This window comes from Hyperoodon ampullatus (genome assembly GCF_949752795.1).
Source record: "Hyperoodon ampullatus genome assembly, chromosome: 8".
NCBI lineage: Eukaryota > Metazoa > Chordata > Mammalia > Artiodactyla > Ziphiidae > Hyperoodon > Hyperoodon ampullatus.
In genome coordinates, this window is record NC_136921.1 from 29,005,486 (window position 1) to 29,077,574 (window position 72,089).

Below are 72,089 nucleotides of genomic sequence, written 5' to 3' on the forward strand. Positions count from 1 at the left end.
CCAGGGTAACCTCCAAAAACACCCATACAGATCACAGGCAAGGACTAAAACCTAAGGGTTAATGATTCAGCATTTTCCAAAGTCTGAAGTTCTAAGTATTTATCCAGATGCTACCCAAGGGCTTCTATTGCTGCAGCGCATCCCTGCTCTGCCAGGCAGCTGTAGTCAGCACTTTTGGGTGAAATGACCCCTCCTTGGTTTCTGACCAGGCACTAACTCTCAAGGGAAATTCAGACTCCTTGGGGGTGACCTCAGGACACCACGCTCCTCCGAATCAATTCTGCCTCCCCTTCTGTCAATTCTTCCTTCCAAATGTTGTCTGCTGTCCTGACCTGTAGGTGCAATAACTATGTGGTCAGGAGGTAGGAGTAGGGTGGGAATTATAGGATAATTTTTTTTAATGGTGCAGTGAAAAGAGGGATTTGATTTAGCACACTCTGTGCTCAAATTGGGGAAAGGGAGAAGACCTTTTTTAATGCTGTGTATTACAAAGTGGGCTTCCAACTAGCTGAAATGTTGTTCAAGCAACAGACGGTTTCCATAAAAGAATGTTCTTTGTCCCAAGGAGCAGATTAGCACCCACAAGTACTTTTAACCCATAGAGAAGAAAACAGTTACTCCCTCTGGGGTTGAAGGAGAGGGGGGTAACTTAATAGAACCATCATTTATTTTTAGAATGTACACCTACCCCACAGGCAAACCACAGGGTAGAGGCCATACAAGGATGTGCTCAAGATAGAAGCCACTCCATCGCCAAGTTCTTGTGGCTTGCTCTCAATCTCTGGGGAAAAGAGGGACCAAGTCATTTAGTGTCATTTTGGAATTGACCCAGAGCTGAATGGGCTACTTAATATCTTGCTTGTCCTTTTGTTATAGTTTGGATACACAGTAATAATAACTGGAGCTAACATTTATGAACCTCATTAAGCACTGCCCTAGATTCTTTACTCGATTACTTGTTTCATGCTTGCAATAAACTGTGGTGCAGGCACTATTACTTTTTCATAAGTAAATAAAAAACCTGGGGCACAGAGGTGCCCAGGTCACATTGATGGTATTCTGGTCATCTTTTGTTGCCTACTGAATTATCTCAAACCCTAGTGGCTTAAAGCAATAATATTACTTTACTGTTACCTCGCTAGAGGTTGACTGGGCTCAGCTGGGCAGTTCTTATTTAGAGATGCTCACCTGGGGTCTCACATGCGGTTTCAATCAGATGGCAGCTGTGGCTGTTTCCCCACTCATGTGTCTGTTGACTGGGAGCCCAGATGGGGCTGTCATGCAGAACCCCACAATAACCTCTCCATGTGGCCTGGACATACCTATAGCATCGCAACTGGACTCCAAAAACAAGCATCCCGAAAGGACCGACGAAACCTGTACGGCCTAAAAAAACAAACAAAAAAACCCTTTTTATATTGAGTTAATTATAGACTAACAGGAAGTTGCAAATATAGTAATAGAGTCCCATGAGCCCATCACTCAGCTTCCCCCAGTAGTGATCTTCTGTAACTGTAGGCCAATATCATAACCAGGAAATTAACAATACAATTAACTAGACTGTGAACTTACTCCATTTTACCAGTTATTACATGCCCTCATTTGTGTACGTGTGTGCCTGCGCGTGTGTTCGTGCAATTCGATTTCACGTTAAGATGCATGTAATTGCCACCACAATCAACATACAAAACTGTTCCATCCAGGGACTCCCTTGTGCTATTTCTTTATAGTCACACCCACTCCTCCCCACCCTGATACCTGTTCCTTGGCAACAGCGCACCTGTTCTTCAACTCTATAGCTTTATCATTTCAAGAATGTTACATAAATGGAATCACACAGTACGTACCCTTTTAAGATTGGCTTTTTTTTCACTACACATAATGCCCTTCAGATCCATCTACTTGTGCATGTATCAATTGTTAGTTCCTTGTGTTGCTGTGTAATGGTCCACATACGCCTTTTAAGACCTAGTCTTGAAAGTCACATAGTTTTACTTCTATGATAATTAGAGACCTGTCCAGATTCAAGGGGAGAAATCTGCCCCCTACCTTGATAAAAATGGAGTCAATATCCCCTTATAAGAAGAAGAGCATGAGGGGGCTTCCCTGATGGCACAGTGGTTAAGAATCCACCTGCCACAGCAGGAGACACAGGTTCGAGCCCTGGTCCGGGAAGGTCCCACATGCCATGGAGCAACTAAGCCCGTGCGCTACAACTACTGAGCCTGCACTCTAGAGCCCGTGAGCCACAACTACTGAGCCTGCGTGCCACAACTACTGAAGCCTGTGCGCCTAGAGCCAGTGCTCTGCAACAAGAGAAGCCACCGCAATGAGAAGCCTGTGCACCGCAATGAAGAGTTGCCCCCGCTCTCCGCAACTAGAGAAAACCCACGCGCAGCAACAAGACCCAGTGCAGCCAAAAATAAATAAATAAATAAATTTATAAGGGGGAAAAAAAGAAAAAAGAAGAGCATGAGGAACAGGAGGACTGCTGTGGTCATCTGGGAAAATGTAACCTGCCACAGATGGTAAGTGGCAAAGATGGGATTCAAACCCGGATAGTTTGACTCCAGGTCCCATATTTTTAGGGTAACAACATGGCCATTCTTGTCACAACAAAGGGAATGAAATCATTACAAACTTAATTGAAGAACAGGCTGATAAGCATATTTAAAATATGCAACATTTGTTATATTTAATTAAAAGAATTCGGAGACAATTAGGAAAGGCTTAGCAACATTAGAATCCTATATGTTTGCTGAAAAAAAATGATGATAAGAAACATTTAGGTAAGCATCCTGGAAGTAAAAAGACAGATATTATAATTCCTTTTTCATTTTACAGAACTTCTGATCTCCTAGATTTCTGTTGACTGGAAATACTCCATGAATGTTTACTACTTAGGAAGATGTCTAACTGAAGTTGGAACCTAAAAAGCCCTATCTTAGAGGTAGATTGTCCAGAATACTTTTCTGAGAGGAAAGAATTCTGGAACCACAGCACAGTTACTGCCCCAAATAAGTTAATCTTCTGTCCTCTCTAGGACTATCACTAGCCCATAGGCACCTTTGAGTGAATTAGAAGAAGACACCCCTTCCTCTGGACAGATGCAGCCTGGCACCAACTCTCATAGCTTAGCCTTTGTTGCTGTGAGATAATAGAAAATGTATATATTCATCTCTGCTCCCAGTTCCTGGCACAGAGCCCCTAAAACCCTTGTAATTTCCTAAATAGATACACCAGGAGCATCTTTTATTCTAATATTGGTCTTTGACCCTGCATCCTGACACGAAGCTCCTAAATCCCTTGGAATTTCCTGGATAATAGGAATGTATTTTGTTCTAATGAGGTGACTCTTGGTGGGCTTCTGGATGGGACCGGTCATCAGAAAGACCAAGCCGTGATTAGAAGCTTGAAACTTTCACCTTTACCCACCCACCCAGTTCTCTGAAGAGGGGCTGGAAATTCAGTTAATGTTCGATCATGCCTATGTGATGAAACTTCCATAAAAATCCCCAGTTGGCACTTTTATGCTCTGAATAAACATAGCAATCAGTTGAGCTCTACCTCCTGCCCTGCAGTGGTAAAGGGTAAACCTAGGATGATAATTCAAATCTCTGTTATTCCAGGGTTTCGATTCATCACTAAGCTGCATCCATTTCTCTCTCCAAAAGACAAATAAAAGTACTCTTATTTTTATGGCTAAGTAATATTCCATTGTATATATGTACCACATGTTCTTCATCCATTCCTCTGTTGATGGACATTCAGGTTGCTTCCGTGTCTTGGCAATTGTAAATAGTACTGTAGTGAACATTGGGTTGCATGTATCAATATCTTTTCCGATTATGGTTTTCTCTGGATATATCCCATTTGCAGCAACATGGATTGACCTAGAGATTATCATACTAAGTGAAGTAAGTCAGACAGAGAAAGACAAATATCATATGATATCGTTTATATGTGGAATCTAAAAAAATGATATAAATGAACTTATTTACAAAACAGAAAGACTCAGAGACTTCAAAAACAAATTTATGGTTACCAAAGGTGAAAGGTGGCAGGAGAGGGATAAATTAGGAGTTTGGGGATTAACATATACACACTACTATATATAAAATAGATAATCAACAAGGACCTACTGTATAGCACAGGAAACTCTACTCAATAATCTTTAATAACCTATATGGGAAGATAATCTGAAAAGAATGGATATATGTATAACTGAATCACTTTGCTGTACACCTGAAACAAACACAACATTGTAAATCAACTATACTTTAACATTAAAAAATTAAATTTAAGAAAGTACTCTTAAAAACAATCTACAGAACCTACCAACTTTTCACTTCAAGTTAGAACCTTGGAAGGAATGAGACTAAGCTCTGTTCAAATATGGTAACAAAAAAGTTGGATTTAATCAAGCAAATAAATCAGAGAAAGTAAGGAATTAGAAGTGAAAAGGAAAGTTAGAGGAAAAAAGCCTTTCACTGATTTTTTTGGATTTCCCCTCAGATTGTCACTTGTATACTACTATATTATACTGATTACAATAGTCGGTTCATTTATTCCAAATTCCGAGATGAAGAGTTTACAGTACAGTATTTGTCATCTTTGTCATCTTTCTGAATGATGTTCTTTATAGAACCCCCTTTCAGAGCATTTCTCAGCATAGTACATGCCTTTAGAATGTAGCATAAATTTTAAAATAAATTGAGGAGGCAGGAATAGACTGGGATAGGACTCCTTATTATATAGAAAGACTTGTTTAAGCAACTATCGTCACTCAAAACCTAGAGCCCGTGTCCAGTCATTTACTCTAACAGATCCCATGCTGAAGAACATTCTCAGCACTGGCAGGGTGTCTGGGCACCCAGTCCCCCACTCCACCAAGCTAGACAAGGCTACAGCAACACTCCCAATCACCTCTGAGTTACGGTGAGTAGATGCAGAGTCCCTGGGCCCTCCTGGACCTTGGGTGCTACCAGGCTAAGAGCAGCCAGAAGTAAACCTGGCCAGGCAATCACAGAAGTTTCTTTTATGCTGAGGTGAATGCTAAAGAGGAACAGCTTCAATAACAGCTCTGTTTGACACCCATATGACATTCCTGACCTGACCCCGTGAGTCTGTGGCATCACCACTTCTATACATCCAGAGCCGCCATTTTAAAATGTCCCAGTCTTGATTGTGTGCCAGTGGCATACAGCTGGGTGTCCACAGATGTCCTCAAACTTTTTTTTTTTTTTTTTTTCTTTTCTTTTTTTTTTCTTTTTTTTTTGCGGTACGCGTGCCTCTCACTGTTGTGGCCTCTCCCATTGCGGAGCACAGGCTCCGGACGCGCAGGCTCAGCGGCCATGGCTCACAGGCCCAGCCGCTCCACGGCACGTGGGATCTTCCCGGACCGGGGCATGAATACGTGTCCCTTGCATCGACAGGCGGACTCTCAACCACTGCGCCACCAGGAAAGCCCTTTTTTTCTTTTCTTAATTAATTTTTATTGGAGTATAGTTGCTTTACAGATGTCCTCAAACTTTGTAAAAGCACCATTTCCAAACATTTCTCTATGAGTGCCTTTATCTTATCCTCAAGAATAGGAGGTTATCTTTGAATTCTGCGGAGAACCAAACAGTGCTTGTTATGAGGTAGCAAGTTTTGGCTGATTTACAACCCCGGTAGAACAAATTCTCTATCTAATCACGGTTGGGCATGATTGCCTCCCCACCACCTTGCATATCCTTCCTTTAGAATAATTTTTGTATCTTCCAAGCTAACCTCTGACAACTTTAAAACTAAGGAACATCTTCTTTGCATTATCTAAAACAAGATTGGCAATCTTTAACCTTGGTGTCCAAATTGGCCCATTGATTTAGGACACAGGTCATCAAAAACAGTCACATTCTGTCTAGAAACTACTATCAAAATCTAGGGCATATGTGAGAATATCACCGGGTGTGGGTCATGCTACCTTGAGAGAAGCAGGGAAAGAGCTATAAAGAGAACCCAGAAACAAGGAAATGAACAATGGATAGGAGGAAGAGAGATTTTCACCCTTTCCTCTCCTCCACCCCTGCTCTTGGCTCTAGTAGGTTAGGGAGTCTTCTGTTGCCAGATTTAATAAATAAAAATACAGTTTGTCTAGTTAAATTTCAGATAAATGATGAATAATTTTATAGTATAAGTATAACCCTGTGGAATATTTGGGACATACTTATGCTAAAAAATTATTTACTCTAACTGAAATTCACATTTGACTGGAGCAAACTGTACTTTGCTGTAAGAACAGCAAAGATTTTGAAACAAGACGAACATAGATTTGAATCCTGCAAAACTGCTTATTATTCATGAGGCCCTGGCCATGTCATATGGCTACTTTGAGCCTCAGTCTCCACATCTTCAGATGAAGAAATGACATTACTTCATAGAGTTGTCATGGGGATTAGAAATAAGAAAATGCTGCAACTAGCAAGTGCTCAACAAGATGATGTCCTCTGGTTAATCCTCTTAAATTGTTGTTATATTTTCTGCTTCATTCTTCTTTCTATTTCTGATCTAAAATACATGTAAAATCCAAATATTTTTACAGCCTTCTTCTCCCCCCACCCATTACCACTCCACTTCATGTAATATGGAGAACACATATTAATTTTCCACAGCTTTTTTGCCCCACTACAGATAATTTATTGTCATAGAAGCCATAAAGTGTCATAAAATAACTATGGCATTTTCATTTGCAGTAACATGGATGCGCCCAGAGATTATCATACTAAGTGAAGTAAGTCAGACAGAGAAAGACAAATACCATATGATATCACTTATATGTGGAATCTAAAATATGACAGAAATGAACTTATCTACGAAACAGACTCACAGACATAGAGAATGACTTGTGGTTGCCAAGGGGGAGGGAGGTGGGGGAGGGAAGGAGTGGGATTTCAGGGTTAGCAGGTGCAAACTCTTATATACAGAATGGATAAGCAACAAGGTCCTATAGGGAACTATATTCAGTATCCTGGGATAAGCCATAATGGAAAAGAATATGAAAAATAATGTATATTTATGTGTAACAGAATCACTTCGCTGTACAGCAGAAGTGAACACAACACTGTAAATTGACTGTACTTCAATAAAATAAACTAAAAAAAAAAAGACATCTATGGCATTTTAATTCCCCAGCTCAAGATAGGCCTGGAGGGTCCTGCAAAGTTGAGAGCTGGGACTATTGCAGGGACAACAGAGCACAGAGTGTGTTTAGAGGGGGGGTTACAGCACAGAGTACCAGCTATCAGTGTTATTCCTTAACCACTGAACGATAATGAAGCTATTCACTGGAGAGAAGCTAAGAGTTTAGTAGGTCTCTTTTCCTACATAAGCTCTGGAAAAGACAAAGGGAATGATTTTTAGGGTTAAAAAATGGTTTTGGCTTCTCCCGCCTGAGTCGTTAAGGAGGAGAGAGGGTTGTCTCAGTACAATCCAGATCAGATAATTACAACTGACCTACTGAAAACTGTAACCACACTTAGAACACAAACTGCTGCTGAGGGGAGGAAATGTCCTTGGAAAGTTTTATTAATAAAGTATAGCATTATGAAAGAAACCTCACAGACATGAAAAGAAATGCTTACCTCTGAAACCACAAGCGTACAAGTCCTGTTCTCCATCACCTACTGGAGCAGACTCTACAACCCAGGAATTGAAGGACTGCTTTCAATAGCTGAGGGGTCCAGTGTACTCTGGAAAATTTGCCAAAATCTCTCTTTGTCTGCTCACACAAAATCCTGGTGATCCCCCATCATACAGGGAGACTCAGCTGACAGTGAGACTGATGACTCCACACAATGTTAGGGGAAAAGTAAATGGAGACAGCCATTCTATCAGCTTCTGTCAATATTTAAATGCACCCATCCCTTAATTCAACAATTCCACTCTGAAAGATCTCTCTTAACGACATGCTTATTCACAAAGTTAAATATGTATTTTTAGAAAACTGTCACTGCAAAATTGCTTATTGTAGCAAACAATTAGAAATATCCTAAATGTCTCTCAATAGAGGAACAGTTGAATGTATGACAGTGTAGTTTTACTGTGAAATATACACCGCAGTTAAAAAGAATGAAATATGTTTATATATACTAATAAAAGCTTTCTAAGACAAATTTTAAGAAGGTGGTTGGGGGGGCTTCCCTGGTGGCACAGTGGTTGAGAGTCCGCCTGCCGATGCAGGGGACACGGGTTCGTGCCCCGGTCCGGGAAGATCCCACACGCCGCGGCGTGGCTGGGCTCGTGAGCCATGGCCGCTGAGCCTGCGCGTCCGGAGCCTGTGCCCCGCAACGGGAGAGACCACAACAGTGAGAGGCCCACGTACCGCAAAAAAAAAAAAAAGTTTCCCTCAGATTAAAGGTTAGTGTAACTGCAATAATGGAGCATTACCTAGGATGTCCCTAGGTCTTTCACATGTCAGTGTTTCCCAACCTCATCTGCATATTGGAACGCCTGGAGAAATGTAAAGAATATGGATGGCTGAGTTCCACTCTCAAAGATTCTGAGTTAATTGTTCTGGGGAGTTTTAGAGGTACCTCAGGTGATTCTAAAATACAGCCAATGTTGAGAACCACTGATGCAAATAGAATCTTGGTCTAACTCTGCAACCCCTGGTCCTCCAGACTTGCCCAGATATGCTCAGATTTGTCAAAATCCTAGGGTGAGCATAGTTATAGCTTTGTTACCCTTCAATGTCTGGTCCCTTGTGTTCACAGAGAGGATTACTAAAACTCATTTTATTTATTTAGTTAGTTATTTATTTATTTGGCTGCACCGGGTCTTAGTTGCGGCACGTTTGAGCTTCGTTGCGGCATGTGGGGTCTGTAGTTGCGGCATGCGAACTCTTCTTAGTTGAGGCATGCAGACTCTTAGTTGCAGCATGTAGGATCTTGTTCCCTAACCCTGGACCCCTGCTTTGGGAGCGCGGAGCCTTAGCCACTGGACCACCAGGAAAGTTCCTTTTCTTTCTTTTTTTTTTTTTCATGTAAAACCTGTGAGCTATGCTCACATATGCTGCCTTACCATACACTATCTATATGTGCACGCAGGGTTTTTTTTCCCCTACCAAATGCAAATGCTACCATCTGGTCAACCCCTGCTGACCCCTAATTGTTCAACCAATAAGGGCAACCAATAAGGGCAAGAACATTTCTAAAAATGAGAGAGAGATTTTATCTGTTAAATGTGTTCGGAGTTCTCATTACCTTCAGAACATAAAAAAATTTCCCATTCCATATACTGTTTAGTGAATGCATGATAAGCACAAAGCGTTATTATGCATCTTATTTGAGAAGCACAAAGATATTGCTAGAAAACACGATGCTTACACTGTAGGGGCTTACCACTGAAATAAGGAGATTCAACATAAACCACTAAGAGAGTACTTTTAAAGAGCAAAGGATGAATAAATATAGTTGAGTAAGATGCAAACACTGCGATATTAATGACTACCTCAGGTCAAAATATTTTTTATATTTAGAAATTTTTTCTAAAGTTTGGAACAACCTGTGAGGTAGATTCTCCCTGTGCTTTAATTTATTTTTTTTAATTTTTTTTTTTTTTTTGCGGTACGCGGGCCTCTCACTGCCGTGGCCTTTCCAGTTGTGGAGCACAGGCTCTGGACGTGCAGGCCCAGCGGCCATGGCTCACGGGCCCAGCCACTCCGCGGCATGCGGGATCCTCCCGGACCGGGGCACGAACCCACGTCCCCTGCATCGGCAGGCGGACTCTCAACCACTGCGCCACCAGGGAAGCCTTCCCTGTGCTTTAAAGAACAGAGAAATATAGTGCAGAAGTTAAGTAACTTACCCCAAATCACAGAGTTACTATTCCATTATCATACTATGTAGTAGTATTATTCTTCAGTAATTTAAATATACATTTTGATGAAGACAAAAAATTCATACCAACATTCTGTGAAAATGTAATTCCATTTCCACGGTATCAAGTCAATATATTACATGCAGCTATCATGACTCTTTTAGGAATTTTAGAAAGTTTAAAGAAGACATTAAAATGTCTGGTGAAGATGCAGTGCTTGGGAAGTCAGAGCTGATAAAATGACTTCCCCCAGCAAACCATCCCCCTTTCCATCCGTAGTTTCCTTATGTATAAAACATGGATACTATTTTTACACCTGCCTCAAGGACATGCCATGAGAACAGAGAATTTCCTCACTGCGGTGTAAGAGTGGTTTTGTTTTGATTTTAATGTCCTGAGATTAAGAAGTTTGAGAGGTGGGTTTTCTCTCAAAGCTAAAGCAGCCAAGGTGGAGGGTGTCACATTTTCCTGGGTTCTTTCAAGGCTGAATGTGTCCTCCATGGGGGTTGCGAAGAAGAGGCAGCAGCCTGGCCCCAGCCAGAGGTCACCCTCTGTGCCCGGCAGGTGGTCTTGGCATTGCGGCAGGACAGGCATACTGCTAGCATTGCCTTCACCAATTAGTCTTTTTTTTGTTTTTCAGAAGTAAAGAATGTCTGGGGTTTTTTTAATTATTATTTATTTTATCTATTTATTTTTGGCTGCGTTGGGTCTTCGTTGCTGCGCACGGGCTTTCTCTAGTTGCAGCGAGCAGGGGCTACTCTTCATTGCAGTGCCTGGGCTTCTCATTGCGGTGGCTTCTCTTGTTGCAGAGCATGGGCTCTAGGCACGTGAGCTTCAGTAGTTGTGCATGAAGGATCAGTAGTTGTGGCTCACAGGCTTAGTTGCTTTGCGGCATGTGGAATCATCCTGGGCCAGGGATCGAACGTGTGTCCCCTGCATTGGCAGGCAGATTCTTAACCACTGTGCCACCAGGGAAGTCCCATCAATGAGTCTTGGCAACAAGCAGCCCCTGACGGACCACTGAGCACCCGAACCTTCTCTCTGTCTCCAAGGACCAGAGCTGGGGAGGGGAACACTGAAGTTGACGAGTACTTGGTTGAGTTGGACAAGCTTCAGCAACCTCAGCTGGGGTGGGGGGATTGGAGGTGGGTGTGGGTGTGGGGTTGAGGGGAGGGTGAGGGCAGGGGGGAAGAAGCCTAGCAAGGTCAAGGCTAAAGTCTTCCAGGAGTTGCCCTGAGGAAGGAGCATCTCCTGAGAAGGAAATTTTGGAAAACGTAATATAGGAGACATTACCAACATGGAGTCAATAAGCTGAAAAATAACTTTTAGTTTATTCTAATACTTTATTTATAATTTCAAATAAATTGTAAACAACTACACTAGAGGAAAGACAATTTTCTTTCCAATCTCTCTATAGAAAATAATTATTACAAAATCTTTGTCACATCAAGAGGTAATCAAAGAGTATGCAAGAAAAGAAGATTTTAGGGTATGTTCGTGAGCTAATAAAGATAATACTAATACTGAGTTTTTAAATTTATTTTTAATGTTTGTGGTATTTGTTAGCTCTTTCAAATGTGTAACTTGTGGTGATTAATAGTTCTAAATAAACATTGAATCTTGTATTCACATTTTTGCATTCCTTGTCTTCAAGAGCGTCCCCAAATTGTATAAACTTCAGGCTCACAAAACCTGGAACGTTCTGAGTACAATATAAATTCAATATGGAGTGAACAACTAGTCTATAAAAATCCAAATGTAGAGTGTTACTGTCACTCATAGAACACCTGAGATATCAGGTAGATGAGAGACTTGGACGGTGGAGAGGGGTGGAAAAGAGAGCTAAGTGGCAATGATAACAGACACCCAGGACTAGATGGGGCAGCGTGACAGTCTGTCCCTGTCCAAGGGCATAGAGGACACTCACTCACAGGCCACGGTTAGGAGTTTAGCTCTTACTCTAAGAGCAATGGGAAATCATCAGCAAGCTTTAAGCAAGGGAGGAAGTGTTCAAGATGAGGAAGCAATTGTGTGAGCAGGGACACCACTTAGCAGGAGAGAAATGGTGACAGTTGTTCAGGATTTCCCCTGCCCCATGTCTACGGTCACCAAGTAGAATCAGCCTACCTGTGAGGAGCCCGAGGTTCACTGGCTCCCCCAGAAATCCTTGCTTGACCAGTTGACTCCTGAGTCTGCAGCCGAGCGCTACAAAAACCCCTGGGGGAGGAGGACGGCTCGCATGCTCTCAGCTTTCCATGAATCATTTAGATGGGAAACTGAAGCCTGCTCACATAAAATGATCTGTGAACTTCAGGTCAGGATCATACTCCTGTCCCAAATGTACAGCTTTTTCTCCCCCTTCAGGGAGTGTGGGTGCATTTAAAAAACAAACTATTTTCATTCAGTCACCGTTTCCTAGCAACCAAAAAAAAAGCATCTATTTTCCAGATGCCTGTGAGCCCCAGCCCAGTGGATGCTCAAGCACGGAGAGGACAGAAGCACTGGGATCACTCGGTTGGTGAGAGATTCTGAAAGGGGAATCCGTTAATAGAACACGGTCTGAAGGACCTGTACCATAGATGCCGGGGTGCAGAGCGGGGACCTGCAGGGAGTGTGCAGATTTTCTTCAGGGCGTGATATTCCTATAGAAATTGGGGGCTGTGACTTCTGGGGGGGTTGGTTTCTATGAAACAGCTAATGCATGAGGCAGCTGACATCTTTCCAGCAGCTCTTTTATGTGTATTTCCAGCCAGAGTCTTGTTTTCATTAAAATTCTATAGACAGAAAAGAGGGGCAACTGGCTGAATTCAAATCTAAGCTGAACAGAGTCTGTGCAAATGGTCCTCTTTCAACTAGGCACAGAGACTCAATGCATGGAAGTCACTGAACTGGACAGCTGGCAGAAACCTCTTCAATCATTCAGTGCTTTTTTTTACAGAGGAGGAAACATGAAAACACAGAGAGGAAAATGAACTCGTCCAAGGTAGCCTCACAGGGTCTCCTAACCTCCAGCCTAGTGGGAATGGAAGATGCTCATATTTTTTAAATCTTTATGAGAATTCCCTAATGCTCCAGTGGTTAGGACTCTGTGCTTTCACTGCTGAGGGTGCAGGTTCATTCCCTGGTCAGGGAACTAAGATCCCGCAACCGTGTGGTACGGCTGGAAAAAAAAAATCTTTGCATATTATGCCACATTGAGTGGTAAGGGGGAGGAAGAATGGGTCTAAGAGGAAGCTGTCCCAACAACCAAGAGACTCATATTTTATAATTGGTGTTTCTGAAATTCAAAGGACTGGCTCAGAATTACAAAACAAGAATAGGTTAGAGCAAATGCTAAATCTTTTGCTTTTTAAAAAGGCATCTTGGGCTCCCCTGGTGGCGCAGTGGTTGAGAGTCTGCCTGTCGATGCAGGGGACACGGGTTCGTGCCCTGGTCCGGGAAGATCCCACATGCTGTGGAGTGGCTGGGCCTGTGAGCCATGGCCGCTGGGCCTGCGCATCCGGAGCCTGTGCTCCGCAACGGGAGAGGCCACAGCAGTGAGAGGCCCGCGTACCGCAAAAAAAAAAAAAGGCATCTAAGCTAAGGAAGTGCCACTCCCCCACCCCAGTCAAGGAATTGAGGTAGGACAAATGTTCTACCAACAAATGTTTTTTAAATTTTTGAGTTAGAAGAATGACACAAGGAAGTGCCACTCCCCCACCCCAGTCAAGGAATTGAGGTAGGACAAATGTTCTACCAACAAATGTTTTTTAAATTTTTGAGTTAGAAGAATGATAACACATGCCAGCCTTTATGGAGTTGTAGAATGTTAGGGTGAAAGGTGCTCTGGGTGCTGTTAACCAGGCTCATCACGTTTTAGATGACACCTGAGACTGGGGTGCAGAAGAGCCAGGAGGCTTGGCCACGGCCATGGCCACAGCAGTCAGTGGTGGAGTGGACTCCACATTCTGGCGTCTGGCCTCCCCAGGTGCAGCACTTTCCTTGTCTAGGCCACCAGGCAACCTTTCTGGCTTGCAGTGTCCTCTCCCAACTGATTCTCCTGTAGGGCGCAACATTACTCTCTTTATAGTTAATCCATTCCTATGGAATGCACTGACTTTATTCCCTTTTTTACATCCCATCCAAGGCTTTAGCAGATGTAGCCACAGCAAGAATGGTCCAAAATAATTAAACCAATTCAGTGAAGAATTTATTTAAATCAGTGGCATCCTGTTTCCGATTATTGTTGGAGAGCTGAATCGAATAAAGTTTAATGTTTATATGCTACAATTAAAAACAAGTTTCTAGGGCTTCCCTGGTGGCGCAGTGGTTGGGAGTCCGCCTGCTGATGCAGGGGACACGGGTTCGTGCCCCAGTCCGGGAAGATCCCACATGCCGCGGAGTGGCTGGGCCCGTGAGCCATGGCCATTGGGCCTGCGCGTCCGGAGCCTGTGCTCCGCAACGGGAGAGGCCACAGCAGTGAGAGGCCCGCGTACCACAAAAAAAAAAAAAAAAAAAAAAAAAAGTTTCTAAAGTTTTTTTTCCCAGCCATTTCAGGGTAGTGATTTAAAAACATGTGCATAATTTCAAAAGTACAGAAGGTAATATAATGAACATCTATGGACCTATCATCCCAGAGACAACAAATGTTAACAATTTTCTTATATGTATATTAGTCAGGGTTCTCCAGAGAAACAGAAACAACAGGATGTGTATATATACATAAAGAGAAAATTAATTTACTGAATAGGCTCATGTGATTGTAGTGGCTTGACCAGTCCAAAATCTGATGGGCTAGGCTGGCAGGATTGAGACTCAAGGAAGAGTTGCAATGCAAGTCTGAGGGTGGTCTGCTGGCAGAATTCCTTCTTGTTCAGGAAAGGTCAGCCTTTGTTCTTTTAAGGCCTTTAACTGATTGGATGAGGTCCACCCACATAATGGAGAGTAATCTGCTTTATTCAAAGTCTACTGATTTAAATGCTGATCTCATCCAGAAAACACCTTCACAAAAAGAATCAGAATAATGTTGGACCAAATATCTGGGCACAGTGGCCTAGCCAAGTTGACACATAAAATTAATTAACCATTACAACTTGCTTTAAATCTTTTTTAAGAAACAAAACATTGCAGATAAAGTTGATATCCCATTTATACCTCTCCCTGGGCACTCCATTCAATAGTGATGATTTCTAAAATTAAGTCCTTTTTGTGACTTCAGGCCCCCTTTGACCCCATCACCTGAACTTCAATTTCTGGTTCAATGTGGGGGTGAGAATTGAAGGTATGGCCTCACCTTTGCCATCACCACACGCTCTTACCAGGACCTGCTGGCCATGGGAAGTTGTACCTGGGTTCTATAGAAACCTCCATCATGAGCCAGGAACCAGGTAGGCTCATGGAGAGTCACTATGTTGAATGCACACAGAACTCAAACATAATCAGATCACAAGCCATCTATGTTTGGATTTTTCTGTCTAGATAGTCTCATCCACGAGTACATGAGCTGTGTCTGTTTTATTGATACTTGCAAGGTTATGGCAAGAATAAGTAAATGATGAACATTGGAAAAGTGTGGAAGGAATGAGGTGTCAGATAAACTCAAGGTACAGTGCACTGGCCTCCAGACAGCTTTCTGACCTGGAACCTGCTGGATAGGAGGCCTGCACACTCTCGGATCCCTTCCAGAGCCTAGGACTCCATGACTGGTATTAGGAGTGATAGCATCCCTAACTCAAATTCTCTCTGATTTGCTGCTGTAGCTTCTAGGTTCAGAGAGGCTGGGTCTTTCCAAAGGAAAACAGGTGCAGTGTAGCTGCAGATACCTGCTCAGCTGGATAAGCCTTTAATCATGGAAAGAAGGCTACTGAAGAAGGAAATGAAAAAACTCCTGTAAGTCTGATTGAGAATAACTTACATTTACTGCACTGAGCATTTGGTGGGGTTTATGTCACAGATGGTCTGGATATTGGCATGGGGTAAAAACCTAAGGAAGTATCTGTTCCTGGGCTATAGGAGAAAGCCAGATGATCTGGCCTCTGTCTCCTGCCCAAGAGGCCTCACATGTGGTGCAAAGCAGGATGCTGAATCTCTTGGGAGGATGTTTCTGCCAGCAGCGTGCACATCTGAGGTATCCCCATTCTAGAGTCTAAGATCTGAGCCCACAGTCCCAGTCTGTGCTGGGCAGGGTATGCCTTTGAAAGGGCCCGACTGGTAAAAGATATAGATTTCTGGAAAAATGTACCCAAGGGCCCAGCATTTAAATTGCAGACTCGGCTTCTTCTATTGTCAGGCTTATTGATTAAATAATTTATCTCCATCTTCTGCACTCCGAACTTTGTTTTAAACACATAAAGAAAACATTAAGTTTTCCAATGGAAATTTTTTTCCTCCTGTGGTAGCTTTTCTTTGACTTGGTACTTTGTTAAGAGGTTGGTGAAAATCACAGACCATATAAAAAGAGGAGAAAAAGGTTATTATGTTCTGTTTCATGATTATAGGCACAACAATAATATCCTTTTATTAGAGATCTTATCGTAGTCTCCATTAAATGTCCTTTCTCTGCCTACTAAGATAATTATCTTTTAATAAGTTCTTTAAGAAATGCTGCAATAGGGGCTTCCCTGGTGGCGCAGTGGTTGAGAGTCCGCCTGCCGATGCAGGGGACACGGGTTCGTGCCCCGGTCCGGGAGGATCCCACATGCCGCGGAGTGGCTGGGCCCGTGAGCCATGGCCGCTGAGCCTGCGCGTCCGGATCCTGTGCTCCGCAACGGGAGAGGCCACAAGAGTGAGAGGCCCGCGTACCGCAAAAAAAAAAAAAAAAAAAAAGAAAAGAAATGCTGCAATAAACTATGCATGAATTCACACATGTTTACATGTATGTGTTTGGAGGTCAACATAATAAAGAACAAACCATGATTAGGAATACCAGTTCCTCTACATATCTCATCCAAAGAACTGGAATTTCAAAACTGATATAAATATAATTTTTTATGTATATATAGTTTAATTTTACCCAAAGAATCTATTTAGGCTACTTTAAATAAAGTGTCTTAGAATTACGAAGCAAAATTTCAAGAATTTTATCCATCTAGAACAGCTTAATGACTCAGAAGAAGGGCTTTTAGAACCCCAAAGCAAATTTATCCCCATCATAGGAACTTGTCCAAAGTGTTTGGCAAAGACCTTGACAAACAGAACTGTCCTTATGTAACATTGTGAGATCGACCTTGGAGACCCCAGAGTCCTTTTTCCTATATCCATTCCCTCTTCTTGCCTTTCCCAGGGTAGTACTCCTTTCTATTCACCTCCCAGGGCCCTTATTCCACCCTCCCCTTATTAAACGTCCGTTAGGAAAGGATCTGATAAGGATACACTAAAGTGGAATCACTAATATGTTTTTACACATAACTCCTCCTAACGGTATTTGCATTCTAATGGGAAAAAAGCCTTCAGGCAAAAGAACACATCTGTACCGAATATCATATATCTGGAAGTTATCAACTTTGGACATCCTGCCTGAATTTAGCAAGGGCAGCAAGGGAATCTTTATTTTAAATAGTGGGTCTCAATCCTTTCGGTTTTGTAAAATCTGTTCTGCCTTTGGGGATTTATCATACTCCCTGCTTTCCTAGAAATTCTGTTCTATGTGAGTTTAATTTTACGATAAATGTGATTTGTTCATGATGGTTAGACACTTTAAACCTGCAGGGTTGCAGAATGGCCGTTTAAATCAAAATGAATATTAACTCAGCTACCAGAGCCATCGGTGACTTCGCTTGTATTTGGTGGAGGAGGGAGGGATGGGGAAGGAATGTTCTTCTGCAGACCGTGCTCCCATGTCTTTCCCACTGGTTCAATCCTGCTCTCTTGCTTTTAAGGGGAGATTATATTGGCATCAGACTTCGGGAAAATGAATTTGACCCAAAAGGAAGAAGGCAACTCACCTTTCTAGATGATATGGTAAAGAAAGGCATGCTGCCACGAGTCACATTGGTGTCTTATGTGTATTATGGGAACAGAACAAGGATCTAATATCTATCATAAGCAAGGCTAATCTTGATCCCCCCAGAATGTCCTCTTCCTCATCTTCTCAACCTAGGACTGTCCATGTGGTCTCTTCAACTCATTAAACTGAAAGCAAGAAGAATGAGAAAATTAAAGTCATGAGACTTTTGCTCTTTATTTTCTATTAGGAGAGAAAAGATTTAAAAGCAAAATGAGTACAAGATTAAATGTGACAGACATGATGTTAAAAGCTTGTTGACGAAATTAACTATTGTGTAGTTCTCAAATACAATTTTTTACCATTTATGGAGAAAACCAAATAATTGAATAATCCTAAAACCCTTTTTTATTATATTATACATGTTGAAACTCAGATTCATACTATGTAATCAAAGTTCACTTCACATAAATTAAGGAAGCTATGTAAAGATCTAATCCAAAAGAGATTAGTAAACCCTCAGCTTTTTTATGCTACCCATTTACTATTCTTGCACTAATGAGGAAGAAGAAACCACCTGTCCCTCCCCGCCCCCTCCCCTTCCCTGTCTGATTTCTCTGGAGCTGAATGAGCAGTTAAGGCTTGGTGTTCTAAACCACTTCTCTGTGCACGTATTAAATGGAGAAATTAAATCAATTAGATAAGTGCTTCTCAAACTTTAATGAGGTCTTATTACAAGACCGTTTTGATTAAGGGGTTCAGGGGTGGGGCTGGAAATTTGCATTTCTAATGAGCAAACAGGTGATGCCAGTGCTGCTGGTCCAGGCATCAATCTTTGTATTAGGTTTCAACAAGTGAGCACGGTCCTTCCCTCCTTCCTTCCTTCCTTCCTTCTTTCTTTTCTTTCTTTCTTTCTTTCTTTCTTTCTTTCTTTCTTTCTTTCTTTCTTTCTTTCTTTTTCTTTCTTTCTTTCTTTCCTTCCTTCCTCCCTCCCTTCCTTCCTTCCTTCCTTTTCACTTTGGTTCAGTCCCTGAAAGAAATAATTACATTGCTATAATTACATTGTTTACACAATGTTAGAGTTACATAGAACCTTGGAACCCATCTACAAACACAGAAACACAACTGACCTTCCTTTTACTGGGGCTGGGGGTGGGGAGGAGAAAAGGAATGTTTTGATAGATAAATGGCAAAGACACTTAGAAATTACCAGGAAAAGGTAGTGGGGAGGATAGGAATGAACATGGCATTGGTCCTCAGCTTTTTACCGTGTATAAGACTCTTAGAAAGTCACTTGGTCTACCTCCAGTTCTCTGCTTCTGCTGGACCCTCCTCCTGGGAGGTCCTTCTCCACCTGTAGACATTCTCCTCATCCCCCAAGCCCCAGCTCCACTGACGCCTCCTCTCTGAAGCCTCCCGGGATTCCCCCAACTCCTCAGATGGACACACCACCTCCCCTGTGACCCTGGGCACTCAGTTCTGATGTTCCACAGAATTAGAAATTGTTCTCTGTGTCCCTCTTCCTCTCCCCTTTTTCTATTTTAAAATTCAAGGAAACTGTGGCCCAGAGAACAGCAATTGCTCACCCAAGGATATAGTACCATGAGTTGTTGGCAATACCTAGATTTGAACCTAGATTCCCTGATTCCCAGTTTAGTATTCCATGAATCTATCTTTTCATTTTTGGCTCATGCGCGAGCACGCGCACACACACACACACACACTGCTCTAGTGTGAGGTAAATGTAATGCCTGAAGAACACTAGTTATTTCTGCCTGAGCATCAGGTTACTGGACACAGCTGGTGATCCTCACCTTTGTGGACATGACAAACGAGTAGAATAGGCTTAGTGCCATTGTCATTGTGCCTTGCACGTGCCTGGGCCAGTGTCTCAGCCCGTTCCTTTGCTGTCTGTGCTTCCTGCTTCCAGGCACACTATGACTTGGCCATCAATGTTGCTCTGCAGTGGCTGGATCACTCAGAAGACTTAACTTGGCTGGAGTGGGAGAAAGTGTAAGTTGAATAGTTTTTTTTCTTTTTCTTTCTTTTTTTTTTTTTTAACTGTGAGTAATGACAGAGGAAATTCACCACAAGGCACTCATATTTGAAAATGCTATGGGGTATGTATCCCCCTCCAACTAGAAACCTGAAGAAACCCTCACAGTTGTCGATTCGAGGAAGTCATATACATGCTTACATATTTTGCATCTCTGTGAGTTGGTGTCTGTCAGATGCAGATCTTTCTTGCATAGAATGTTCTGCCTTAGAAATAAAATTGTGCTTTATTGGTACGTGCCTTGACTTTTTAAAAAAAATGATCAGTTCTGTGGGTAAGGCTGCAATCTTTTCCTAAGAACTATTAAACACAACTTCTTAAGCATTTAACCAGATGTGCACCTGAGCTGAGCGGCTTGAATCACCACAGTTTGAATCCTTGCCAGGATTACTGGCATCTTCTCCCATGTGTGCCGAGCAGACCCACTCAGTTAGGAAGAACATGAAACTAATGAGGCCAGGATTGAATCGCTTGTTCTGGAGGCCAGCTGTTTTTTCTGCTCTGTGACTTTAGAATACACACCTGGTGCTGAATGGTTGTATCAGTATTCAGTTGTAATAGGCAGAAAATACAGTTTAAACAGACTTAAGCAAAAAAATAAATAATTTAAAAAAGGAGAGAGGGAGGAGAGATTTATTGCCTCTGTATCTGGAAAGTCAATGGCTAGGTCCTCATTAGGCATGGCTTAATTCAAAACTCAAACCAGGTCATCAGGATCTACCTCTTAGCTATTTCCTCTGGATGGACGCTATTCCTAGTTTCAGCCCACTTTATCACAACATTCAGGCCAGGGGAGAATGGACTTTTTAAAAATCACAGAATTGTGTCTCAATGGCTCTGTGTGCTCTGACTTATCTGGGGGTGCTAGCTAATTTAGGCCACAGTGTGTTTTCCATCCTTGGAATCTAGGGGTGCCATCAGCTTCCCTGGAAGCTTACAGGCTTACAGGGGGTTAAGGCAGTTACCCCCAAGCAAACTACCCCAAGAAGGGGAAAGGATATAGGTTGGTGAAACCACAATTTTCCACCATAGTGGCCAGTCCGCCAGGATTTGATAGCTGCGGAAATGTGGATAGATGAAGGCAAATTCGTCACCACTGTTGGAAGATTCAAAATTCAAAGTGTACACTTTACTGATGATGGATTAATCATATCAATTTTGTGAATAGCATAGCACACAGCCATTGGTAATTACTTATTACTTATGATTATTGTCACAACCTTAGCAGGTGTCAAACAAAACAAGAATAAACCCTCCATCCTTATTTATTCATATTCCCCCTTAGAAAAATGCCATTTCGGGGTAGAGCCATATATCCAAACCACAGAGAACGAGAAGCAATGATTTTATCGTCTTATGCTGGAATCTTAATGGTAAGGAAAAGAACATTATTTGCATACATGGAGATTTTGTATCTACAATGTGCATTTTCATATTAATGAATATTTATTTTACTATTTCAACCAATGTCTCTAAATATGTAGAATTTACTAATGTTAAATTTTTATTTTTAAAGATTAATAAAAAGACTGACTTCTATATTGTATTGTGAAAACATTTATTTAAGGGGAAAAAATAACATATAGATAATTGGTATTAGGATACTCTGATTTATCCATTTGTTTAGAAGACATTTATTTGGTGCCCATGGTCTCCAGGCATGGTACTGGACATATGGGAGCTATAATAGCTTTGTTTTGTAATAAAAGAAAAGCCATGATATGATAATACATTTTTGTCATTGTCGTTGTTTAACAGAACAGTATCCCAATTGAGGAAGTCTTTAAAATTTATGGGGCTGATTCTTCTACCAATTCTGGTGCTACCAAGGTAGGGACGACCTGAGACTATCAATATAAGGGATTTTTAGAAAGAATTTCTTTATTTTATGAATTCATAATGTTGCATTTCCAGGCATGAAATAACAGTTCTATATCATGATGGATAAAACCAGATGTAGCCATATCTTACTTGGGTAATAAATGTAAGATGCTTTCCTTATGTAGAGGACTATATTCATAATACCAAATGCATTTTATGGAAGGCCAAATAGAGGCAGCCAATAGAGCACCAGGCTCAGAGTCTAGATTCTGCCTCTGTCTCTGATTAACAGAATTTCTCACTTACACCTTTCATAATGTGGATCTGGTAAGTCCAAGCGCTCCTCTTGTATGATGTACTATAACTTCTAGCACTAGGACAAGATCTACAACATTCATTCTCATGAGAAATTATCTAGTTTACTGCTGCCACATCTCCTGCCCACAAGACTACTTGGAAGTCTGTCTAATAGAAGCACTAACGATCTGGCAGTCCAGAGACCCAGGGTGAGTTCTGACTGGGTCCCTTTCCTTCTTTGGGCTTCCATATACTCATCTTAAAAAAACAAAAACAAAAACAAAACTGGAGTATTCAGGGGCTTCCCTGGTGGCGCAGTGGTTGGGAGTCCGCCTGCTGACGCGGGGGACGCGGGTTCATGCCCCGGTCTGGGAGGATCCCGCGTGCCGCGGAGTGGCTGGGCCCGTGGGCCATGGCCGCTGGGCCTGCGCGTCCGGAGCCTGTGCTCTGCAGTGGGAGGGGCCGCGGCAGTGGGAGGCCCGTGTACCGCAAAAAAAAAAAAAAACTGGATTATTCTGAATGACCTTTACAGTCAGTTCAGGTTTTGTTGTTTATGAATGCATGAACCTTTAGTAAACATTTAAAATATGGGCTTCTCTTTAGAGGTGAACTACTAATCCCTTTAGATACTTCTAGAAAAGGGAAGAAGAAAGGGCAGATGGGGTGGGGTTGGCAGGGATGTGTAGTGGGAGGGAGTCAGGGAGGGAAGCAGGGAGAACCCACACCCTCACATGAGGACTTCTACCCACACAACAGCTTTCAATGCCCCCCACCAGGATTTGGAAGGGAGGTGAGGTCAGGGGCAGGGCTACGGCCACAGGAATGCCTGCATCCTTTGTTCTCTTACCTGCAGGCCATACTGCAGACAGTGGGGTCCTATAAAGTAAAAAGTCCACCAGGGCCAGCTTAGGAGTCGAGCATTTCCTCAGAAGTGTTGTAACTGAATCCAATGGCCCTCTCACCTTAATCCGTATGTAAGCTGGCCTGGTCCTGAGACTCAAGTTCCCTTGATTACAGAGGAAATCAGCACCTCCTCTCTGATCACTCTGGTTTCAACTCTATCCATTCATTCATTCACTCACTCATTCATTCAATATAGTTGTAGGTGCAGGGATACAAGGGTGGGTGAGTCAGAAAAGATGACTTTCTCATGAATCTCATATCTTGGAGCTGACATTCTACCTTGGCTGAGGTATAAGCCACACCAGACTCAGTGCTCCTCAGAAACCCAAGCTGTTCTTGGCTTTTAAAGAAAGCCCAGCTCTTTTGTGTTGTTACAGGGACAAGCAAACCATGCTGCTTCATTCCTGTTCGTTTTTTCTGCAGCTTTCTCCCTTCCAGGCTGCCCTCTTCTCCCCTTTCCTCAAACCCTCCCCGCCAACACATACATATAAATATCTGAGCCCGAGCTCCACTGCTTCAGACATTGTGTTTTCTCCCCCTTCATCTTCTGTGTCTGGGACAGGTCTAGAGCAGGCCATAGGCACCTCTGGTTGGTTGGTCTCAGCTCAAGTGGCCAGAGAGCAAATACGGAAAATCACATCCTGGAGGGAATGGCACTGTGAACCCCTCCAGTCTGAGCTGGGTTATCCATCAAGAAGGTTTGCAAACATGGGTGTCAGAGTAGCTCAGATGAGCCAGGTTCATTAAAGGGGCCAGAACAGGAAGCCGCACTGTTTAGAGCGGGCTGGCCAGTCTCTATCCATCCATCCGGCCTTTCATTCATTCATTAAAGAGCCTTTATTCAGCACCTTCTCTGTTCTTCACAGTCTCTGTCTTCACAATCAGTTACCAATAACAAAAAGTCCAGGTGTACAGGTAGACTACATAATGACCAGTTCTGCAGGGAAATAAATCGTACCCTCAGAGAGGGGGTGTTGTCAAACTCAAGTTCACGTGGCTGCTGCACAGTGAGACCAAATGACCAAAACGTCTAAGTTTGGAGCAGAGCAAAGTTTATTGCGGGGCTGAGCGAGGAGAACGGGGCAGCTGAGGCTCAAAAGACCCGAACTCCCTGGTGGGTCTCAGGGAAGACGTTTTTATAGGCAAAATTTGGTGGGAGGGCTGCAGAGTATGTAACTCTCCTCTGATTGGTTGGTCATGAGGTAACTGGGTGGTGTTCTGGGAATCTCAATCATCAGCCTTCTGGTTCCAACCAGTCTGGGGTCCGTGTGCTTGTACTCAGCCTGAAATGACCTCCTCCACCTGGGTGGGAGCCTTAGTTCCCATAGAAGAACTCAGAGATACGTATCAGATTGCCATGCACATCCCCTGAAGAGGAACCAGGACCAGCCCCCATCTCTGCACTACTGTTCTCTCTCTGCGTTCAGTCACTCCCCTAACTGGTAACTGTTCGAATCTGCCCTTTGGAATTCAGGGAATGTCTGATGCTTTTTTCTACAAACAAAAAATGGGGGACATGGAAAGGCTTTGGTGTCCAGGAGGGCTCCACAGGGTCCTGCTCAGTTTCAGTCCCCCCTTTTCTTTGATACTCCTTAATCTTGAGGGGAACAGGTGTTGGACAAGAAACAGAATAATGTTTTGGATAGAGGGGTTAATCATAACTCAGTAGAGGAACTCGGTTTTAGGGGGACTGGGTTTCAGGGGCTTTCCTTCAAAGACCTCAGTTTGTTTATTGTTACAGAATATGAGTGTCCTGTACATGAAAGGCCATTTGTGTAAGGGTTAAGCATGAGAATCCTAGAGCCAGGTAGCCTGGGTTCAAACCCCAGCTCTACCAGCTATCAACAGATTAATCCTGGGCAAGTCTTCTAAACTCTATCGGCCTTGATTTCATTTGTAAAAACAGGGACCAGAAGATGGGGTTTCTGTGGGAAATGAGGTGAGTTATATCAGTAAAGCCCTTAGTGGTTGGCACATGGTAACCTCAAAATAATAGCTGTGGTTAAGGTTCTGGTACCCAGGGGGAAGGGGGTGTATCTGATTTCCTCTATATTCCTCTAAATCAGGGTTTCTTAACATTTTGGGTCAGATCATTCTTTGTTGTGTGCATAGGGGGTGGAGTCGGGGCTGTCCAGTGCATTGTGGGATGTTTAGCAGCATCCCTGGCCTCTGCCCATTAGATGCCAATAGCTTCCCACTCCTGCCCCGTGATGTGACAACTAAAAATGTCTTTCAACGTTGCCAAATGTCCACTAAGAGACAAAATCACAGCTAGTTAAGAACCACTTCTCTAAATATTCAAAAATGAAATAGCTCCTCAAGCATCCATTGTATTATTAATACATTATAAACCTTGCCTATTTTAGATAAAAAATCCTCACAAAGCGTATGAGATGATGTGAGATACAGACATAAGCATCTGAGGATCATCTACCCCTGTGGACCTCACAAGCTCCTCACTGACTCAAGGATGCCAGCTCAGGCCTTTCTCTTGTGGCTACACGTCGGCTGTACTCAGGCACCCCCTCCACATCTTAAAGAATTAGCAGGACCTCTTAATGGAAATGGAGCATTTCAAAGATGAAATTGTAAGATCTATTTTAAAACAGTCCTTTGGGATTTAACATAAATTCATAAAAATGGTTTTAACTAGGAGGTGTGGTTGTTCAAAAAAAAAATAGTTATTGACAAAGGTTCCTCTCTAACCGCTGCTTGTATATGAATCACTTTTGATTCCTTCGGATAAAATGTCTCCTAAGCAACAGCTAAAATCCTTCCCACTCAAGAGCTTAAAGTGCTGTTGAATACTAATCAGATTATGTAGAATTTCTGGCCGCTGGAATTGGCCACTTTGGTACCACATGGGTACTGTGTGTGGGCTTGATGGCTTTCTTCAGGACTATTTGCTGCCACCTAGTGACAGAAAGGCCTCCTGACTCAGAATTGTTCAATTCTGTTAAGCTTCGCATTCTACTCCCGATAAGGGAGCTGGTTTTGGCTGACAGGGAGCCATTTTTCTGCTGAGGAACATGGACCCATAGGGAAAAAAAATTTAACTAAGAACTTCACACAAGTGAGGGTTATTTGCAGTTAGCTTCACATAAATATAAGAGGTCCTACTCAATTTTAAACTGAAGTAAAAGGAGCATAAATCTTCCTTCAACAAATAAAGCAAACAATAAAAATATTCTTCAGCTCCCCTTTGACAGAGAAAGAGGGGAAAAGTAAAGGGGGGCAGAGAGGGTGAAAACTGGTGTAACAGAGACAAAGGCAGGTAACTAGAGAACATCAGAATCTCTTCTTTCCACACCCTAGTGTCTGACCATCCATCATTTCACTCTATCCAGACTTACATCCAGAGTCCAAAGCAAGCTCTTCAGAGGCAAACAGACTGGTGTCTAGTCCCAGCTCTGTCACTTGCTAGCTGTGTGGTACACTGAAGATATCAGTAACTTTGAAGTAAAAAAAGAGCATATGATTAACTCTAGGTTTAGGATTTCAATGTCATCCTACTTGAAAAATAATTTTTCTTGTAAACCACGCAGGAAGCTATATTAACTGCTTGCATGAATCATCAGATTATAAGGAGTCATAGAATATGTGAGCTGGAAGTGACTTTAAAATCCTCGGCTGCTCTCTTCTCCTGTGGACAGGGGAAAGCCTGTCTTTTTTTTTTTTTTTTTTTTTTTGGCCATGCCACGTGGCTTGCGGGATCTTAGTTCCCTGGAACCCAGGCCACAGCAGCGAAAGTGCCAAGTCCTAGCCACTGGACCACCAGGGAATTCCCTGCAAAAGCCTGTCTTGAGTTTTCTAAGTGTCAGAAATGCATCAGGGATGCCATAAGAACTGGTTCTCTTTCTTACACGTGTCCTGTATCACCCTGCGGGGCTGTTATCATAGCCACCCTTGCTCCACACAGATACAAAGCCTCCTTGTAATTACTTTCTGTGTTTTAGGGTCATCTTGCTGAATAGATTAGATTACGTGCTTCTTGAGGTCAGAAGCCATCATTCAAGCTTATGTTTAATTCTTTACAATGCTGGATATGACACAAACTCTCAATAAATATGTTTGCCATTTGAATAAAAGGCTGAGGTCAAATCTAGACGTGCCCTGCTGAGGTGCCTATAAGCTGTCCTGTCTATAAAGACAGCACGACTTCATTTATTGTTTAATCCAAATTTTCTGTCCTTTCTGTGTGAGGTGGCGGTTACCCAGTAACTTGCTAGCACGTTCTCTGGTTTAGTTGATTAAACTTATCACAATGTGTGGGTACCCTGATTGCCTAATAGTTTATTGGTTTTTTCTCCTCACTCAGCCCTGGAAAGGCAGGAACCTTGTTACCAACAGCAGCTCCTGTTACCAACAGCAGCTCCTTGTTACCAACAGCAGCTCCTAAAACAGGGCCTGACCCACAGTAGTGCTCACTGGAAACTTGTTGAATGAATGAAAGGTTGAAGAGACAGTCCTAACCTTGAGGAAGTTTCCGGTGCAATGTAGCAGACAGCGGGTTATAACTATTGCACACTGGGGGTGTTCTATGTGACGACATGTTTTGAGTTCACAGAGGAGTGAGTCAATAATTTGGCCTTAGGATGGGATGGGGGGGTGCCAGGGCCCGAGAGGGGAGGTGGGGAGACATCGGGGCCAGTTTCTCAGAAACAGTGATGTATGAGCCACATCTTAAAGGAAAAGTAGGAGCCTCTAGGCAGAAGAGGAGGAAAAAGCTATTCCAGGCAAAGGGAACCATGTGAAGAGCATCATTGTGTGAAAGAACATTCTAGGCAAAGAACGGCAACAAAAGGCAGCGTGGGAAAGTGCATGACCCATGAAACATGATCCTCAACTGCTAGTAACGTGTCAGGACGATGGGTTGGGGAAACAGGCCGAGCCCTGAAACAAGTGCTATAACAAGCAGCTGTTGACAGCACGAAGTGGGTGCAGCTTTTAAAAGTAGAACTGTTTTTTTTTTCAGGTTCCCAGAGCTCCGCCCTTCCACCTCTCCTTGCACCCTTTTGCCATGTTAACAGCACCCAAAGCAGCAGAATATGCCCGCAAACAGAGTAAGCCTGTTTACTTCCATTGCTTAGAAAAATTTAAGTAAAACTAGGAGATGTACTTACAAAGTAAGGTCAAAGTTGTTATGGTAATAACATCTTTCTGTCTGGTGGAATTTAAAAGAATCAGGAGCATTTATGACTTGATTTCCCTCCATCATTGAAATCAGGGAAGTCATTTCTCAGAAATTTTGGTGATGGAAGCAAAGCACCCTAGAAGGGAAGGATCTAAAACTGAAGTGGACTCATTTTGAAAAATGTTTTTATACAGACATGCTGACTACATGTGTCTCTAGGTGTCAAGTTAAGAAGGGGAGCAATGAATCAAAATGCCACCAGCAGCTCTACAAAGGAAGCAAATGTCACAGAATGGAAACCATAAAATAATTTATCTGTGGACACACAGCCAAAGAACAAAGTAGGTCTAAAAATGCAAACTGAACCAAACTGATACCAGGTGTTTGGGGAGTACTTTACTTATATTGTGGCTAAAAGTCTAGCCTTTGGGAGTTAGATTCTCTGGTGGCACAGTGGTTGAGAGTCTGCCTGCCGATGCAGGGGACGCGGGTTCGTGCCCCGGTCCGGGAGGATCCCACATGCCACGGAGCGGCTGGGCCCGTGAGCCATGACCGCTGAGCCTGTGCGTCCGGAGCCTGTGCTCCGCAACAGGAGAGGCCACAACAGTGAGAGGCCTGTGTACCGCAAAAAAAAAAAAAAGAAAAAAGAAACTAAAGCCCCAGCTGTATGACTTTGGGCAAGTTGCTTAATCTCTCCTCCTCTGCAAAATGGGAATAATAATGGTACTTACCTCTTAAGGTCGTTGAAATGATTAACTGATATTATGCATGTTAAGAGATTAGAACAACAAAAAAAGAGAGAGATTAAAACAGAGTAAATCCTAAATAAATATTGACCATTATTATCTTTTTAGCATTTGAGAAATACTATCCACAGTTAATCAGCTATTATTCTGTTGATTCCAATAAGTGTGTTGAGGAGAGGATTTGTATTAACATCCGTGTCAAATGTTCCTATTCTTGGTCCCTTTCTCACTAATGAAAATTTTATCTTTGCCTGCTTTGCATCTCTGCTGCTTCTGCCCTGCCCATCTAATTCCTTGGACTTTTATGCTTCAGAATTCAGAGAACGGTCAGAGATGGACAGGGCTGGAAAGTAAGGAGAAAGAAAGGAGGGTTCTTTGTCGTTCCAGCTCTGCGTTCTGTGCAAAGTGAAAAGGAAATTTTAAAAGTCAGAGAGACCAAAGCTGAGCAGGGAAAGAATCAGAAAAGTGGTACAGACTGGCTGGCTGGGATGTTTTAGGGTTTTGTTGAATGAGAGACTCTGGGTCATCTGGAGGGTTGTAAGGTAGGAAAGGGAAGGGAAAATTTTGAAAACAGAATCACTGGGTTATGAATTGGGTTCGCTTCAAGAAACACAAGTGAGGGCTTCCCTGGTGGCGCAGTGGTTGAGCGTCCGCCTGCCGATGTAGGGGATACGGGTTCGTGCCCCGGTCCGGGAGGATCCCACGTGCCGCTGGCCACAACAGTGAGAGGCCCACGTACCACAAAAAAAAAGAAAAAAAAAAGAAACACAAGTGAAAACTGAAATTCCTTTTTATGTAGGTTGGTTGCTATACTATGCATTTTTAAAATGTGAATCTCTGAATAGACTGGGTCACACAGGGCTCAGGGTTTATTCAGATTTTCTGAGGCAAACTATTGACTGATTAGAAATGTAACCTTATCATAGCAAATGCTTTAAGAACTGCCTGAAATCTTTGGTCACATCAGGGCTTTAATACGTGTTATTCTAGTAACAAAAATCACGCTTTTAGGAAATATTTATGAAATTGAGTTTTCTTTTAAAGGCCTTTGTTATAATGAGATTTGAAGGTACAGCTTTTCTAGGACTATATCTTTGTTACTTAAGATCTTTTTGAGTAAGATGATGTTAATTTTTAAGATGTCAGTTTGGGGATAGCAAGCTTTAGAAAGTAAAACAGACAACAGAAAATCAAAAAACAGTAATAACTCCAGAAATAACATATGCATACATGCACACACATACACACATACACTGATAACCTAGACTTTAAACTTAATCATGAAAAAATAGATCTCTGAGACAGGGGTTCATAGCCCCCTGAGGCTCATCTATACATCTATGTACTGAAAATCTGGCTCTCAAGATTACTCATTGGTATGTTATTTTGAATGTATAATTTCATTCCTTGTATGTTTTTTTGCATAACCATTGAAGACTGTTGGCTTCTTGATGGAAGCAGATCTTTTATTTCCTTATTATTTCCTACATGTATATAAAGTGCTTTACAGGCAGTAATATTCAGTAATTATTACTGATTAGTGAATTGGCAGTAAGTGAATGGTCCTTAGGTGACTGCTTTCAAACCACTGTGCCCTACCCATACTGCCTGAGAGGCTTGTTTTAGGGACCAACCATTTCTATAGGCTAATCGATGTTTGTAAGCCCAGGAGTGTCAAAAGAATAAGTGCCCATTTTGCAATAGGATCAGATCCTGACATGAATCCCTCTCATAAGGCCCCTTCTTGACAATCAAACAGCAGAAACCACATTCGTGAGGGTTTTTCATGCTTTATTATTTGTGCACTTTAGGCATCTCTTCCAACTCTTGGGTAATGTACTTACTAAACTAGTTTTTCTTTTTCTTTTTTAAAAATTTTTATTGGGGTATAGTTGTTTTACAGTGTTGTGTTAGTTTCTATTGTACAGCAAAGTGAATCAGCCATATGTATACATATATCCCCTCTTTTTTGGATTTCCTTCCCATTTAGGTCACTAAAGAGCACTAGAGTTCCCCGTGCTACACAGCAGTTTCTCATTAATTATCTATTACGTACATATTAGTATGTATATGTCAATCCCAATCTCCCAATTCATCCCATACCTCCTTTCCCCGCTTGGTGTCCATACGTTTGTTCTCTATGTCTGTGTCTCTATTTCTGCCCTGCAAACCGGTTCATCTGTACTATTTTTCTAGATTCCACATATATGCGTTAATATACTATATTTGTCTTTCTCTTTCTGACTCACTTCACTCTGTATGACAGTCTCTAGGTCCATCCACATCTCTACAAATGACCCAATTTCATTCCTTTTTATGGCTGAGTAATATGCCATTGTATATATGTACCACATCTTCTTTATCCATTCATCAGTCTACGGACACTTAGGTTGCTTCCATGACCTGGCTATTGTAAATAGTGCTTCAATGAACAATGGGGTGCATGTGTCTTTTTGAATTATGGTTTTCTCTGGGTATATGCCCAGTAGTGGGATTGCTGGGTTATTTGGTAATTCTATAAGGAACCTCCATACTGTTCTCCATAGTGGCTGTATCAATTTACATTCCTATCAACAGTGCAAGAGGGTTCCCTTTTCTTTGCACCCTCTCCAGCATTTATTGTTTGTAGATTTTTTGATGATGGCCATTCTGACTGGTGTGAGGTGATACCTCATTGTAGTTTTGATTTGCATTTCTCTAATAATTAGTGATATTGAGCATCTTTTCCTGTGCCTCTTGGCCATCTGTATGATGTCTTCTTTGGAGAAATGTCTATTTAGTTCTTCTTTGGAGAAATGTCTATTTAGTTCTTCTTTTAACTGCAAGATATCAATGCCCTATTCAGAAATTTCGATTCCAGTCACTGAATTTCTTCAATAAGGGAAAAAGAGAAATTATTTTTTAAAAATCCAGGTATTCTGGAAAACAGTTTTCAAGATTTCTTTTGTACTGTATTGGTATTAGTAGCTCATTTATTTGTCAAAATAGGTATGAGCAATGCCATATCCTTGGAAAGGCAGAAAAAGAATGAAAGACAAATAAGAACAAAGAACAAGGGCAACAAATAGAAAACATTAACAAATAAGATAAATATTAATTCAACTATATCAATAATCATTTTGATCATCAAAGGTCTAAATGCACCAATTAAAAGACAGAACTCAATAGCCACAGACTACTGTATCTGGACATCACAGAGCAGTCCCATCACTACAGATGTGTTACAGATGTATGTTAAAGAAAATATAGCAAATATGGCAAACTTTTTTTTTTAATTGAAGTACAGCTGATTTACAATGTTGTGTTAGTTTTAGGTGTACAGCAAAGAGATTCAGTTATACATATATGTAGCAAACTCTTAACTGCAGAATCCAGGTGGTGGGCATATGTATCTTCATTGTACAATTCTTTCAACGTTTCTGTATGAAAATTTTCATAATACAATTATGAAGAAAAAAAAAAGACAGAAATTGTCAGAGTGGATCAAAAAACAAGACCCAATTATATGGTGCCTATAAGACACCCTCTTAACATAAAGACAAATATAGATTAAAAGTAAATGGATGTAGGGATTTCCCTGGCAGTCCAGTGGTTAGGATTTGGTGCTTTGACTGTGGTGGCCTGGGTTCAATCCCTGGTCAGGGAACTAAGATCTTGCAAGCTGCACAGCACAGCAAAAAAAAAAAAAAAAACAGAAGTAAATGAATGGAGAACAATAAATCACACTAGAACTAATAAAAAAAAGTAGCTATATTAATTTCAGACAAAGCTGACTTGGAAGCAAGGAAAGTTATTAGGGATAAAGAAGGGCACTACATAATGATAAAGGGGTCAATTCTCCAAGAAGACATAACAATCTTTAACATGTGTGCATCGAACAACAGAACATCCCACTATGTGAGGTAAAAACTATTAGAATTGCAGAGAGAAATCAATGATTCCATTTTCATAGTTGGAGACTAACACTTCTCTATCAGAACTGGAAAGAGGGCAATATAAGTTTAATTCAAAGCAATATATAAGAAATTCAAAATAGTATGGTGCAGGCACAATACACAACTGCTAAGGGGCAAAGAAATGATTTGCTTTGGTCATGGTTAGTGAAAAGAAGTATTATTTTTATTATTTTTTTTAATTTGGAAATAATTTTGAGCTTAGAGAAAAGTTGCAAAAACAGTACAAAGAACTCTCATATACATTTTACTCAGATTTGCTAATTGTTACCATAACATTTTGCTTCATTATCTTTACCATTTTTCTCTCTCTGTCTCTGTCCCACTCTTTTATTCTCTTCTTCTCTCTTTCTCTCAGTATATAGATATATAACTTTTTCTAAGCCATCTGAAGTTATATACACCATATCACTTTACCCCTATATACTTCAGAGTGTATTTCCTGAGAATAAAGTTACTCTCTTAAATAACCACAGGATGGTTATCAACTTCAGAAAATTTAACATTGATAATTTACCATATATGTATCAATTTTGTCAATTGACCAATACTGTCGTTTTTTCCCTGTGTGGGATCATATATTGTATTTAATTGAGAAATATAACTCAATTTCCAAATGTCTGAGAAAAATTCCATGGAAATTCTTTTGCACCCACTTTTATTTTAATTCAACTTTGTCAGTAATTTGGTATCTGATATTTGACCTTAACGCCCTATAGATTGAAAGCTAATATCTGTGTCCATGTTAAATTGATGTGCTTGATACAAAAATTATCTTTTTATTCTACAGGTCACTTAGAAACTTGGAATTGCACCATGGGAGTTCGTAATAAAGTCTCTGGGAGAAGAAGAATCTCTGCATCATCTTAAAATTGCAACTCTTGCTGGCATATTTTTCTTTGCCATTAGCTTTTGATACAAAGTGCATTGAAGTGTTATTTCGGGTGTTGAGCTTTCTTAGAATCACATTGTTTGGCCATATTGTGGTTAAAAAAACAAGTATGTATCTTATGCTACTTCATTATGACTAGAAGATTGTTGGTTGGAGGATTTGGAGAATATATACTATTTCTGTGTCAGAGTAGACTGGCTTTGTAGGACATTTTACAAATGTTTAGCACTGAACATTTCAGAATGGTGGAGTAGAAGGCAGTTTTCCAAAGTTTCAATCCAAAGTAAAATTACCCTCTCATCGATTGCCCTTCCTATGTTCTCACATGGAAATATTTAAACTCATTTCAATAAAGCCTTAAAAGAAAAACAGGTCCAGGCTTTCTTTCAGCAGAATATAAGGACTACTAGGAAGTGAAAATGATCTGGTCTTTCAACACATTTCCAAAATTCTGATTAGGCACATAGTTGAGCTTATAAATACATGTAGTAACAATTTGACCAAATGAATGTAAGTATAAATTATACCACCTTAAGGTTTTGATGTGTCATCTTTCTGCAGAACAGTTTTCTTTAACATGTGCCAAAACTGGTGTGTGGTTTGTTGACTTTTGCTGAAAATGGTGGTGTATTCCGATGTGGTTTTGTAGCTGGGGAGACCAATGCAGCCTTTTCCACACTGGTTCAATTACAGCTGTAACTGAAGTTTAACAGTATACCTGCCACATTAGGTATATCCTCTGGTCCCTGGGTATACTCTCTAACTTCATAGGACTCTGCCCAGTTTTCTTTTGTCTAGCTCTGCTACTTGCAGGGGAATACTTTTTCTTCGTGGCTATTAATTTCTCTCTTCTTAGCATCTGCACATTTTCTTTACATGCTGCCTGAGGACTTTCACAAATGCATTGTGGACGTATTGCCAGCTGTAGGTGGATGTCCCTCCATGGGTCATGAACCATGAAGGTGTTTGATTTCATCTTTCTACATACACACGGGATGACAAAAGAGTTGGGGATTGGGGTCATCCTCTACCCCTGCATATCTGAAGAGTGCTTCTGAATCAATAGGTTGGCAGCGATGGGAAAAGCTTTCAAGCAGTCACCTGGGTCCTATGAAACAGTGTTGCTTCAGGGAGGGAAAATTCAGGAAAATCAAGATGCTAGTTTTTGGTTTTTTTAACATCTTTATTGAAGCATAATTGCTTTACAATGGTGTGTTAGTTTCTGCTTTATAACAAAGTGAATCAGCTATACATATACATATATCCCCATATCCCCTCCCTCTTGCATCTCCCTCCCACCCTCCCTATCCCACCCCTCTAGGTGGTCACAAAGCACCGAGCTGATCTCCCTGTGCTATGGGGCTGCTTCCCACTAGCTATCTGTTTTACATTTGGTAGTGTATATATGTCCATGCCACTCTCTCACTTCGTCCAAGCTTACCCTTCAACCTCCCTGTGTCCTCAAGTCCATTCTCTATGTCTGCGTCTTTATTCCTGTCCTGTGCCTAGGTTCTTCAGAACCATTTTTTTCTTTTCTATTTTTTTTTTTTTAGATTCCATATATATGTGTTAGCATACGGTATTTGTTTTTCTCTTTCTGACTTACTTCACTCTGTATGACAGACTCTAGGTCCACATGATGCTAGTTTTGAAAACAAAAATCATCCCTAGAAGCTGGGTTGAGGGGAGAGGGGAATGGGAGGATTCTGTATATTTTCCTACTCCTGGAGCGTCTCAGAGAGATGCTTGGGAGACCTCTTTCTTTTTAGCCCAAGGAGAAGTGTTTAATCTCAAGACAAAATGTGGCTATTTACAAAATTTGCTGCTTTTCACCAGTAACTCAAAGTTATACATTTACAAATTGATTTTATTTTACTTTTTCATCTCATGAAAGTAATATATACTTATATAACAAAAAAAGCAATTGAAAACAACAAAAAGGAGAAATAAAAACATAAAATTAAGACCTATAATCTTGCCATTCATTGATAACCATGATTGACATTTGGGCTTATACATACACTGTTATAATCTTTTTTTCCTACATAAACATACGCCACAGCATGCCTGCTGGGTGTCTACTGTGGGGTGGCGGTGGGGATGTACCTCTCAGCTGACTCCCTGCTGTCACCTTGCTTTCCACCTGCAGACCACCATCTATGAGGACCGGGGCTTCCAGGGCCGCCGCTACGAGTGCAGCAGTGACTGCCCCAACCTGCAGCCCTATTTCAGCCGCTGCAACTCCATCCGGTGGACAGTAGCTGCTGGATGCTCTACGAGCAGCCCAACTACCAGGGCCACCAGTACTTCCTGCGGTGCAGCGACTACCCTGACTACAAGCAGTGGATGGGCCTCAATGACTCCGTCCGCCCCTGCCACACAATTCCTTACGGGAGTCTTAGTTCAACACGACTCATGTGAAAGCATCACTGATCCATGGCCATAAATTCCTGTTTATAAAAGTCAGTTTGTTTCAACTCAGGACTAGTGTTCACAGTGAAATAGCAAAGCCCAACTCTCAAGCATTTAACAAAAACTTGATTGCCTTTACTCTGCTCTCATATGGAAACATTTAAACTCATTTCAATAAAGCGTTAAAAATGGGCAGATTAGGACTTCCGGGTAAGATGGCGGAAGAGTAAGACGCGGAGATCACCTTCCTCCCCACGGATACACCAGAAATACAGCTACACGTGGAACAACTCCTACAGAACACCTACTGAACGCTGGCAGAAGACCCCAGACCTCCCAAAAGGCAAGAAACTCCCCACATACCTGGGTAGGGCAAAGCGGAGAGATTCCCGCACAGAGGATCGGTGCCGAGCGGCACTCACCAGCCCGAGAGGCTTGTCTGCTCGCCCGCCGGGGCGGGCGGCGCTGGAAGCTGAGGCTCGGGCTTCGGTCAGAGCGCAGGTAGAGAACTGGGGTTGGCGGCGAGAACTCAGCCTGAAGGGGGCTAATGCGGCACAGCTAGCCGGGAGGGAGTCCGGGAAAACTCTGGAGCTGCCGAAGAGGCAAGAGACTTTTTCTTCCCTCTTGGTTTCCTGGTGCGCGAGGAGAGGGGATTAAGAGCGCTGCTTAAAGGGGCTCCACAGACGGGCGCGAGTCACGACTGAAAGCGCGGAGCCCAGTGACGGGCGTGGGACGCTGAGGCTGCTGCTGCCGCCGCCAAGAAGCCTGTGTGCGAGCGCAGGTCACTGTCCACACCGCCCTTCCGGGAGCCTGTGCAACCCGCCACTGCCGGGGTCCCGGGATCCAGGGGCGGCTTCCCTGGGAGAACGCACGGCGCGCCTCGGGCTGGTGCAACGTCACGCCGACCTCTGCCGCTGCAGGCTCGCCCCGCACTCCGTGCCCCTCCCTCCCGCCCGGCCTGAGTGAGCCAGAGTCCCCGAAGAGGCTGCTCCTTTAACCCTGTCCTGTCTGAGCGAAGAACAGACGCCCTCCGGCGACCTACACGCAGAGGCGGGGCCAAATCCAAAGCTGAGACCCAGGAGCTGTGAGAACAAAGAAGAGAAAGGGAAACCTCTCCCAGCAGCCTCAGAAGCAGCGGATTAAAGCTCCACAATCAACTTGATGTACCCTGCATCTGTGGAATACATGAATAGACAACAAATCATCCCGAATTGAGGAGCCAGGAGTCAGTGCTGTGCCTCTGAGGTGGGAGAGCCAACCTCAGGACACTGGTCCACAAGAGACCTCCCAGCTCCACATAATATCAAACGGCGAAAATCTTCCAGAGATCTCCATCTCAACACCAGCACCCAGCTTCACTCAACGACCAGCAAGCTACAGTGCTGGACACCCTATGCCAAACAACTAGCAAGACAGGAACACAACGCCACCCATTAGCAGAGAGGTGGCCTAAAATCATAAAAAGTCCGCAGACACCCCAAAACACACCACCAGACGTGGACCTGCCCACCAGAAAGACAAGATCCAGCCTCATCCACCAGAACACACGCACTAGTCCCCTCCACCAGGAAGCCTACACGACCCACTAAACCAACCTTAGCCACTGGGGACAGACACCAAAAACAACGGGAACTACGAACCTGCAGACTGCAAAAAGGAGACCCCAAACACAGTAACATAAGCAAAATGAGAAGACAGAAAAACACACAGCAGGAGAAGGAGCAAGATAAAAACCCACCAGACCTAACAAATGAAGAGGTAATAGGCAGTCTACCTGAAAAAGAATTCAGAATAATGATGGTAAAGATGATACAAGATTCTATTTCCCAGATCCAAAATCTTGGAAATAGAATAGACAAAATGCAAGAAACAGTTAACAAGGACCTAGAAGAACTAAAGATGAATCAAGCATCGATGAAAAACACAATAAATGAAATAAAAAATACTCTAGATGGGATCAATAGCAGAATAACTGAGGCAGAAGAATGGATAAGTGAGGTGGAAGATAAAATAGTGGAAATAACTGCTGCAGAGCAAAATAAAGAAAAAAGAATGAAAAGAACAGAGGACAGTCTCAGAGACCTCTGGGACAACATTAAATGCACCAACATTCGAATTATAGGGGTTCCAGAAGAAGAAGAGAAAAAGAAAGGGACTGAGAAAATATTTGAAGAGATTATAGTTGAAAACTTCCCTAATATGGGAAAGGAAATAGTTAATCAAGTCCAGGAGGCACAGAGAGTCCCATACAGAATAAATCCAAGGAGAAATACGCCAAGACACATATTAATCAAACTGTCAAAAATTAAACACAAAGAAATCATATTAAAAGCAGCAAGGCAAAAACAACAAGTAACACACAAGGGAATCCCCATCAGGATAACAGCTGATCTCTCAGCAGAAACTCTACAAGCCAGAAGGGAGTGGCAGGACATAATTAAAGTGATGAAGGAGAGAAACCTGCAACCAAGACTACTCTACCCAGCAAGGATCTCATTCAGATTTGATGGAGAAATTAAAACGTTTACAGACAAGCAAAAGCTGAGAGAGTTCAGCACCACCAAACCAGCCTTACAACAAATGCTAAAGGAACTTCTCTAAGCAAGGAACACAACAGAAGGAAAAGACCTACAATAACGAACCCAAAACAATTAAGAAAATTGGAATAGGAACATACATATCGATAATTACCTTAAATGTAAATGGACTAAATGCTCCCACCAAAAGACACAGATTGGCTGAATGGATACAAAAACAAGACCCATATATATGCTGTCTACAAGAGACCCACTTCAGACCTAGAGACACATACAGACTGAAAGTAAGGGGATGGAAAAAGATATTCCATGCAAATGGAAACCAAAAGAAAGCTGGAGTAGCAATTCTCATATCAGACAAAATAGACTTTAAAATAAAGACTACTAGAAGAGACAAAGAAGGACACTACATAATGATCAAGGGATCGATCCAAGAAGAAGATATAACAATTGTAAATATTTATGCACCCAACATAGGAGCACCTCAATACATAAGGCAAATACTAACAGCCATAAAAGGAGAAATCGACAGTAACACAATCATAGTAGGGGACTTTAACACCCCACTTTCACCAATGGACAGATCATCCAAAATGAAAATAAATAAGGAAACACAAGCTTTAAATGATACATTAAACAAGATGGACTTAATTGATATTTGTAGGACATTCCATCCAAAAACAACAGAATACACATTTTTCTCAAGTGCTCATGGAACATTCTCCAGGATAGATCATATCTTGGGTCACAAATCAAGCCTTGGTAAATTTAAGAAAATTGAAATTGTATCAAGTATCTTTTCTGACCACAATGCTATGAGACTAGATATCAATTACAGGAAAAGAGCTGTAAAAAATACAAACACATGGAGGCTAAACAATACACTACTTAATAACGAAGTGATCACTGAAGAAATCAAAGAGGAAATTAAAAAATACCTAGAAACAAATGACAATGGAGACACGACGACCCAAAACCTATGGGATGCAGCAAAAGCAGTTCTAAGAGGGAAGTTTATAGCAATACAATCCCACCTTAAGAAACAGGAAACATCTCGAATAAACAACCTAACCTTGCACCTAAAGCAATTAGAGAAAGAAGAACAAAAACATCCCAAAGTTAGCAGAAGGAAAGAAATCATAAAAATCAGATCAGAAATAAATGAAAAAGAAATGAAGGAAACGATAGCAAAGATCAATAAAACTAAAAGCTGGTTCTTTGAGAAGATAAACAAAATTGATAAACCATTAGCCAGACTCATCAAGAAAAAAAAAGGGAGAAGACTCAAATCAATAGAATTAGAAATGAAAAAGGAGAAGTAACAACTGACACTGCAGAAATACAAAAGATCATGAGAGATTACTATAAGCAACTCTATGCCAATAAAATGGACAACCTGGAAGAAATGGACAAGTTCTTAGAAATGCACAACCTGCCAAGACTGAATCAGGAAGAAATAGAACATATGAACAGACCAATCACAAGCACTGAAATTGAAACTGTGATAAAAAATCTTCCAACAAACAAAAGCCCAGGACCAGATGGCTTCACAGGCGAATTCTATCAAGCATTTAGAGAAGAGCTAACACCTATCCTTCTCAAACTCTTCCAAAATATAGCAGAGGGAGGAACACTCCCAAACTCATTCTACGAGGCCACCATCACCTTGATACCAAAACCAGACAAGGATGTCACAAAGAAAGAAAACTACAGGCCAATATCACGGATGAACATAGATGCAAAAATCCTCAACAAAATACTAGCAAACAGAATCCAACAGCACATTAAAAGGATCATACACCATGATCAAGTGGGGTTTATTCCAGGAATGCAAGGATTCTTCAATATACGCAAATCAATCAATGTGATACACCATATTAACAAATTGAAGGAGAAAAACCATATGATCATCTCAATAGATGCAGAGAAAGCTTTTGACAAAATTCAACACCCATTTATGATAAAAACCCTGCAGAAAGTAGGCATAGAGGGAACTTTCCTCAACATAATAAAGGCCATATATGACAAACCCACAGCCAGCATCGTCCTCAATGGTGAAAAACTGAAAGCATTTCCACTAAGATCAGGAACAAGACAAGGTTGCCCACTCTCACCACTCTTATTCAACCTAGTTTTGGAAGTTTTAGCCACAGCAATCAGAGAAGAAAAGGAAATAAAAGGAATCCAAATCAGAAAAGAAGAAGTAAAGCTGTCACTGTTTGCAGATGACATGATACTATACATAGAGAATCCTAAAGATGCTACCAGAAAACTACTAGAGCTAATCAATGAATTTGGTAAAGTTGCAGGATACAAAATTAATGCACAGAAATCTCTGGCATTCCTATATACCAATGATGAAAAATCTGAAAGTGAAATCAAGGAAACACTCCCATTCACCATTGCAACAAAAAGAATAAAATATCTAGGAATAAACCTACCTAAGGAGACAAAAGACCTGTATGCAGAAAATTATAAGACACTGATGAAAGAAATTAAAGATGATACAAATAGATGGAGAGATGTACCATGTTCTTGGATTGGAAGAATCAACATTGTGAAAATGACTCTACTACCCAAAGCAATCTACAGATTCAATGCAATCCCTATCAAACTACCACTGGCATTTTTCACAGAACTAGAGCAAAAAAATTCACAATTTGTATGGAAACACAAAAGACCCCGAATAGCCAAAGCAATCTTGAGAACGAAAAATGGAGCTGGAGGAATCAGGCTCCCTGACTTCAGACTATACTACAAAGCTACAGTAATCAAGACAGTATGGTACTGGCACAAAAACAGAAAGATAGATCAATGGAACAGGATAGAAAGCCCAGAGATAAACCCACGGACATATGGTCACCTTATCTTTGATAAAGGAGGCAGGAATGTACAGTGGAGAAAGGACAGTCTCTTCAATAAGTGGTGCTGGGAAAACTGTACAGGGACATGTAAAAGTATGAGATTAGATCACTCCCTAACACCATACACAAAAATAAGCTCAAAATTGATTAAAGACCTAAATGTAAGGCCAGACACTATCAAACTCTTAGAGGAAAACATAGGCAGAACACTCTATGACATAAATCACAGCAAGATCCTTTTTGACCCACCTCCTAGAGAAATGGAAATAAAGACAAAAATAAACACATGGGACCTAATGAAACTTAAAAGCTTTCGCACAGCAAAGGAAACCATAAACAAGACCAAAAGACAACCCTCAGAATGGGAGAAAATATTTGCAAATGAAGCAACTGACAAAGGATTAATCTCCAAAATTTATAAGCAGCTCATGCAGCTCAATAACAAAAAAACAAACAACCCAATCCAAAAATGGGCAGAAGACCTAAATAGACATTTCTCCACAGAAGATATACAGACTGCCAACAAACACATGAAAGGATGCTCAACATCTTTACTCATTAGAGAAATGCAAATCAAAACTACAATGAGATATCATCTCACACCAGTCAGGATGGCCATCATCAAAAAATCTAGAAACAATAAATGCTGGAGAGGGTGTGGAAAAAAGGGAACCCTCTTGCACTGCTGGTGGGAATGTGAATTGGTACAGCCACTATGGAGAACGGTATGGAGGTTCCTTAAAAAACTACAAATAGAACTACCATATGACCCAGAAATCCCACTACTGGGCATATACCCTGAGAAAACCATAATTCAAAAAGAGACATGTACCAAAATGTTCATAGCAGCCCTATTTACAATAGTCCAGAGATGGAAACAACCTAAGTGTCCATCATTGAATGAATGGGTAAAGAAGATGTGGCACATATATACAATGGAATATTACTCAGCCATAAAAAGAAATGAAATTGAGCTATTTGTAATGAGGTGGATGGACCTAGAGTCTGTCATACAGAGTGAAGTAAGTCAGAAAGAGAAAGACAAATACTGTATGCTGACACATATATATCGAATTTAAGAAAAAAATGTCATGAAGAACATAGGGGCAAGACAGGAATAAAGACACAGACCTACTAGAGAATGGACTTGAGGATATGGGGAGGGGGAAGGGTAAGCTGTGACAAAGTGAAAGAGCGGCATGGACATATATACACTACCAAACGTAAGGTAGATAGCTAGTGGGAAGCAGCCGCATAGCACAGGGAGATCAGCTCGGTGCTTTGTGACCGCCTGGAGGGGTGGGATAGGGAGGGTGGGAGGGAGACGCAAAAGGGAGGGGATATGGGAACATATGTATATGTATAACTGATTAAATTTGTTATAAAGCAAAATTAAAGAAAATGGGCAGATTGTTTTTAGGCACAAGAAATCACAACAATATAGCTTCTAAAGTTGAATTTGGAAGTATCTAGCTGATCCCTAATTTCTAAATAAAAACTACCTTGTTCAGTAAAGAAAAAAATCTATCTAGATCATTATTTCTTAATGAACACTGACAGACTATGGGAGAACAACATAAGTATAATGTATTCTGATTGTATTGGTGATTATTTTCAATACCTTCTTTATGACCTATGGATCTAGAAACTAGAACAATATGTTTCACTTGCTGGTGGCTCCTTGTATTCAGCAGTCATTATCAACTAGTTTTTTACAAGGGTCAGAAAAAGATCATTAATTAGGATTTCATGGGACACGGTCCTCACCCAAATGCTGCTTAATGTTTTTTAATCATGTGGAATTTGTATTTCTACTTTCTAATGACACCAAATTATGTGTCATGACAAGCAGATTCAAGAAGTGAAACCAAAATTTGGCTGCAGAAATTTGCAGATGCAAAAAGAGGTACAAATAAGATAGAAACTCCTTTGAGGCAAGAAACTCAACTTACAACTGACTTGGCAAAATGTCGGACATGTGGACTCAGAGTAAATATGAATTGTTGTAAATCATGAGTGCAAAAGTGACTTAAAAACAAGCTTGAGGGGCTTCCCTGGTGGCGCAGTGGTTGAGAATCTGCCTGCCAATGCAGGGGACACGTGTTCGAGCCCTGGTCCAGGAAGATCCCACATGCTGCAGAGCCATTAAACCCATGTGCCACAACTACTGAGCCTGCACTCTAGAGCCCTTGAGCCACAACTACTGAGCCCATGTGCCACAACTACGGAAGCCTGCATGCTAGAGGTGCCCCTGCTCACCGCAACTAGAGAAAGCCCTCGCGCAGCAACGAAGATCCAACACAGCCAAAAATAAATAAATTAAATAAATATATTCCAAAATAAAAATATTTAAAAACAAGCTTGAGGAGCTCAGCTCAGTGCTCTGTGATGACCTAGAGGGGTGGGATGGTGGGGAGAGAGAGGCTCAAGAGGGAGGGGATATATGTATACATATAGTTGATTCACTTTTTTCTACAGCAGAAACTAACACAACGTTGTAAAGCAATTATACTCCAATTTTAAAAAAATACCAAAAAAACAAAAACCAAGCTTGATAGGATTCAATGATACACAGTCATAATGGTAAAGGGAGTTAAAATCCTCTCTGCAGACTCAACTAAATACATTTGTGACAGTTAGTTTTTTTTTTTTTTTTTTTTTTTACAAAGGAATCCCTTTTATTGACTTTATTTCAATTCTTGTTTCTTCCACAGGATAGACCACTGGTCAAGTCAGTTTTATTTTAATACTCTCCCTAACTTGTTAGACCAACCATGTAAGGAAAGGATACATATATGACAGGATGGTTTGAAAACCATGCTTCATGCTTCATGAAGCTGCAGGCTGATTGAGTCACTTTTACTGACATCAAGGATCCCCACAACTTATTTTTCATCTTTGCTTTATTGTCACAACAGACTAGCTCTCACAGGATAAAGCTGTATGAGAGACCTGGCTACAGAGGCCTGGTGTCCAAGCTCACAGAGGACTACTCCTGAATGCATGACCGCTTCCAGCTCAGTGAGCTCCACTCACTCCACATGCTGGAGGGCTGGTGGGTCCTCTACGAGATGCCCAACTACCAGGGGTGGCAGTACTTGCTGAGGCCAGGGGACTACAGGAACTACCACAACCGGGGAGGCCTGGATGCCAAAGTCGGCTCTCTGAGATGCGTCATCAATTTGTACTAGGCTGTGTTTTTCTTATTATAATCCACATAGAGTTGCACTAAATATAAAGATAGTGTTCCTGGCACTAAGTGATTCTTGTTCATCTTAAATGATAACTGAATTTTAATAAATGGTGACCCTTCGCAACTTATCTGACCCTGAAGGTCAAGTGTCTTGAATGTCTACTTACTTCCTGCTGGTCAGGCAGCAGTAATTATGAAGTTCCCACTCATGTCACGGGAAGGAGGGAGAAACACTGTCTGCCTCTGTGACCCACGATCTGAGGGAGAGAGGAAAGAAACATAATGAAAAATTATGAAACCCATATACAGGAGAAAATATAGAACCAGTTGTGGCTGGGACACCAAAGACAAAGGATTACTGGAGAGGTTAGGGCAGCTGACGTTTCAGATAAGATTAGTCAAGAAAAGCTGAGTGAAAAGAGAAGTTTTAAGTGGAATTCCCAAAGTAGAGAAGGTCAAGTACGCATGATGAGGTCATCTGGGAGAAGTGTTAAATTAAGAGTTAAAGGACCTGGGGCTCGTCGCAACCAGAGAAAGCCCGTGCACAACAACAGAGACCCAACTCAGCCAAAAATTAATTAATTAATTAATTAATTAATTAATTATTTTTAAAAAGAGTTAAAGGCCTGAGTTGTTATCCTGCCTCTGCTACTTACTAATAAAATGCCCCTCAGTCTCAGGTAAACTAGGATGGTTGGTTACTCCACTTCCTAGCTTATCTCTTTGAGCAAGTCATTTCTTATTCTCTCTGTGCCTAAATTGCCTTATTGAAAACTACAGGTGATAATAAATTCCTGTCTCACTAATTTCCAGGATAACTATGATGAAAAGCTGGGGAAAGATTGTGAACACACTTTGTTATCTTTAAATATTTGTACAAATATAAAGGTAAGAAATTAATGTATCCTCAGGGTTTCCTCAAATTCAACAGTACAGTATAGTCATCTTTATTTTGGACTCCAATATGAACATTTATCAAGATTCAATTATGGAAGACTCAACTATGCAGAGTGAAGTAAGAATATTTATTATCCTGCATACCTCTGACATTTCATTCCACTAGAGTAGAGCTGCTCTCCCAGAATGCTAATTCTTTTTACAAATTTACATAAGCAAAAATAGTGCTCTGTCCTCATTAACTTCTTTATAGAAATTGAGAAGCTAATTTTAAAATTCATATGGAATTGCAAGGGACCCAGAATAGCCAAAACATTCTTGAAAAAAGAACAGAGTAGGAGTACTCACACTTCTTAATTCCAAAACTTACGACAAAGCAACAGTAATCAAGACAGCAGGGTACTGGCGCAGGGTAGACATAGAGATGAATGGAATAGACTTGAGAGTCTAGAAATAAACCCATGTGTCTATGCTCAACTGATTTTTGACAAGGGTGCTAAGACCATTCAATGGGGAAAGAATAGCTTTTCAACAAATGGTGCTGGGACTACTGGATATCCAAATGCAAAAGAATAAAGTTAGACCTCCATTTCATACCACATATAAAAATTAACTCAAAATAAATCAAAGAACTCAAACTATAAAACTCTTAGAAGAAAACAGAGACATATATCTTTGTGATCTTTTATTAGGCAATGATATCTTAAATATGACCAAAAGCACAAGCAACAATAAAAATAATAAATTGGACTTCATCAAAATTAAAACCTTTAATGAATCAAAGGATACTATCAAGAAAATGAAAAGACAGCCCACTGAATGGGAGAAAATATTTACAAACTTTTTATCTGGTAAGAGTCTAGTATCCAGAATATATAAAAACTCTTAAAACAACAACAGAAAGATAAACAACATAATTTAAAAATGGGCAAAGGATTTGAATATACATCTTTATGAAGAAGATATACAAATAGCCAAGAAGCTACTGAAGATGTTCAGCATTATTAGTCATTAGGGAAATTTAAATCAAACCACAGTGGGGTAGCACTTAATATCCACTAAGATGGTTATAATAATTTTAGGAAAAAAAAACCCCAGAAAATAACAAATGTTAGTAAGGATGTGGAGAGATTGGAACTCTCATAAATAGCTGGTGGGAATGGAAAATGTTGCAGCCACCGTGGAAAACGGTTTGGTATTTCCTCAAATAGTTAAATAGAGTTATATGACTCAGCAATTCCACTCTGATGTTTATACTCCAAAGAACTGAAAATCGGTGTTCAAACAAAAACGTATACATGGGGACTTCCCTGGTGGTGCAATGGTTAAGAATCTGCCTGCCAACGCAGGGGACACGGGTTCAAGCCCTGATTCAGGAAGATCCCACTTGCCGTGGAGCAACTAAGCCCGTGCGCCACCACTACTGAGCCTGCACTCTAGAGCCCACGAGCCACAACTACTGAGCCCGTGTGCCACAACTACTGAAGCCCGCGTGCCTCGAGCTCATGCTCTGCAACAAGAGAAGCCACCACAACGAGAGGCATGTTCACTGCAACGAAGATTAGCCCCTGCTTGCCACAACTAGAGAAAGCCCACACCCAGCAATGAAAACCCAAAGCAGCCAATAAATAAATAAATAAATAAATAAATTTACATTAAAAAAAGAAGTATACATGAATGTTCATAGCAGCACTATTCACGGTAGCCAGGAGGTGAAAACAACCCAAATGTCTATCAGTGGATGATTGGACAAATGAAATGTGATATATCCAAACAATGGAATATTATTTGGCCATAAAAAGAATGATGTACTGATACATGCTACAACATGGATGAACCTTGAAAACATTATGCTAAGTGAAAGAAGCCAGTCACATAAGACCACATATTATAGGATTCGTTTATATGAAATAACCTGAATAGGCAAATCTAGAGACAGTAAGTGGATTCATGGGTTGCTTAGGTATGGAGGATGGGTGGATAAAGGAATGAAAACTAAAGGGTACAGGACTTCTCACTGTGGGATGAGCATGCTCTAAAATTGACTGTGGTGATGGTTGCACATAACTGTGAATATACTAAAACCATTGAATTATACACTTTAAATGGGTAAACTATATGGTATGTGAATTATATCTCAACAAACTGTTTAAAAATAATAATGCCCGGCACAGAACCTTAAGTAATAAATAATCTTTTAGAATAAGATTCCTTCTTGCTGAAGGAATATATGGTATAAATTATAAATATGAAGATACACATATTATTAAACTGCTGTGGCTCTTACCAATACCAAATATACAGAAAGATTTGTTGTTTTGCCACTAGCTTAGTTAAACCATAGTGTGTTGTCCTTTGTTGGGTGACTAATGAAATATGAGCTCTGCTTTTTTTTAAAAAAAGGGAAAACCCAGGTGAGACGTCTCACTGAAAATAATTTTAACCTGAAGTTTGGTTTTGTTTTGCTTTAATCTAGTGAACTTAAGGGTTTAGAAAACAGCATTTTATCTAAGAAAGCTCGGTGTGCCACAAGTTTTCTTCTCTATAAAATAAGGGGTGTGGACAAGAGGAGCTCCATGTTTCCTTCCAGCTCTGATTCTTTAAGACTGTATTAGGTTTCAAGGTAGAGCATCTCAATAGTTACCAATGTAGGCCTTGAGGTCCATGGACATGGTTTCTGGCTTGACCACCTAATGGCTGTGTGACCTTGAGCAAGTTACTTATGCTCCCTAAGCCTCAGTTTTCCCACTTGCATGTTCTTATGAGGAATAAATGAGATGCCTCCGGTAAAGAAGCTCAGTAAGTAGTAGTCATCCCTCCATCAGCTTTACCTTGTTATGCTATATGCATGGACTTCATAAAAAAGGGAGGGGGGCAAAGTAAATTAGTTATTTTCTTAAAAAAAATTCTCAAATTCAAGGAAATGTGAACATCCTCAATGTCCTTTTAATAGTCACCCATTACTGCTGTCTTAGAAGGCTACACACAAATCAGTGACTCAGGGATTAAGGAACACTTTGCAGTCAGTTAATGCTGAGATCCTAGAGTCAGGATGAAGAAATCAGCCTGGCAGCAATCAGTCAATTGAAGAATCCACTAGAATTTACCAGAATTCCTGTTAAAGCCAAATATCTTCAAGGTTGGTAGGGAGAACAGGCTACTTTTGTGCTAGGCCCTTTACAAAGTAAAAAAAAAAAAAAAAAAAAAAAAAAAGAACGACATTGAACCTACTATGAGAAGTGTATAATTAGGGAAAATATAAGCTATGCACATCTGGAAACATAACCTCTAAAACAAGTCATTGTTATATGCACAAACAATTAGTTTAGGCCTTCAAGGCTGACAGACCTGAGTTCAGTTCCCAGTGCCTCTACTTACTAGCTGTGTGTACCTTTTTGAATTTTTTTCTCATAGTGATCAGTATGTGATTAGACTTGGTCAGCTGGGGACCCTGACCTGGAATGGGTGTTCAGAGAGCCTCCTCTGGCCTCCTCCAGATACAATCTTCCCCACAGGACAGGAATGTGTGGAACAACAGGGACATGCCCACACGTCTTCTAAACCACACTCCTTATACCTGGAGCTCCAGAATTTCCTCCATTTACACCCTTGCTTCCAAAATCTAAGAGAGAGTCTTCACTCACCCACCCGAGGACACTGGTACTCAAAGGGCAGCTGTTTGGGGGGCATGGTCGGGATGGGGGGGTGGAGCATGTGGATGGAGCTTGGACATGTGAGGGAGTGAGAAGGGAGGAGGGCGGTCCATGGGGTGGTGGAGGGGGCCTCTATTTATGCTCTTGCCCTGGATCTCTCAAATATTTGGGGAAGTACTGATAATAATTGTGCTGTGTTAGCTACATGATGTACTCTATATAACATTCCTGGTACAATGTCTAGAACACACTAAACACTCTTCATACAGTAGGCTGTCATTATTAACTATTATTATTTCCATCATCATGAGCCAAGTGAGTGCTGTAAAGTTTGCTGCAGGTTCAATCCTACCTACTTTAGTGAGAGCAGATGTGGCTTCCTTCAGCAGGTTATGTCAATGATGTGCTGATGAACTCAAGAGGTTTCATCTGGGAGACACATAAGTGGTTACCAGAGAAAGAAGTCTGCAAATGCTTCAGGAAAACCCAGCTGACAAACTAAAACATTGGTATGAGGGAAGGGAGGCAGGGACGGTAATGAACTATTTCCACAGAGCCTTCTAACAGGCCTCAGGTAACTTTAATGGCTCTTTTTTTTTTTTAAGATTTATTTATTTATTATTTATTTTTGGCTCTGTTGGGTCTTAGTTGAGGCACGAGAGAGCTCTTCGTTGCAGCACACGGGCTTCTCTCTAGTTGTGGTTTTTTTCTCTGTCTAGTTGTGGCACACAGGCTCCAGAGCACGTGGGCTCTGTAGTTGTGGCACACGAGCTCTCTAGTTGAGGCACACAAGCTCAGTAGTTGTGGCACGTGGGCTTTGTTGCCCCGCGGCAAGTGGGATCTTAGTTCCTTGACCAGGGATCAAACCCACGTCTCCTGCATTGTAAGGCGGATTCTTTACCACTGGACCACCAGGGAAGTCCCTTAATGGCTCTTAAATGAACTATTTTGTTTTTGGAAGAAACCAGGGTTATATTAGATCCATTCAAATATTTTGACATGCAAGTCTATGTATTTTGATATACAAGTTTGTTTAACCATGAGTTCCTAAAGAACTTTAAATGGCTTTTTAATTTTTTTTTAATTTTTTAAAGTTTAAATAAGACCTGTCTTTTTTGAAACAAGTTTTGCAGTTATTTTTAAAGGAAAAAGAAAAAACATGTATATAACTTTAAACTTGGTATTCAAATATTTGTGCTAAAAGGCTCATTGGCTCAGTCCCTTAATCTCCCACATATTTTAGACTGGGGTGTTGGGTGATACTACAAAGAGACAGAACAAAGCATGTCTTGCAGCATCCGGGACCCAATGTCTTATTCCATTGACCCATCCATCTTCTAAAATGCAAGGAAGTGGCTGGGAATCTCATTATTTTTCTTCGTAAAAATGTTGCTCATCACCTTTTCTTTCATTTTTGTTCTCTTTCTCAGGCCATCTCTCCTGTCGCTCTCCTTTAGCAGTTAAAGGTAAGTTCTCAGACCTTCACAGGAGAGCTCTAGTGGTGCTCTAACACCTCCCCTCCCCTCAGGAAGGCCTCCCTGCTGCCAGCCTACACCAGCCGGCCCAATTTCTGGTCCATTTTTACTTCCCTTCAAGTTTTCCCAGGTCACCAAGGACCAGACAGGAGTGGAGGCTATCAGAACCAGGGGACGTGGTAGAGGACTGAGTGGGAGAGAATGATCGCTGTGTCTCTGAACATCCACATAGGTGACCTCATGTGGGCAAGTTATTGCTTTCCAAAATAAAATCAGAATCATTTGCAATAAAATGGGCATCACTTGCTTAACTGTTTTTCTTGTTTCCAGGACTCTATCCATATAATTAATTAGTAAGTAATCATGGGGGATAGAGAAGTGTGACATGGCCCTTACCCTTAAGCTTCTTACCTTGTTGAAGACACTAAACCAGGCTGGGAAAACTGGACAGCTACATATAAAAGAATGAAATTAGAACACTCCCTAACACCATACACAAAAAATAAACTCAAAATGGATTAAAGACCTAAATGTAAGGCCAGACGCTATCAAACTCTTAGAGGAAAACATAGGCACAACACTCTATGACATAAATCACAGCAAGATCCTTTTTGACCCACCTCCTAGAGAAATGGAAATAAAAACAAAAATAAACAAATGGGACCTAATGAAACTTCAAAGCTTTTGCACAACAAAGGAAACCACAAAGGAAACCACAAACCACAACAAAGGAAACCACAAAGGAAAAGACAACCCTCAGAATGGGAGAAAATATTTGCAAACGAAGCAACTGACAAAGGATTAATCTCCAAAATATACAAGCAGCTCATGCAGCTCAATATCAAAAAAACAAACAACCCAATCCAAAAATGGGCAGAAGACCTAAATAGACATTTCTCCGAAGAAGATATACAGATTGCCAACAAACACATTAAAGAATGCTCAACAGCACTAATCATTATAGAGAAATGCAAATCAAATCTACAATGAGGTATCACCTCACACCGGTCAGAATGGCCATCATCAAAAAATCTACAAACAGTAAATGCTGGAGAGGGTGTAGAGAAAAGGGAACCCTCTTGCACTGCTGGTGAGAATGTAAATTGATACAGCCACTCTGGAGAACAGTATGGAGGTTCCTTAAAAAACTAAACATAGAACTACCATACAACCCAGCAATCCCACTACTGGGCATATACCCTGAGAAAACCATAATTCCGAAAGAGTTATGTACCACAATGTTCATTGCAGCACTATTTACAATAGCCAGGACATGGCACAACCTAAGTGTCCATCGACAGATGAATGAATATAGAAGAAGTGGCACATGTATACAATGGAATATTACTTAGCCATAAAAAGAAATGAAATTGAGTTACTTGTAGTGAGGTGGATGGACCTAGAGTCTGTCATAAAGAGTGAAGTAAGTCAGAAGGAGAAAAAAAAATACGTATGCTAACACATATATATGGAATCTGAAAAAAAAAAAAGGTTCTGAAGAACCTAGGAGCAGGACAGGAATAAAGACACAGACATAGAGAATGACTTGAGGACACCGGGAGGGGGAAGGGTAAACTGGGACGAAGTGAGAGAGTGGCATTGACATATACACACTACCAAATGTAAAATAGATAGCTAGTGGGAAGCAGCCGCATAGCACAGGGAGATCAGCTCGGTGCTTTGTGTCCACCTAGAGGGTGGCAACTATTTACATATCATTTACACTGTATTCACAACTACTTACACAGCATTTACATTGTAGTAGGTATTATAAGGAATCTAGAGATGATTTAAAGTATATGGGAAGATTGTGTAGGTTATATGCAAATACTACTCCATTTTGTATAAGGGACTTGAGCATCTGCAGATTTTGGTATCCACAGGAGTTCTGGAAGCAATCCCACGGATACTGAGGGATGGCCTGCTTTATTTCTAGTATTTTATTTGATCCCTAAAATGTCTCAATATAATTGTTTGCCTCAGGGCTCTGTTAGTGCTGCCACCAGTTTTGCAAGAGGTCAGGATGAATTCTACAATGTCACATGACATAGGCTATGAAATAGACTGGGGCCAGCCTGTAGCCACCTATACTCTTTATCATCCCATGGAGGGTCATGTCAGGGCCTGGGTATCTGCTGGATACTGTGTTGGTTCTATTCCAGTAGAGGGAATCCTACTCACTGTGGGTTCCCTTTTTATAGGAAGAGCCTTAGGTAGTAAACCTATTACATGTTAACATAAATAACATATTTTATGAATAATAACCATATTTTCCAAAACAAAAACAGTGAAAAGACTGGAATTGCTTTACATTTTACCAAATCTCTTTAATGTCATATAGCCTCTGGAAAAACTCCACTGTACACTTGTGAAGGAATAAGAGTGAAAAGGGCAAATAACATCTTGGTGTTGTTATGAAAACTGTTCTGACCATATGAACCCCTTAAAAGTGTCTTGGGGATCTTAGACGTCCCCATATCACACTGTGAAATCCATACTATCAAGATACTCTGTTGTCTGGCCTGGTATCAAGATGCTCTGTTGTCCGGTGCTGTCTAGCATCTCAAAAGTCTGAGGAAGGGGCTTCCCTGGTGGTGCAGTGGTTGAGAGTCCGCCTGCCGATGCAGGGGACACGGGTTCGTGCCCCGGTCCAGGAAGATCCCACATGCCGTGGAGTGGCTGGGCCCGTGAGCCATGGCCGCTGGGCCTGCGCGTCTGGAGCCTGTGCTCCGCAACGGGAGAGGCCACAACAGTGAGAGGCCCGCGTACCGAAAAAAAATAAAAAATAAAAAAATAAAAGAAGTCTGAGGAAGTAGAGGGTGTTGTACCTTGAGGGTTTCTACATTACTCCTTACACTAACTCAAATCACCCTTACCAAGTGAGCAAGAGTTTTTCATGGTGAAGAGAAAAGATAGATCTTAGGACATTTGAAGGAGGCCAGGGACCCCAAAGAGCGAGCAAGTCTCTGGGCAGCCACCAGCAGAAGGAAGGATGTAGGCTCCAAGGGAGACGTGAGAAAGGAAGGCCACAACAATCTGCTTTCAATCACAGAATCTTGAATTTGAATTACGCTTTAGGCTTTTCAAAGCATTTTCACAGCTTACTTGATTCCCTCTTCGTTAAGATTTCTTATTATTTAAATTCCGGTTTTCAAGAAGTATTTTTGTTTTGTTTTGTTTTTAAACACCAGTTCCTGAGCAGAACACATGGTTTAGTTTAATTACCTTTAAGGAGTCAATTAAGCAGACTAAGCTATAAAATAAAAGCATGGGGATAGAATTTCGCTCATCTTTCTACACGTTAAAGGCTTTTCATTTTGGTGGCAACAACAGCTTTTGTGAATTAGAACCACCCGAACCTACCAGAAAGAATAAGAGTAAACATTCAGCTAACCACAGTGACCAGGGGGAGGGAGGGCGGAGAGCTTGCAAATCCCCTTACTCACCGAAATGGGCTCCTTTTGTGTGATTTCCTGCGGAGGCAGCAGTCAGGGCTGCTATTTATACAGCGGCCCTCCCCCTAGGCGCACACAGCATCCAGCGAACACCTCCTGCTTCCTCTTGCCAGAATGGGAAAGGTAAGTGCTGGGTACCTGATGCTCAACCTTCACCGCGTCACGGATTCTTCAGCGGGGGTGCAAATCGCTTCATGCTTCCACATCTTCCATTTTTCAGATCACCTTCTACGAGGACCGGGGCTTCCAGGGCCGCTGCTACGAGTGCAGCAGCGACTGCCCCAACCTGCAGCCCTACTTCAGCCGCTGCAACTCCATCCGGGTGGACAGCGGCTGCTGGATGCTCTACGAGCGCCCCAACTACCAGGGCCACCAGTACTTCCTGCGGCGCGGCGACTACCCCGACTACCAGCAGTGGATGGGCCTCAACGACTCCATCCGCTCCTGCCGCCTCGTCCCCACAGTGAGTGTGGCTCTGTCTTTGCCTTCCTCTCTTTGCAAATCAAAGCCATTAAAAACTGTCATCCTTCAACCAAATAGTTCCAACTGGAGAGCAGACAGGGGGAGTGAGCCAGTGCAGGCAGCCCATTCTAGAGGGCGTCCCAGATAGCAAGCCATTCTTCATGGACTCTGGTGGTTTTTTTAAAATCACATATTCCCAGTTTTTCATGTTTTAAATGGAATCAAAAATGAAAAGACTCATTAGCAAAAAGCAGAACATAGAAAACACTGAAGTTATCATCTGTTCGAGATATAATTTCTTTTTTTTGTACTGAAGTATAGTTGATTTACAATGTTCTGTTAATGTCTGCTGTACAGCAAAGTGATTCAGTTATACATACATACATTCTTTTTTTTAATATTCTTTTCCATTATGGTTTTTCACCAGACACTGAATATGGTTCTCTGGGCTATACAATAGGACCCTGTTGTTTATCCATTCTATATGGAATAGTTTGCCTCTGCTAACCCCAAACTCCCACTGCAAGATATAATTTCTTAAAGTGGTCATTCCAAGCCATATCAACTCAGAAATCCAATATATCACAACTTATAAATACAATCTGGTTCTGTTTAATTGATAAAAATACTTTTGCTTGCTTTGGCTTACTTTTCTATTTGATGATCCTCCCAGAGAAGACAGGCACCCTAGCTTCTATTCTGATTTTGTTGGCAGTACCTATTAGCTCACCTAGAGGTAGAAATTAGAGGAAAGGCCACATCCAAAACTAAAGTTTGAGATTCAGCCTTTCCTAGAGAGTGAAGGCAGAGTTCTTAGAAGAATGTGTAGACGTGCGGGAGCATGAGATATGGCGTCATCCAAACAGAGCTGCAGGAAGACCATTCCTGCTGCTGAGGGAATGAGGAAGTGAAGGGTAGGAGGCCAGAAAGGAAGCTTAAGAGTCACATAGGTGGAAATTTGAACTGAAAATGAGGTTATGAAAACAGAGGTAGGGTAGATGTGTCATCTTATTTTTTTGCAAGAGCTTAATAATCCATAGTATGCATGAAAACCAAAACATTAGTCTTACAGAAAATAGCTAAATGTTGATTCCTTTATAACAAGGATAATATATCAAATGAGGCTTCACTTTCCAATGATGCTCACTTTTCTCCTTTGAGAGGGACGTTCTCTAATAAGAAGCACTAACATGATCAATTTTAGTTTAGACAAACCTAAATTCCGAAGGACAGAGACTGGTGCATAGCAGTTGAAGAGCTGCTAAGTTCTGTTCCTAGCGTAGCCCATCCACCATGAGATTAACGGGTGGGCGATGGGGTCCAGGAAGGCTCCTTAACTCTGCGACATGGTTGTGGTGAAAGCAGACTTGGACTAAGGGAACTTTAATTTCTCTCTATTTGTGTTCACTTACGTTTTCTTTTCTGTCTGCCACCCTAGCACTCCGGCACTTACAGAATGAGAATCTATGAGAGAGATGACTTCAGGGGACAAATGTCAGAGGTCACAGACGATTGTCTCTCTCTTCAGGACCGCTTCCACCTCAATGAGATCCACTCCCTCAATGTGCTGGAGGGCTCCTGGGTCCTTTATGAGCTGCCCAACTACAGGGGAAGGCAGTACCTCCTGAGGCCAGGGGAGTACAGGAGATATCTTGACTGGGGAGCGATGAATGCCAAAGCTGGTTCTCTAAGACGGGTGACAGATTTTTACTAAAGTATTTTCATTCTCCACTTTTCTCCTTTAGAATCTAATAAAAGATTTAGCTTGTGTTTCTGGCACTAATAGAGTCCTGCCTTTTTTTTAATCTATTAGGATTTCAAAAACAATAATGGCACTTGGCCAGACATGATAACATATGTTTCCAAGATGGGGAACAACCTCTTACAAGGGGAAGTAAGTCAAAGGTATTATTGCCAGCATTCTTTTAAAGGCTAGGCCATGTAGGCTCAAAGCTCAGTTCAACTGGGCTCAACCCATTTCTGGTTAATCTTACAAGTTACAATAATAAACAAGTTACATAAATAAACAGTTACAATAATAAACAAATACTTATTGAAACACCTCAAGTTATCCCTCCAGGTTATCCCCACCATCTTCCCTATATAGTCCAAGTCTTAATTGATAAGGAAAGCCATTCTCATCTAGACTCTTACTTTAGCTCCATAAACAAACAAATAAATGAACTGGTCCTCTTACCTACTGCACTCCTTATCCTTCTAACAGCCTCCATCCCTTTTCTCCCATTTCCAATACCTCATACCTCCATGAAATTTCCAAATAGAATTCACTGTCTCTTTGCTATATGTGCTTTGTACAAAATTTTCAGGATTTTTACAAAAAACCATATGCACATAGGAAAACTCTGCCTCCTATCATTTTTTTTTCCTGGCCACGCTGCATGTAGGCCTTAGTTCCCCTACCAGGGATCAAAACCACTCCCCCTGCAGTGGAAGCATGGAGTCTTAATTCCTAGAGTATCAGGGAAGTCCCTGCCTCCCATCATTTTAATGGGAGTAAAGTACTGTGACCATTTATGAAAAATAAGGGACTTCCCCGGTGGTGCAGTGGTTAAGAATCCTTCTGCCAATGCAGGGGATACGGGTTCAATTCCTGGGCTGAGAAGATCACACGTGCCACTGAGCAACTAAGCCCGTGCACCACTACAACTACTGAGCCTGAGCTCTAGAGCCTGCATGCCACAAGTACTGAAGCTTGCACGCTCTAGGGCCCGCATCATGCAACTACTGAGCCTGTGTGCTGCAACTAGTGAAGCCCATGCACCTAGAGCACGTGCTCTGCAACAAGAGAAGCCACCGCAATGAGAAGTAGCCCCTGGGCACCGCAATGAGAGTTAGCCCCTGCTGGCTACAACTAGGGAAAGCCCGCGTGCAGCAATGAAGACCCAATGCAGCCAAAATAATAATAATAATAAAGAAAAATAATACTAAATCAAAAAAGGGCATTAAAATTTTCTGGAGAAGTTTGCTTGTTTGATTGAGTTGTTTTGTTTTTTTAAAAAACATAGATTAAAGTCACTAATAAAAAATTACAACATAATAAATTAAAGAAATTAAAAATAGGTGAATGAAAATATTGGGTCAGAAGAAAAACAAGAGAGAAAGTGAGAGAGGTGGAGCCAGAAGTGAAGTTTGAGCCCAAACTGGGTGCTATAAAGGCACTTTGGTGGCTGAAGTTAGAACCTGATTTGGATCCAGCAGCCAAGACATAGAAGGAAACATGATCAGTTCCATGATTGACAGAGTCCATAAGACAAATTAATTAATTATTCAAGACTAGCCTAACCATTCCCAGTACTGAAACCTAAAAGAAAATTTTCTTGTGGGTCCTTGTAAAGAAGATACTGAGTAAACAACGTCCTCAATAACATCCTGTGATAATTAAATACGGTTCTTAGGACTGTTTCTTATAAAGTTCCCCAATGAAGCTGACAGCTTCAGGTCAAAATTCGTCTGAAGTACCCCATCCTTTGAGATCCTAATAAATGGCTCAAAGCTCATCTCACAGCACGTGGGAGACTTATGTACCCACTTCTTTCAACACACATATACGCAATGTTTCTTGGAATTCTGGAGAGAAGACGAGTTGTTTACGTTTTTCCCAGTTACTCTCCACTCTGAACTCTGAAGTCCAGATTTTAAAGCTTTTTCTTCCCTTTTTTTCCTCTTTTCTCCCTTTGAATCCACAGTGTCTTCTGGACTAACCTTACAAAAGTTCCACCAAGCACAGAAACTGAAGTACCAGCTATTCCATAAAAGTGTCAAGACCCCACTCTATTGAGCTACACTCTCAAACTGTTCTCCTCACTATGGGTTCCCTCTCCAGTTTTCCTTCCCCATTTTCAAGGGGTAGGTCCTGATGTAAGCAGGTATCTTATTCCATTCCCTCTGGACTTTTGGAGTTCAAATTTTCTTCTTTGTGGGTTTGTTAAAGCAAAACTGACAATCACAACCACTTGTTGCTTAAATAAGAAGGCGTATTGTTTTTGTTTCTTTTTTAAAAATATTTATTTTATTTTTGTTTATTTATTTTGGGCTGTGCAGCATGTGGGATGTTTGTTGCAGCATGCAGACTTCTTTGCTGCAGCATGCGAACTCTTGGTTGCAACATGCATGTGGGATCTAGTTCCCTGACCACGGATCAATCTCTGGCCCCTGGCATTGGAAGCGTGGGTTCTTAGCCATTGAACCACTGGGGAAGTCCTGAGCCGTATTGTTCTTGTTGATGAAAAATTAATCAGTCAGTTTAAGAAAGAATTGGAAATTTTTATTCGAGCCAAATTTGAGGATTATAACCTGGGAAGAGCACCTCAGGAAGCTCTGAGAACTGGTCTGCCTGTTAGAAGTCAAGACACAGTGTATATATAAGTTTTCTGAGACACAGGGCTGTACATTAAATGACATATTATTGACAGTTTACATAATCCAGATTTAAGCGCCATCATGGTGGGTCACATGGCCCTTTACAAGCTCTATAAGGAATGTTGGACTTCTCTGGTGGCACAGTGGTTAAGAATCCACCTGCCAATGCAGGGGACACAGGTTCGAGCCCTGGTCCGGAAGATCCCACAAGGCGCAGAGTAAATAAGCCTGTGTGCCACAACTACTGAGTGTGCGTTCTAGAGCCCTCGAGCCACAACTACTGAAGCCCACAAGCCACAACTACTGAAACCTGAGCGCCTAGAGCCCGTGCTCCACAACAAGAGAGGCCACAGCAATGAGAAACCCACACACCGTAACGAAGAGTAGCCCCCCGCTCGCCGCAACTAGAGAAAGCCTGTGCACAGCAAGGAAGACCCAACACAGCCAAAAATAAATAAATAAATATTTATTTATTTATTTAAAAAAGAAAACCAAAAAGAAGGAATGTTATATTTTAAGGAGTTGCCTTTTTGGTTCTAGGAGAATGTTGCTGTTTATGGTTGAGCAGGTATTCTTGATGATGGGGGAGGTTTGGTTGATGTATAATGAAGATACACAATGCAGGGGGTGTGAGGGGAGGCCAAAGGGCAGAAAAGAATTTTTATGTTGAAATTTTTCTTGCCTTACCATAAAATATGAATTTTATTTCACATTTTTAACATGAAAAGTCATTTGTTCCAAGAGGAATGCCATAGGAGTTAAGCAGAGGTGGGTCAATGATTGCTTCCTGTCTTCATGTCAGTTACTGAATGGCCATCAAAGACAAGCCGAGAAAGAGAACCAGAGGCTGGTGCTATGATGGTGATCTCCGGGTCCTTACCCAGTCTCCTTGTTTGGGAGAGTTTGGTCTACATGGCCGCCAACCAAATGACCTCTCCTCATTTAACCAAGCACGTATATGATACAAATGCTACGTTAATTATCAATACTAGGAAGCAAGCATGTGGGTAGTAAGGTCGACAGTTGACTGGACCTCAGACACTAGCAAAACTCTGGAATTGGACACTGCTGTTGTAACAGTAATTTGGCATCTCAGGAGACATAAAATTAGAATTACGAAGGAGCAAAGGGCTTAGGGGACAGCACAGTTCTGTTTTCTCTCTTTTGCTTACTCATCTCGCTTATTATAAATGTCCATTAAATAGATCAAATGCAGGGTGCTTGTGTCATCCTACACATTGAAAGTTGCAAATGCTGAACTTTGATGTGAGTGTGTAGGCCTGTTGTGCTGAGCCTTTGAAAGAGGTCCCGTGGACTATTACAACGATGAATTTCAGACGAGGGAATAACGTTCATATCCTGCAGACATTTATTGAGTAAACGTCACGGGCCAGTTCATTTTTCCAGTTAGTGAGAATACAAAAGTAAAGATGGATGGCAGGGCGGAGGGGCGGGGAGATAAATTAGGACTTTGGGATGAACATATACACATTACTATACATAAAATAGTAAACAACAAGGACCTCATATGTAGCGCAGGGGACTATACTCAATAACCCATAAGGGAAAGGCATCTGAAAAAGAATAGATATAAATATATGTAAATCTGAATCACTACACCTGAAACTAACAAAACACTGTAAATCAGCTACACACACACACACACACACACTCACACACACACAAGGAAAAGAAAAGAAAAGAAGAAGGAATAAATCAGAGTAGTGTTTTTCAAACTTTGGTCCAAGAACAACCTGCTGCTGCCAGTTTAAAATACAGATTCCTGGGCTTCCCTGGTGGCGCAGTGGTTGGGAGTCCGCCTGCTGATGTGGGGGACAAGGGTTCGTGCCGTGGAGTGGCTGGGCCCGTGGACCATGGCCGCTGAGCCTGCGTGTCCGGAGGCTGTCCTCTGCAACGGGAGGGACCACAGCGCTGAGAGGCCCACGTACCGCAAAAAAAAATAAAAAAGTTAAAAAAAAATACAGATTCCTAGATCTAATGATGCAGCGTCTCAGAAGAGGGTAGAGCCTGGCAATTAACATTTTTAATAAGCACAGGTGATTCTTAATGCACCCTGGAGTTTGAAAAACACTAGATGATTTCTAAAGTTCCTTCCAAATCTACATTTTTACCACACAATGGCTTTGTGGTGGAGACATTTTTCAGGCATCTTTGAGAGGACTGAACATTTTTGAGAGACAAATGGGCTGAAGTCATCCTTAATAATGTCTCACTATTCCTAGTATCAAACGTTTATTCAGTGCTCATTTGTGCCAAATATGTGCCAAACACATTAAACACATAATCCCATTTATTCAGGTCAATGTCCTTTAGCCAAAAGCCACCAGACACACCTGTTGTGAAACAAAGGGGTTTGTTACTGGTTACAGTGACGGAGAGAACATACACCATGGGGAAGCACGGACTGTCTCCGTAAGAAGGTTAGAAAGAACCGTGATAGGATTTGTACTTTGGTTGGGTGACTTGGGGAAGTGCCTAAAAGGCAGAAGTTGGACTTCCCTGGTGGTCCAGTGGTTAGGACTCCGCACTTCCACTGCAGGGGGCACGGGTTCAATCCCTGGTCGGGGAACTAAGACCCAACATGCTGCACGGTGCGGCCAAAAAAACATAAAATAAACAATAAAATAAAGAGCAGGATTTCACTAAATTGGATGTTGTCAGACAGCAAGGGTAATTTTATGATTGGATATCTTAATAGATCTAGTCATGGGGAAGGGAGCAAAGAACAAGGATTAAGCTGCCATTGGTATAGAAGCAGCAGTTATCATTTTGGCTGAGAGAGGGCCTGTGTCTGGTATTTTGTGGGTGGCACATTCACTTTATTTTTGCCTATGCTTAGACAAAATTATGAAGTCACCTTTTTTTGTCTCATTTCATCATGGTAACCTTGCCTCGGTATTCTGTGAGATTGTTTATGTCTAATAGGGAAATATGGCCTAGCTCTGAGGGCCAGACCAGCTTTCAAATATTAGAGGCTGCAGGCCCTTTCTTTCTTTCTTTCTTTCTTTCTTTCTCTCTCTCATTCAACATACTATATCCAATGATATAAGTATTATGAAATAACTCTTGCTCTGAGAGGTTGTGTGGCTTGCCAAGTTCACGTGGCTACTAAGTGGACATTCTGAGCCCACGAAGCTTTACTGCCTTCCCCTGGTAAAGGGAAAGCAATCTATAAAGCAATATACTTCTCAGTGTTGAACCCAATGGTCATAAAAACCTTTCTTTTGGTTCTTATCACAAGTCGGCTACGTGGGGCTGGTTTCCAGTTATATGAAGCGTACTCACCAAAGAGGAAGTTAAAAGCTATGCCTTAAAGCCTTGTCAAAACTAGCAAGAATCAGAATCCAGATTTGTGTCCTGTACTGGATTGACAAGTCCTGTGAAGAAAGCAGTTTTAAGATAGAGTGGTCTCCGTGGCCCAGGAAAATTAGTGCTTGTGGCATTCTGCTTCACCCACAGCCTCTCTGGAATTCTGGGGCACTTCCATAAAGACAGGGATTTTTCTCCCCAAATACACAGGGCATCAATGAATCATATGTATAGAGACGTGAGTTTCAGGTCAAAAGTTCAGACTGATGTGCTGATAAATTTATAAAACACTAAGAATCCAAATAAAAGCAACTCTAGGGACTCATCCAGAGCCCGAACAGGACAGCGTTAGAATATACCAGAGAATGAGGGCAGACTAGACAGGCATTTCCACTGAATGCAGCGCGCAAAGGGATCCATAAAATCCCCTTACTCACCCCCGGGGCCCCTTTTGTGTCGTTCCTGCCAACACAGCAGCCGTCCTGCTATATAGACCCGCTGCGCTGCCGGGGCCCCATCACACTGAACTCGCATCATCCGTGTCAACCAGCCATGGGGAAGGTAAACGGAACACAGTGAAATAAAATGGAGCAGGGAAAAATGCCTCTATACAAGATCTCTTATGGGGAGCAAATTATTTAATGTTGAATTATACTTCCTTTGCAGATCACCTTCTACGAGGACCGGGGCTTCCAGGGCCGCTGCTACGAGTGCAGCAGCGACTGCCCCAACCTGCAGCCCTACTTCAGCCGCTGCAACTCCATCCGGGTGGACAGCGGCTGCTGGATGCTCTACGAGCGCCCCAACTACCAGGGCCACCAGTACTTCCTGCGGCGCGGCGACTACCCCGACTACCAGCAGTGGATGGGCCTCAACGACTCCATCCGCTCCTGCCGCCTCGTCCCCACAGTGAGTGTGGCTCTGTCTTTGCCTTCCTCTCTTTGCAAATCAAAGCCATTAAAAACTGTCATCCTTCAACCAAATAGTTCCAACTGGAGAGCAGACAGGGGGAGTGAGCCAGTGCAGGCAGCCCATTCTAGAGGGCGTCCCAGATAGCAAGCCATTCTTCATGGACTCTGGTGGTTTTTTTAAAATCACATATTCCCAGTTTTTCATGTTTTAAATGGAATCAAAAATGAAAAGACTCATTAGCAAAAAGCAGAACATAGAAAACACTGAAGTTATCATCTGTTCGAGATATAATTTCTTTTTTTTGTACTGAAGTATAGTTGATTTACAATGTTCTGTTAATGTCTGCTGTACAGCAAAGTGATTCAGTTTTACATACATACATTCTTTTTTTTATATTCTTTTCCATTATGGTTTTTCACCAGATACTGAATATGGTTCTCTGGGCTATACAGTAGGACCTTGTTGTTTATCCATTCTATATGGAATAGTTTGCCTCTGCTAACCCCAAACTCCCACTGCAAGATATAATTTCTTAAAGTGGTCATTCCAAGCCATATCAGCTCAGAAATCCAATATATCACAACTTATAAATACAATCTGGTTCTGTTTAATTGATAAAAATACTTTTGCTTGCTTTGGCTTACTTTTCTATTTGATGAATCTCCCAGAGAAGGCAGGCACCCTGGCTTCTATTCTGATTTTGTAGGCAGTGCCTATTAGCTCACCTAGAGGTAGAAATTAGAGAAAAGACCACATCCAAAACTAAAGTTTGAGATTCAGCCTTTCGTAGAGAGTGAAGGCAGACTTCTTAGAAGAATGTGTAGAAGTGCAGGAGCATGAGATATGGCGTCATCCAAACAGAGCTGCAGGAAGACCATTCCTGCTGCTGAGGGAATGAGGAAGTGAAGGGTAGGAGGCCAGAAAGGAAGCTTAAGAGTCACATAGGTGGAAATTTGAACTGAAAATGAGGTTATGAAAACAGAGGTAGGGTAGATGTGTCATCTTATTTTTTTGCAAGAGCTTAATAATCCATAGTATGCATGAAAACCAAAACATTAGTCTTACAGGAAATAGCTAAATGTTGATTCCTTTATAACAAGGATAATATATCAAATGAGGCTTCACTTTCCAATGATGCTCACTTTTCTCCTTTGAGAGGGACGTTCTCTAATAAGAAGCACTAACGTGATCAATTTTAGTTTAGACAAACCTAAATTCCGAAGGACAGAGACTGGTGCATAGCAGTTGAAGAGCTGCTAAGTTCTGTTCCTAGCGTAGCCCATCCACCATGAGATTAACGGGTGGGCGATGGGGTCCAGGAAGGCTCCTTAACTCTGCGACATGGTTGTGGTGAAAGCAGACTTGGACTAAGGGAACTTTAATTTCTCTCTATTTGTGTTCACTTACGTTTTCTTTTCTGTCTGCCACCCTAGCACTCCGGCACTTACAGAATGAGAATCTATGAGAGAGATGACTTCAGGGGACAAATGTCAGAGGTCACAGACGATTGTCTCTCTCTTCAGGACCGCTTCCACCTCAATGAGATCCACTCCCTCAATGTGCTGGAGGGCTCCTGGGTCCTTTATGAGCTGCCCAACTACAGGGGAAGGCAGTACCTCCTGAGGCCAGGGGAGTACAGGAGATATCTTGACTGGGGAGCGATGAATGCCAAAGCTGGTTCTCTAAGACGGGTGACAGATTTTTACTAAAGTATTTTCATTCTCCACTTTTCTCCTTTAGAATCTAATAAAAGATTTAGCTTGTGTTTCTGGCACTAATAGAGTCCTGCCTTTTTTTTAATCTATTAGGATTTCAAAAACAATAATGGCACTTGGCCAGACATGATAACATATGTTTCCAAGATGGGGAACAACCTCTTACAAGGGGAAGTAAGTCAAAGGTATTATTGCCAGCATTCTTTTAAAGGCTAGGCCATGTAGGCTCAAAGTTCAGTTCAACTGGGCTCAACCCATTTCTGGTTAATCTTACAAGGATATATTTACAGTTACAATAATAAACAAGTACTTATTGAAACACCTCAAGTTATCCCTCCAGGTTATCCCCACCATCTTCCCTATATAGTCCAAGTCTTAATTGATAAGGAAAGCCATTCTCATCTAGACTCTTACTTTAGCTCCATAAACAGACAAATAAATGAACTGGTCCTCTTACCTACTGCACTCCTTATCCTTCTAACAGCCTCCATCCCTTTTCTCCCGTTTCCAATACCTCATACCTCCATGAGATTTCTGAATAGAATTCACTGTTTCTTTGCTATATGTGTTTTGTACAAAATTTTCAGGATTTTTACGAAAAACCATATGCACATAGGAAAACTCTGCCTCCTATCATTTTTTTTTTCTGGCCATGCTGCATGTGGGTCTTATTTCCCCTTCCAGGGATCAAACCCACACCCCCCTACAGTGGAAGCACGGAGTCTTAACTACTGGACGGCCAAGAAAGTCCCTGCCTCCCATCCTTTTAATGGGAGTAAAGTACTATGACCATATATGGAAAAATAAGGGACTTCTCTAGTGGTGCAGTGGTTAAGAATCCTCCTGCCAGTGCAGGGGATACGGGTTCAGTCCCTGGCCTGAGATCACACGTGTCACGGAGCATCTAAGCCCATGCACCATAACTACTGAGCCTGAGCTCTAGAGCCTGCATGCCACAAGTACTGAAGCCCATGTGCCTAGAGCCTATGCTCTGCAAAAAGAGAAGCCCGGGCACGCAATGAAGAGTACCTCCTGCTGGCCACAACTAGAGAAAGCCCATGTGCAGCAATGAAGACCAATGCAGCAATAATAATAATAATAATAATAATAAAAATACTACTAAATCAAAAATAGGGCACTAAAATTTTCTGGAGTTTGCTTGTTTGATTCAGTTGTTTTCTTTATTTTAACAACATAGATTAAGGTCACTAATAAAAAATTACAACATAATAAATTAAAGAAATTAAAAATAGGTGAATGAAAAAATTGGGTCGGAAAAAACACAAGAGTGATTGAGAGGGAGAGATGGAGCCAGGAGTGAAGTTTGAGCACAAACTGGGTGCTATAAAGGCACTTTGGTGGCTGAAGTTAGAACCTGATTTGGATCCAGCAGCCAAGACATAGAAGGAAACATGATCAGTTCCATGACTGACAGAGTCTATAAGACAAATTAATTAATTATTCAAGACTAGCCTAACCATTCCCAGTACTGAAACCTAAAAGAAAATTTTCTTGTGGGTCCTAGTAAGGAAGATACTGAGTAAACAACATCCTCAATAACATCCTGTGATAATTAAATACGGTTCTTAGGACTGTTTCTTATAAAGTTCCCCAATGAAGCTGACAGCTTCAGGTCAAAGTTCATCTGAAGTACCCCATCCTTTGAGATCCTAATAAATGGCTCAAAGCTCATCTCACAGCACGTGGGAGACTTATGTACCCACTTCTTTCAACACACATATACGCAATGTTTCTTGGAATTCTGGAGAGGAGACGAGTTGTTTACGCTTTTCCCAGTTACTCTCCACTCTGAACTCCTGCCTTGTCATTGAGTGGATCCACACTGACCCAAAGTGGAGACATAGTGCCTTTTCCTTGAACTCCTGAACCATTTCTCACATAAAGCATTAATGTGTGCAGCCGGCTTTGTTATAGAGGTTGTGAGGGGAGAGATGCAAGTTTAGATCACAATAGCACAACAATATCAAGTTTAATATTGGATGACCCTGCTCTAGTCTGCAAGCTCCAACCTGCTGCTGGGGGGCCTGGTCTTTCCCTTCCTTGCTCCTCTCTTCTCTGTCCTTAGATGTACCCACATGGTTGTTCATTCTCTGTAGTCTCCTTCCATCTCACGCATTCAAGGGCTCCATATCCACCACCCAAGTGGCTTATTACCAGAACAAGCATATAATTTGTTGCTTATCCTTAGTCATTTTCGAGAGTGAGTGTGTTCTATTAAGGATTACACTGGAGCAAGAAGCATGAACCAGGACCGTTCCAGGCAAACTGCGGCACATGGTAAGGCTCTTTATAAAGGTTCCTTCCCTGGAAAAATAGATTCTTGTATTATTTGATATTAATTGTTCCTAAATCTCAGTTCTTTAACCTTTAAACTCCCAAAACTAGTGTTGGCTTCCTGGAGACATTAGCCAGAGTCCTCTGTTTGCCAATAATAATACAGCAAACATGAATGAGAAAGCCAAAAGCTTCTTGGAGTGCCAAGTTTTACATTATTTGCCTAGTAGGCATAAAATCACAGGCATCAGACATGGAAATTATCCTGAAACACCTGAACTGAAGGCACATAAAACTAGAGACCCTGGATCTCATTGATCAAGTTTGCAAGTTGCTTCCCTTCCTGGGGCACAGGCAAAGAGAATGCTATCCACCCTCTAATCCCAACGTAAAGAAAAAGTCAACAGTGGGGAGTGGCCGGGGGAAGACATTATGCCCTAACTAACTCCTAATCTACCCTTCCTCCTTCTCTCTATCCTCTCTCTAAACACTGGGACCTTGAAGAGATGAGTGTCTGAGGTGAAAGCAGAGAAGGGATACCCTACAGGATCCAACTAACCTTCTCCCCATGAAGATGAACCAACAATTCGAGATAACCCTGGTATCAGCCTACATGCTGTACACACACTAGATCAAATGCAGGGTGCTTGTGTCATCCTACACATTGAAAGTTGCAAATGCTGAACTTTGATGTGAGTGTGTAGGCCTGTTGTGCTGAGCCTTTGAAAAAGGTCCCGTGGACTATTACAACGACGAATTTCAGACGAGGGAATAACGTTCGTATCCTGCAGACATTTATTGAGTAAACGTCACGGGCCAGTTCATTTTTCCAGTTAGTGAGAATACAAAAGTAAAGATGGATGGCAGGGCGGAGGGGCGGGGAGATAAATTAGGACTTTGGGATGAACATATACACATTACTATACATAAAATAGTAAACAACAAGGACCTCATATGTAGCGCAGGGGACTATACTCAATAACCCATAAGGGAAAGGCATCTGAAAAAGAATAGATATAAATATATGTAAATCTGAATCGCTACACCTAAAACTAACAAAACACTGTAAATCAGCTACACACACACACACACACACACACACAAACACACACACAAGGAAAAGAAAAGAAAAGAAGAAGGAATAAATCAGAGTAGTGTTTTTCAAAGTTTGGTCCAAGAACAACCTGCTGCTGCCAGTTAAAAATACAGATTCTTAGAGTCTTTTCCAGATCTAATGATGCAGCGTCTCAGAAGAGGGTAGAGCCTGGCAATTAACATTTTTAATAAGCACAGGTGATTCTTAATGCACCCTGGAGTTTGAAAAACACTAGATGATTTCTAAAGTTCCTTCCAAATCTACATTTTTACCACACAATGGCTTTGTGGTGGAGACATTTTTCAGGCATCTTTGAGAGGACTGAACATTTTTGAGAGACAAATGGGCTGAAGTCATCCTTAATAATGTCTCACTATTCCTAGTATCAAACGTTTATTCAGTGCTCATTTGTGCCAAATATGTGCCAAACACATTAAACACATAATCCCATTTATTCAGGTCAATGTCCTTTAGCCAAAAGCCACCAGACACACCTGTTGTGAAACAAAGGGGTTTGTTACTGGTTACAGTGACGGAGAGAACATACACCATGGGGAAGCACGGACTGTCTCCGTAAGAAGGTTAGAAAGAACCGTGATAGGATTTGTACTTTGGTTGGGTGACTTGGGGAAGTGCCTAAAAAGGCAGAAGTTGGACTTCCCTGGTGGTCCAGTGGTTAGGACTCTGCACTTCCACTGCAGGGGGCACGGGTTCAATCCCTGGTCGGGGAACTAAGACCCAACATGCTGTGCGGTGCGGCCAAAAAAACATAATATAAACAATAAAATAAAAAGCAGGATTTCACTAAATTGGATGTTGTCAGACAGCAAGGGTAATTTTATGATTGGATATCTTAATAGATCTAGTCATGGGGAAGGGAGCAAAGAACAAGGATTAAGCTGCCATTGGTATAGAAGCAGCAGTTATCATTTTGGCTGAGAGAGGGCCTGTGTCTGGTATTTTGTGGGTGGCACATTCGCTTTGTTTTTGCCTATGCTTAGACAAAATTATGAAGTCACCTTATTTTGTCTCATTTCATCATGGTCTCAGGGTAACCTTGCCTCATTTGGTATTTTGTGAGATTGTTTATGTCTAATAGGGAAATATGGCCTAGCTCTGAGGTCCAGACCAGCTTTCAAATATTAGAGGCTGCAGGCCCTTTCTTTCTTTCTCTCATTCAACATACTATATCCCATGAGATAAGTATTATGAAATAACTCTTGCTCTGAGAGGTTGTGTGGCTTGCCAAGGTTGTGTGGCTTGCCAAGTTCATGTGGCTACTAAGTGGACATTCTGAGCCCACGAAGCTTTACTGCCTTCCCCTGGTAAAGGGAAAGCAATCTATAAAGCAATATACTTCTCAGTCTTGAACCCAATGGTCATAAAATGCTTTCTTTTGGTTCTTATCACAAGTCGGCTACGAGGGGCTGGTTTCCAGTTATATGAAGCGTACTCACCAAAGAGGAAGTTAAAAGCTATGCCTTAAAGCCTTGTCAAAACTAGCAAGAATCAGAATCCAGATTTGTGTCCTGTACTGGATTGACCAGTCCTGTGAAGAAAGCAGTTTTAAGATAGAGTGGTCTCCGTGGGCCAGGAAAATTAGTGCTGTGGCATTCTGCTTCACCCACAGCCTCTCTGGAATTCTGGGGCACTTCCATAAAGACATGGATTTTCCCCCAAAACTACACAGGGCATAAATGAATCATATGTATAGAGATGTGAGTTTCAGGTCAGACGTTCAGATTGATGGGCTAATAAATTTATAAAACACTAAGAATCCAAATAAAAGCAACTCTAGGGACTCATCCAGAGCCCGAACAGGACAGCGTTAGAATATACCAGAGAATGAGGGCAGACTAGACAGGCATTTCCACTGAATGCAGCGCGCAGAGGGATCCATAAAATCCCCTTACTCACCCCCGGGGTCCCTTTTGTGTCGTTCCTGCCAACACAGCAGCCGTCCTGCTATATAGACCCGCTGCGCTGCCGGGGCCCCATCACACTGAACTCGCATCATCCGTGTCAACCAGCCATGGGGAAGGTAAACGGAACACAAGTGAAATAAAACAGAGGGGGGAAAATGCCTCTATACAAGATCTCTTATGGGGAGCAAATGATTTAATGTTGAATTATACTTCCTTTGCAGATCACCTTCTACGAGGACCGGGGCTTCCAGGGCCGCTGCTACGAGTGCAGTAGCGACTGCCCCAACCTGCAGCCCTACTTCAGCCGCTGCAACTCCATCCGGGTGGACAGCGGCTGCTGGATGCTCTACGAGCGCCCCAACTACCAGGGCCACCAGTACTTCCTGCGGCGCGGCGACTACCCCGACTACCAGCAGTGGATGGGCTTCAACGACTCCATCCGCTCCTGCTGTCTCATCCCCCCTGTGAGTTCAGCTTGATTCCAATCATGCCACCTGAGTGTCCTCACTCTGTTATTGATGATGGGTGTTAGGGCAAGGGAAGTTTTCCTTTAAATACACCTAAGGGTTAAGTGGGCTTTGGGTAGCTGCCAAAGCCCAGGTAGATCCCGGTACAAAAACAGCAGAGAATATAAGGAAGAATTCACTTAGGGAAAAAGTCAGTTTTGTTTTTCATCTTTGCTGCCATTAGGTCAGTCAAAGCTTGTCTGTGACAAATGTAATATCACAATGGGATATAAAACAAACTTGCAAGTGGGAAGCTGTTTAGGCATAAGAAGGCAGTATTTCTAACAAATTAATTTTTACCTATAGTAAAGGAATTGATAATGAACAAATTAGATAGTTTCCACTGCAGACTAGTAAAAATGGAAAACTCTGTTGTTAATATAGGCTATTCAAAGTTACCTTCCAATTTTGGAAAAGATAATTTTTCTTAATTTGGAAAATCAGTTGAATTCTGGTTTCAGACTATTTAAACAAATTTTCCACCAAAGGATGTGATTTTTTAAAATCCTGTTTTAGTGGTAAATTTATGTGTATATGTATATACCTTTGGGAGATAATATTCATATTAAAATATAGGCAAAATACTTATCATTTCCCCCAAAAATGTAGGTTTATCACCTAGGAATCAAGAAATTATGGAATTAAGAATTAGGAATCAAGATATTTGAGTTCATGATGGATTCTAACCCAGACCTTGAACTTCTTAAAAATTCCATCTCTCACATAAGAAGTAGAAAATGAGCATTTGTTAAATGCTAGTAGAACACAGATCCATATGAAGCATTCATAGCAATTTCAGAGTCTCAGTTTTGACACTGACAACCTCATGCTCCAACCTGCCAAGTTCATCTCTTGTTTGGTTGCTTTTTCTGCTCTTTCTCTTTGTGGACCAAGCAGACAAGCTCCCACAGGCTGCGGCTGTATGAGAGAGAGGATCACAAAGGCCTCATGGTGGAGCTGAGCGAGGACTGCTCCTGCATCCAGGACCGCTTCCACCTGAATGAGGTCCGCTCCCTCCACGTGCTGGAGGGCTGCTGGGTCCTCTATGAGATGCCCAACTACTGCGGCCGGCAGTACCTACTGCGACCCCAAGAGTACAGGCGCTACCACGACTGGGGGGCCATGGACGCTAAGGCCGGCTCTTTGCGGAGGGTGGTGGATTTATACTAAAATAGTTTCACACTACCATTTTCTCATTTTGGAACCTAATAAAGTATTTAGTCTGTATTGTTGGCTGTCGCTGGCTTCTGTTTTTCTTTCATTGTGTGCCAATTAATTCACCTGTAAATACGCCCTCTTAAAGGTTGAGGAGTGGATAAGAGGAGGCGGGGTCTGTTCTAGAAGAGCATCGAGGTAGAATGAGTTTTGAACAAGGCTCAGAAGTGGGGGTGGAGAAAGGAG

At 41.7% G+C, this 72,089-nt stretch overlaps 4 protein-coding genes and 1 pseudogene across 6 annotated transcripts; all 5 read left to right on the forward strand.

Annotated features, from left to right (window-relative positions):
- Positions 1–15,685: 15,685 nt before the first annotated feature.
- LOC307057471 (uncharacterized protein C2orf80) lies at positions 15,686–28,295 on the forward strand (the record flags this gene model as incomplete). Its single annotated transcript, XM_079710673.1, has 7 exons — positions 15,686–15,726; positions 17,715–17,796; positions 19,710–19,792; positions 21,121–21,208; positions 21,594–21,665; positions 27,832–27,919; positions 28,210–28,295. The coding sequence occupies 7 exons, from the start codon at positions 15,686–15,688 to the stop codon at positions 28,293–28,295; spliced, it is 540 nt and encodes a 179-aa protein (XP_079566799.1).
- Positions 28,296–34,085: 5,790 nt separating this feature from the next.
- LOC307057472 (gamma-crystallin A-like) lies at positions 34,086–44,585 on the forward strand (annotated as a pseudogene). Its single transcript has 3 exons — positions 34,086–34,091; positions 35,731–35,998; positions 44,318–44,585. The product of its transcript is annotated as a gamma-crystallin A-like (transcript).
- A 9,822-nt stretch (positions 44,586–54,407) lies between these two features.
- On the forward strand, positions 54,408–56,243 carry LOC307057093 (gamma-crystallin B; the record flags this gene model as incomplete). The annotated part of the gene is made up of 2 exons (XM_079710124.1): positions 54,408–54,527; positions 55,968–56,243. The coding sequence occupies 2 exons, from the start codon at positions 54,408–54,410 to the stop codon at positions 56,241–56,243; spliced, it is 396 nt and encodes a 131-aa protein (XP_079566250.1).
- A 6,782-nt stretch (positions 56,244–63,025) lies between these two features.
- Positions 63,026–64,860, forward strand: LOC307057606 (gamma-crystallin B; the record flags this gene model as incomplete). The annotated part of the gene is made up of 2 exons (XM_079710782.1): positions 63,026–63,145; positions 64,585–64,860. The coding sequence occupies 2 exons, from the start codon at positions 63,026–63,028 to the stop codon at positions 64,858–64,860; spliced, it is 396 nt and encodes a 131-aa protein (XP_079566908.1).
- A 5,429-nt stretch (positions 64,861–70,289) lies between these two features.
- LOC307057313 (gamma-crystallin C) lies at positions 70,290–71,858 on the forward strand (the record flags this gene model as incomplete). Of its 2 annotated transcripts, XM_079710479.1 has the most annotated exons (3): positions 70,290–70,298; positions 70,404–70,646; positions 71,583–71,858. In XM_079710479.1, the coding sequence occupies 3 exons, from the start codon at positions 70,290–70,292 to the stop codon at positions 71,856–71,858; spliced, it is 528 nt and encodes a 175-aa protein (XP_079566605.1). The 2 variants fall into 2 exon arrangements, with proteins under 2 accessions (XP_079566605.1, XP_079566606.1); XM_079710480.1 differs by lacking the exon at positions 70,290–70,298 and having other exon boundaries at positions 70,524–70,646; positions 71,586–71,858.
- Between the last annotated feature and the right edge of the window lie 231 nt (positions 71,859–72,089).